Here is a 72,089-nt window from a genome sequence, read left to right as displayed (position 1 = left end):
GTAAACCATGGTAAATCTAGAGTGGTCATCTATGAATGTAACAACATATTTTTTACCTCCTCTAGATTCAAGTGACTTATAGTCACAAAGATCACTATGCACCAAATCACGAAGGCCACTTTGTCGTTCCATTGACCTATGTGGTCTTTTAGTGAATTTTGCCTCCACACATGTGGGGCACTTTGTCAATGGTTGCTTAATATGATTGTCTATTAAGCCTTTCTTATGCATATAAGAAATATAAGATGCATTGCAGTGACCTAATCTACCATGCCATAAATCATAATAATCAATAAAGTAAGCAGAAGAAGCACTAGGCTTTTCTTTTATTATCTCAGAAACACTTAGTACAAATAAACCATCGCTAAGATACCCCTTGCCCACAAATACATCATTTTTCAGAACTACAAGCTTGTCAGACTCAAAAAGTAACTTCATTCCTGCCTTGTTGAGAAGCGGCCCTGAAATAAGATTGCGTCTTATTTCTGGCACATGCAGCACATTGTCCAAAACAAGTGTCTTTCCTGAAGAGAGCTTCAAAGTAATTTTCCCTTTGCCGATAACCTTGGTTGACTGAGAGTTGCCCATATAGACCTTATCATCTAAAATAGAATAACTCAAAAAAGAGTTTCGGTCCCCACAGATGTGCCTCGTAGCACCTGTGTCTATTATCCAGTCATTTGGTTTTTCAACCAGAAATACTTCGGTTATCATTGCTGCAAAGACTTCCTCTTCAGCAAGATTGACTTTTGCCTTATCTGGCAAAACCTTCTTCTTGTTCCTGCAGTCTTTCTTGAAGTGACCCGGCTTGCCGCACATGAAGCAATTTCCTTTCTTCCTCTTTGAGTTTGAACTTTTCTGAACAGGATTGCCTTTCCTCTTAAGATTTGGTTTCTTCTCTGTTTCCACCAGATGGGCATTGGATCGAATGTATCCAATGGGCTTTTCACCTTTGTCTTTAATGCGGTTCCGTTCCTCTATTTTGATGCGAACTACCACCTGATCAAAAGACCAGTCCTTCCTCTTGTGTTTCATTGTAGTTTTGAAATCCTTCCAAGAGTCAGGTAGTTTATCAATTAAAGAACTCGTGACAAACAGATCTGGTAAAATCATGTTCTCTTTAGCCAAATTCCCAACCATAACCTGGAATCTGTCTACTTGAGAAGAGATGGTTTCACCTTCAGTCATCTGGAAGTTCAGAAAATTTGACACCACATACTTCTTTAAGCCAGCATCTTCCAGAGTATATTTGTTGACCAAAGCATTCCAAATCATGTAGGCATGATCAAAGGAATTGTAAACATTATACAATTCATTCGATAGAGCATTCAGAATCCTGTTCTTGCATTGAAAATCTGCTTCGATCCAAGCAAGCCTCTTCATATCGAGATCAATATCCTCACTATCCGGAGGCTTGGGATCAGTCAATGCAAACGCCACCCCTATTTGCGTTAATGCAAATAGCATCATCTGCTTCCACCGTTTAAAATTCTGCCCGGTGAACTGTGCTATCTTATCAAACTCTGAGACTATTCTCAGTTTCTCCATACTTGGTTGTATGGTAGCAGCAGTATTTTGGGCAGCGGCAGCAGTAGGGGGAAGGTCCACAGTAGCAGTAGTATCCACAGTATTATTCCCAGCCATAGTCTTACACAAAAAATAAGCCAAATAAGATCTAAATCCTTAAGATTGTTATAAGAGGCATATACTGTAAGACAAAGCAGATATACAGAAATAGAGAAATACCTGTTATCGCACACCAGTTGCAGAGTGAAACGAACCAGAAAGGAAGAAGCACGGACAATCGAGTTGAGTCGTATCTGTAAGATACTTTCCTTAAGGATTTAGATGCCCCCTCTTCTGCAACGGGGTTGACCTTGCACCTTACCCTCCAAGATAAATACAACTCCTAAACGTATAGGTTGCAGAACCTAATACGAGTACCAGGGATATCAAACGGCTATACGACCCTCTTAATACTTAAACAAAAAATACAGTATCTGTCTCTGGAACGGACTGTGGCAGGGACAATACGTCTCTGTTAGGTTGCAGAACCTAATACGAGTACCAGGGATATCAAACGGCTATACGACCCTCTTAATACTTAAACAAAAAATACAGTATCTGTCTCTGGAACGGACTGTGGCAGGGACAATACGTCTCTGTTTTCTATCTCAAAAACAGGCATGACATGGTGTATATATATAATACTGGAGTACCCTTTCATGAAGGGATACATCCGTATGAATACAGGTGATATACGTACAGGGGTGTACCCTTTCATGGGAGGTGTGACCGTATGTATACCTCCACGTACAGGGAGGGGGTGTAACTATTCATATATATGTACGAATAGACAAGTGTGGTTCAACCGTATGGATGAACCAAATCGAGTTTTAAACAAAACATTAAAACTCCTATAAGGTTTTGTCCACACCCACACCCCGACCCCGACCTCGGCCTCGGCCTGGCCCGGCTCGGCTCGGCGCGCGCGCGCGATTCAAAAGCACCCCAACGACCCCCCACACACTAGAGAGTAGGGTGTCTTCCTCTCCAAAAGGCTCACACCTTAAGGAAACAATCCTATATATATACCCCTCAAGTAACTCTCCCACAACCAATGTGGGACTATTCTTGAGCTCAATTCTAGCCTCTTGCACACAAGAGAGTACAACCAATTTCAAACAAAATAGAGGAGGGAAACAAAAAAGGAGGGAATGAAACAAAACACAATTTTGAAACTTTGACACACACTTGAAAAAGTGCTTTTTGAAACAAGTGCTTTGACCCAAAGTGCTTCTATAAAATAATAATACAACACTTTTTGAATACCAATTGCAAAAAGAAACGGATAGAGCAAATAAAAGGCAGCAAAATCTGAGTAAAAGGTGGAAATGCACAAGTCATTTCATGACAATACAAAACTGAAACCATAAAAGGTGAAGAAACAAAAAAACTGGTGATGTCTGAAATTTATTTTGCTTGTAAATATATACCACAGTCCATAGGCAGTCATAGTAATCGCAAATCTTAATCTCCAAACAATGCAGCAAATGTAAAAAGATGTACCAATGATTGCAAATTGACACTCAATCTCCAATATGCTTGCATAAGAAATGAATATCCAGAGTCACAAGCATGTCATAGGATTAGGAGTGTGGCAGGGTTAGCAAACTTCTGAATTTACCATCAATCCCTTATCAAATGACCAATATGAACTTTATCTTGATGACAGAAATAGAATTAGAAGCATTAGTTCTTCTTATTCTATCCGAAAGACTGAAACTACTTCTAAATCCAGATATCAGGTGAGTGCACCTAAAACAATATTTTTAATTTCCCTGTTGGTGAGGGAAAACAAGGAACAGAGAATTATGCCTTCCTAGTCGATTTCCTTTTTCCTTACTAGTTGCACCTTCACAATTTCCAATTGAACCAAATTCTTAAATTCCAATTAACTAATAAATGGAATACTGAAAACATTGCTTTCTTTTCTACATACTACTAAGTTGATGTATTGCTGGTGCCTTGTAATATTTTAATTCACGGGGGACTCTGGTGAAAATGCTTTTGAAGTGTTTATTTATAACTATCTAGTCAAACTATTTGCTGAATGCCAAAGTTGCTAACACAGGTCTTAATCAGAGATCCATCTTTTAGAACAAACACACTAGCGTACAAGTATTTTATTTTATTTTTTTTTTTTTTAAGTTGCCCCAATTAAATATAGAGGATCATCTGGACAGCATCTGTTCCAACTTCAAGATGAATATCATAAATAATAATAGTAAAACAGATAAAGATAGAGAGACGGACAAAGAGAGAGAGAACTGACCAAAGCTTTTGAGGTGACACCGGAGGTTGCCCCTTTCTCGGGAACAAACAAAGATTGTTGTATATGCAAGGAGACTCGCCGAGAGAGAACGGAAGCAGACATGGGACTCACGCACGTGCAGCGCCTTTGCTTTAACCTTGACTCGCCTTCGCCTTCGCCTTCTTCGTATTCGCCGGAGTTTGTAGAGGTGACCAAGCTCGACTTTTGTAGACACCACATTTTGACACCTTGGAAGTGTGTCTTGGCAATGATGGTCAAGGACGTAATTCGTGTGACAACTAAATGGCAAAAATTACCAAATTACTTCTACCCCACTTTTTGAAACCAAACTGTCTCAAATAGAGCCTAAACCCCTAACATAGCCGTATTTAACCATTTTAAGTCCACATTTGAAGTTTCACCCAAATCCAACACCATTGTGAAAATGACCGTTTTGCCCCTGACGCGGTTCTCGGTATCTGGGCCACCCGATTTAGTCCGAAACACTTTGGATGACCTTATTTGGTCATATTAAGCTTTCACATAAAGTTTCGGCCAAATTGGGTAACTTTTATGAAAATGATCATTTTGCCCTTACCAAGTTTCTCGGTATCTAGACCACCCGATTTAGTCTAAAACACTTTGGATGACCTCATTTCGTCATATTAAGCTTTCAAGTAAAGTTTTGGCCGAATCGGATAATATTTATGAAAATGACCGTTTTGCCCCTGGCATGGTTCTTGGTACTCGAGCCACCCGATGTGACCTGAAATCATTTGGATGACCTTATTTGGTCATATTATGCTTGCACGTAAAATTTCGTATAATTTCGGTATCAATTGGACCTTGATCGACTTGAAACACCATTCTATGCTTTCCTTGGTATCCGTGCCACTTTTCGAAACAGTTTAGCTACATCAGGCACACGGATGGAAAGTACGTGTTGGGATCTTCGCGGTGATATGTCGCACCTCAAAATCGGCCATACGGATTGGGAGATATCAATGTTTGAACATGGACCCTTAATAAGGAATCTTTTTATAAAAGAAAAGCCCCCAAAAAAGTTCTGTTGACCGACCCAAGTCAGACTGGTTTGACCCAAACGGATCAACCCGGCCTGACCCAGCCTTGCCGGCAGGCCACAAGGCCCACCATTCCCCACACATGGGCATGGCCCCATGCCGACTTGGTTGCCCAAGTCAAGGCTGCTCCGGCCTAGGCATGCCAAGGTCGTGCTTGTCAGCCCAGCCAGCCCACCCTCTTGTTCCCTGTCATTAAGGCCCCAAGGGTCTTTGAGACCTTTCCTCAAACAGTTTTTTTCCTATAAATAGGAGGTGTTTTGGAGAGGTTATAGACAGAGAAAAATCATGAAAAAATTACCTTCGTGAAGCCTGTTCTTTCCTCTTTTAATCCATGCTAGATATATCCTGAGACCATGCTCCCATACATATATAAAATTCTATAAATACCCCTTTCTCACCACTCTGGCCATTCGGGGCAACCACATTTGGAACCGCTTTCAGAGGTTTCCGGCCACTATTTATGGTCAAACAAGGTTACCCAAGCTGAGCCCAGGCCCTTCCACGCTTCAAGGGTATTTTTATATATTTTCTTTAATTTTCTTTACATGAAGAGGCTGTTTTTCAATTACAAAAATATTAAAAATAATACAAGATTGATAAAATCTTGAAATTTTTAGGGGATATGTTTCCCACTGATTTTTATGTCTACTAATTTTTCTAAGCTCCAAATCATGTTTTTTGGGACACGTTTGCCCTTGTGAACATTTTGAGGTTTTACAAGAGTGGGGCCCACAAGATAGGATTCATGCTTAGAAACGGATATGGGTGTGAAGAGCATGTCTATATTAGTATGTCTCTGACTTGGTTTGGTCTGATTCGGATATTTGACATTTATTTTGTATTTTCTCCTTTTTAGTCATTGTTTTTTACATTCTAGGAAACATGGAAAATCAAAGAAATGCAAGAAAATCATTAAAAAAAAAAAAGTTACAGTGTTCTTTATATTATGTTTTAATTTTTATAGTCAGTATCTACCGTATTTCATGCATAAATGATTTTTGTATGTGTTTCCCATGTATGTATTTTTCACTAGGGGCATACTAGTAATTCCATACTGAAAAATCCGAAAAAAATGAAGAAATCAGAAAAAATATTTTTTCATGCATTACATGCTGTTTTAGGATGTTTTAGAAAGTTTTTATGTATATACATGTCCATCTTGCATCATAACCATGCATAAAGCTCATTCTTGCCCTTAGGGGCATTTTGGTAATTTTACCAAATGTGGGCCCAATGTACCATCCAGTAGTCTTATTTGGCATTTTAATAATTTTAGGATGTTTAATGACATATCAAATGCCTGAAATTACTTAAAAGTGTATGTTCTTGCATTTTTACCATTTCGCCCTTTAGGGGCATTTTGGTCATTTTGTGACCGAATCACGTTTAAGGCCCTGGAAAGGTTTCTGTCAGTTTATTTGCATGTTTTAAGTATAACCTTGCATTTTCACGCATATTTATATTTTTGCCCTAACAGGGGCATTTTGGTAATTTTTACCACCTTGCATCTCCATGGCATTTTATGTGTTTCTGTTGATTCATATGCATGTTGTTAATAATTTTTAGTCATGTTTTAAGCTTTTTGGCATTTAAGTATGATTTCATGACTTTGTACATATTTTGGCTCTCTAGGGGTATTTTCATAATTTTGATAATTTCAATTCTTAAGTTTGTATTTTAAATAATTGTCTTTATCCATGATATAATCATAGGATTAGGGTCTTAATCTCTTTTTACAGTTAACCTTATTTTTACCATAGAGTTAGGTTTTCTAACTTAAATAAAATACAAAAAAAAAATTAGTTTAATTAGGTGCATAATATGTATAATACAACAGGAGACAACAAAGTTTGGTCTAGGAAGATCGACCGTCGGCCGGGCGGTTGCTGGGTGCCTAACACCTTCCCAGCTCATAACTTGACACTTACCCAGAGATCTGGAGTAGGCCATCCATTGAGTCGTTGGAGTTAATTTAGCGCCCCTTTTGCAAATGAGGGGCACCATTCATGGGTCATAAAACCTAAATCTAGGTGGCGATTCCCATTTTCCCATTTTCCTTCTTTCCCCCGGGTGCACCGCCAGCGACCCTCCGTACGTTGCATCTACACTTCACCGGAGTTTACTGCTATTTCTCCAAGGCTCTTCATCGAATTTGGAAAAAAGTGGAGAGAGGAGAGAGATGAGAGCGGGAAAGAGGAAAGAGTGGAGAGAGGAGACGTGAGAACGTATGCTCTTTCATTGGGAAACTGCAAACATGGAGGGGGGAGAGAGACAAGTCTGGTTTTGAGGAAAGAGTGGAGAGAGGAGAAAGAGAGAGTCACTGTTTCATTGGGAACCAGCATCATAAAAGACATTCCAAAAGACAGCCGTTGGATGCTTGTTTGACACGTGTTGAGCATCCCTGCAAAGAACCTCACAAACCGTATGGTGTCTGAACCTTGGAGGAAAAAAATCCTCAGGTTATAGTATTTTGACTTGTAAAGGAGTTATTGCATTCAGAGTTTCATGGAACTTCACGCTATCATTGTACCTATCAGATTTATTAAAGAAAAATGGAAGAAAAAAAAAAACACATTTTTCTTTAAAATTTGATAGGTACAATGGAATCCGAGTTAAGTTGGGTTCATGTTCACGTATGTGTACGAGAACGACTCACAGCTGTTAAGATGGAATTCACTTCATATGGGTCCCATAGAACGGATTCCATCTTGATGGCTATGAGCCATTCTCGAACGGTCACGTATGTGAACGTGAGCTTGACTCTCTGCATTCGGAAATTGAAGGTTATACTTTAAAACAGTTACCCCTTTCTTTTTCTTTTTCTTTTTTTCGTGTAGATTGTTTCCTTTTTCTTTAAAGTTTAAACATCCATCGTCCAGCAAGCACAACTCCTACAGAAAATTTTTGGTTTTGCGTTATGGTTGGGAGTTCGGTACTCGTTGACACTTGAGCCATGCTTAATGGATCTCTATCAAATTTTGGCCTCACACCATTTTGTGGAGTCCGCATTTGGAAACCCCAATAAATGGTTCAAAAAGCGTGTTTAGACTCTACAATGAAACAAAAGGTAGGATGAAAGTTAGCCTCAAGGTATTGGTCTTTCTAATCCATGTGAGTTGGCAAAGTCTACACGGACTGGTCCAACTCATTTAGCATGCAGACCCTAATAGCAAACATTAGATTAGGAAAAGGATGTGACTTGCACACTTTCTCCTCTCACATTGTTGAGGATGGAAAAACAATATTTTTTAATTTTCTCTTTGCGAAACGCACAAAATCTATGTACAGTAAATGAGAGATGAGAGAGGGATGTGCATAGGCGGCTTTGCCGAATTATATAAATCTCTTATCTAAGGTAGTTGGATTGAGATTCAACTTCCACTATAAATCAAGGGAAAAGAAAATTGTACAATCCTTTGGATTTGACATCCAAACCCAAGCCCTGATGTACACGTTTCTCTCATCTCTCGTTTATTCTGTATAGCTTCACATTGGCTCCTCGCTTAGTCCTTGTACACACGTTACACCCACGTTGTACTTTTTGGACTCTCACTTGGATCCTCACATCTTGGCTCAACATTTGGATCAATTATACTGCTCTCTTTGGTAGATGCCTCTCTTCTTTTATAGGACTCCTCTTCTTGTTGTTTTCTCTCTCCTTAGAGAAACTCAACTAAATCTCTCCTCCTTTACCTTGTTGGACAAGCTTTCATTTTCTCTCTCATTAGAGAAAACCCACTAATTCTCTCTCTCTTTTATCTTGCTTTATTTCTTCAACCACCAACTCTCGCTTGGAAGACCTAAACTTGTTGAATACTTCAATCTTCTACTTGAAAAACTCAACCTTGTGAAGGCTTCTCCTTAGAAGACTCCACATCTTCCATTCTTTTGGAAGACTCATCCTTGTTCTAGATTCTAACTTCTCCACTAGCCCATTTAGACCATTGAGCTGAATCTTCAACCGATCTAGATAAAAGCCACCAAACCCAACAATTCTCTCTCCTCCGTGACCATATGTATAAGGATATCAAATACGGCTGTTCTAGGTAATTGAGATGGTTCTTTATTGATTCCAATCCCAAGATGATCAATCCTAAAACGATCCCATATAATAAACAGTCTCAAAACTAGGATCTTACTCGTCTAATAAAGAGATGGTCCAGTTCCAGTTCCTTAATGGTTCTGGTCACTCAGTCTCAAACATAAACAAGTGTTACTTGGTAATTACGACACATATAGCACGGTTCCAATCCTTGACGAATGTGGGCCTTCAAAGTCTCAAGCACTCAAATACAAGTGGTTTTTTTTACACATAGCTCTCTTAGTTTATCTTTGTAATTACAAGATAACCCTCATATATGTTGTATCTATTATGTATTAACTGTTGCGTCAAGAAATCGTTGGGCGATCCTGCTAGTGCTGTCACTTGCAAGAGGACTAAGGGGTCACTAGAGAGAACCGGTGTGGTTCCGGCCTAGGGCTCTCTGATGCCAAAGTTAGATCTCCTGAGCAAACGGATGAATGTAGAATTCAATATGAGTTCAGATGTCCCCTCTGAGGGTGGTGTACCTTTCCTTTTATAGCGGAGTATGATGATATGGAGAGTCCCAGTTTGATGGTGAGTGTGCCGTTGAGTGGATAGAGGCCCTGGGTAGCAGAGCTCTATCCTGATTGGCCATCTCCCCGTGGGAGGGAGTGTCCTGGTGGTATCAAGATCCTTGGCGGATAGATACTCGCGTGTGGTGATAACGCCATTGGTACTTGAATCCGTTTGGGTGACGTGACTTCTAAGCGGTGGCCCAAAGTCCTGGTGGTGGCATAAGTCTGTAGTGACACGATTGGGTCATAGACGAGCGGCCTCGGTGTCTGTGTACATCACATCTGCGTCCATGATGCCACGCCTGGGTGTGAGACCACACCTGGGTGAGAGGTAGCGCCTGGGTGCAAGCCACGCCTGGGTGTGAGACCACGCCTAGGTGGTGAGGCCGCACCTGGGTGAGGCCGTGCCTGGGTGAGGCCGCGCTTGGGTGCAAGCCGCGCCTGGGTGAGGCTGCGCCTGGGTGCTGGTGGAGCCAGGGTGGGACCCCCTATTAGTTCGCCTTGGTTCTGGAGTGGGTCGCTTTGTGACACATGGCAGCCACTAACTGGTTTGGTGAATCTTGGATGTATCATTTGCCCCCCACTCTCTTGAGATAGCATGTCCAAGAGAGTAGTTGTCTTTATATAGTGAGGGGTCCGCTGCGAATGAACTTTCTTTGTGGGGCTTGTCTGTAAATGTGTTAGTGAGGTAGGAGAGGTTGGAGGTTCAAACCTTTCCTCCTACACTTTTCCATATTCTTTTTTGCTTTGTTTTTTGTAGATATATGTCCCTCTTCTTCACTCTCTCTTTTTTCACTTCTCAGTTTTCCTCATCACTTCTCTTTCTTACTTTTTGTCTCCCAATTTTTGCTTTTTTTTTTTAATTTCTCCTTTGTATTACACTTTCGTCTTTTGCCCTCTTTTTGGTGCCCACCATGTGCTTGTCCTTGGGTCACCAAAACTAATGTCAACCTTTTGGTTTTCCTTCCTTTGGTTTTGGGTCCCTGTGTATGCCTTGTGCTCACTTAGTGCCTTGCTTACTTGGAGGGCTTGAGTGGTGCTTGGCTTGAGTGCCTTGCATTTGGTGGTCTTTGTCACTTGATCGTGCCCGTGGTGTGGTCGCGTCATCTTGTGTCTGCTCCCCTGTTTGCCCTCCCCCTAAGGTAAGTTCAACCCCTTTTTTTTTTTTGTGTGTGCAGGGCCGCACCTAGGTGAGGCCGCGCTCCCGGGTGTGGCCACACCTATGGGTGTGAGGCTGCGCCTACGGGTGTGAGGCCGCGCCTAGGGTGACCGTGCCCTGAGGCCGCGCCTGGGGTGGCCGCGCTTGCCGGCGTGAGGCCGCACCTGGGGTGGCCGTGCCTGCGGGTGTGGCCGCGCCTATGGGTGTGAGGCCGCGCCTAGGGTGGCCGTGCCCTGAGGGCACACCTGGGGTGGCAGTGCTTGTAGGCATGAAGCCGAGCCTGGGGAGGCCGCACCTGGGGAGGCCGCGCCTGTGGGTGTGGCCACGCCTATAGGTGTGAGGCCGCGCCTGTGGGTGTGGCCATGCCTATGGGTGTGAGGCCGCGCCCGTGGGTGCGATGGACCCTCATGCTTCTCCACCCTCCTTCTTCTTGTCTGTGATGGATCTGCTATTTATACTTTGCAGGTGGTCTTCATTTCATTTTTCTTGCTAGCTTCTTGTCTTTGAGGGAGATCATTTTCTCGAGTAAGTAGTCTATTCTTCTCTTGTCATTCATGTCATTTCCTAATGACCCTGGCCCTGCTTCGGTCGGGGTTGGATCTTCAAAGGAGCGTTCCCCAGGATTGCCTTCTTCTGTGTGTTCTCCATCTTCTGTAGCTTCCCCCAGTGCTAGTGATGGGGGTGTGGGACCGTCTAGTGTCTCTAGTCCTGGTAGGGATCGTAGGCCTTCTGGGGCGGTGTCCTCAGTCGCCGGTCCTGCTAATATGTTGGGTCATGTTGCTAGTATTTGGTCCCGTTCAGACTTGGTCTCCCTTCGTGAGGAGTTTCACATTCCCGCTAAGGTCATGTTATGTATTCCCGGACCTGGTGAGTATGCCTTCTCTCACCGTGTAGATGAGATCTGTCTCTACCATATCTTTTTCCTCCAGGGCCTTCACCTTCCTATCCCTCGCTTTGTCGAGTTGGTACTAGAGCATTGGCACCTCACTCCTGGGCAGGTGTTGCCCAATTCTTGGAGGGTGATCCTGGGTTTCTATGTATTTTTTGCCCGCATGGGGCATGCTGCCACTGTTCCCCTATTCTCCCACTTTTATCTACTAAAGAAGGGGAATCATGGTTGTTTTCACTTTGCTCACCGCGTGCTCAAGGGGCCCTATGCCTCTTTGGAGCTTCTCACAGGGATAACTAGCAACGTGAAGTATTGGAGGGATCGCTTCTTTTTTGCCATGGTCCCCCGATGTCCACTACGGACTGTTAAGGAAGTCATTGACCTCAACAGGGTTAATCGGGGGCTTGTGCTGAGTGATTTTGAGGGTGACTCCCTCAAGCAATGATTGGGTCGCAATCCATTCCACGTCCAGGAGTTGGACTCGGAGGCCTTCTTGTCCCTTTGGAAGCTGAGTCCTGGTAAGAGCGCTGTCTTTTGTACTTGATTGGCATGCTTGTATTTTAATATATGTCATCTGACTAGTTGGGTGGTCTTGGCTTGATGTTGTCATGCAGTGGATACGCGTCCAGATTTTAGTTTGCTCCATGGTAATTTACGAAAAAAGGTCGCTTCTCAGGGTGGTTCATCTGCTGGAGTAACAGATGTTGGTGGTTCTTTCGTGCCTGTGGCTATTGGGGCAAAGCGGAAGGGTGGTCCAGGATATGCACATGTGATGAGCTCTGGTGTGCATGTCCTCCTTCCCTGTATTTCTCCTGATGATGATGGTGTTTCGGGCTTTGTGCCTCTGCCTCCTACTGTCGCCCCCTCCGGGTCTTCTGCATTGCCCCTCTCTAAGGGGAAAGGGGTGAGTTCCTCCGGTGGTACTGCCACTGATCTTCCCGCTATGGAGGAGTCCCTGGTGATCACCTTGGGTGTGTCGGAGGGTTCAACCTTGGCTGGGTCCGACGTGTCACGGGAAAGGGTAGACAAGGGGAGACTTTCTACCGCGAGAGTAGCCTTGCAGAGGCTTAGTGACGCGTGTCTAGCCCAGACTCTCTACCATGATATGGCTTCGGTGAGTTATTCCTTTTGGTTTCGTCACGTTCGTTGCTCCTCTTATACTTAGAGTGTTTACCGCTTGTCATGCTGATTGTAGGTCCATCATCGTCTTGCTGAGGCGGTGCTTCGACTGGAGGGTCACGCTTCTCGTGAGGTGCAGATACAGTGCACCTTGCATGATATGGAGAGGAAGCTCCAGGGACATATCGATGCCTGTGAGAGGGCCGAGGCCCGCGTGCAGAGGGCATCGGAGGAGCTTGCGGTGGCATTCGGGAAGCTCCTGGAGGCGTCTGAGGAGCTTTGAGTGACCTCTGTCAGTGCAGCCGAGAGTTTGGCCAAGGTTCTTGCCTTGGAGGAGGAGCTTCATGCGTTGAGGGGGAGTCATGAGGCGGAGCTGGCATTTGTAGGCGAGCGAGTTGTGGCTGAGTTCCAGGAGTCCCCAATGTTCTCTGCGTTGTATCAGGCGCAGCTTTAGCCGGCGTATGAGGGAGGGATCCGAGACTTAGCCACTTGTGTTCTGGAGGTGACCCCCGGTTATGACTTCTCCATCCTAGGATTCTTTGAGTTTGCTGCGGCACTTCCTGGTGTTGCGGTGGTGGCGAGCGTTCCAGTGCCAGAGGTGGAGACTGCCCTGCCTGAGGGGAGTGCTGCTATGTGCCTTCTCGAGGTGGACCTAATGTCTCCTGCCGGGTCGAAGGTGACCCACCCCTCTGTGGTCCCTTGACCCTATGGGCGTATCAAACTTATAGACGTCTTGAACCTTTTCTTTTTGAACTTGAGTTGTAACTATTATGACTTCTCTATGTGATCGCTGTTGTTTTTCTTTGATTGCACTGTCTCTTGATGGTTGATTGCGCATTGGTGCCCTATGAACCTTAACAGTCATGGGACTTTGGTAGTGGCTTTGCGCCTTAGTGGTCATCAGACCTTGGTGGTATTGTGCCTTGATGGTCATCGAACCTTAGTGGCCTTGCGCCGGGGTGGTCATCGGACCTTGGTGGCATTGCACCTTGGTGGTCATCGGACCTTGGTGGCATTACGCCTTGGTGGTCATTGGACCTTGGTGGCATTGCGCCTTGGTGGTCATCGAACCTTGGTGGTCATCGGACCTTGGTGGCATTGTGCCTTGGTGGTCATCAGACCTTGCCCCCCGAAGTCTTCAAGCGGTAGGTCCCTAGACGTATCTGCTTGGAGACTATGTAAGGCCCTTCCCAGTTGGCTGACAGCTTCCCTGCCTTCTATGGCTGTGATGCACTTACCCTCCTCAAGACTAGATCTCCCTAGTGGAATAGCCTTTCCTTAACCCTGGCATTATAGTACCTGGCAGTACGTTGTTGGTAGGCGATGTTCCTTAGGAGTGCTCTCTCACGGACCTCATCTATAAAGTCTAGGTTCGCCCGTAGTCCATCGATATAGGTATGTTCGTTGAAGTGCAGAACCCTATGGGACATGGCGCAGACCTCTACTGACACCAATGCTTCAGTGCCATATGCTAGGCGGAATGGGCTCTCTCCTGTCGGTGTTCGTACTGTAGTTCGGTACGCCCACAGAATGCTTGGTAGCTCTTCGACCCATTTTCCTTTGGCTCCCTCTAGCCTTTTCTTGACTGCTTCCAGTAGTGTTCTGTTGGTGACCTCCACCTGACCATTGGCCTATGGGTATGCTACAGATACAGGCCGATAGTTGATGTTGTAGCTTTGGCAGAATACTTGGAATTTGGGGTTATTGAATTATTTGCCGTTGTCTGAGACTAGGATCTGTGGTACCCCAAACCTGTAGATGATGTCGTCGCGGATGAACTTCTCCATCTCTGGCTCTGTTATCTTGGCCAAGGGTTTAGCTTCAACCCACTTGGTGAAGTAATCAATCGCGACAACTAGGTACTTTTTATTTCCCGGTGCTGCGGTGAAGTTTCCTAAGATGTCCATCCCCCACATGGCAATGGGTATGGGGTTGAGGATTGATGTCAGCTTGGTGGCGGGTAGATGGGGTGAACAACTGACATTGCTCGCACTTCTTGGCATATTGTATGGCCTCCTCTTGCATTCGTGGCCGGTACAGTCCTTGGCGGAGGATTTTGTAGGCTAGGGCTCGTCCCCCCATGTGGCTTCCATATATCCCCTCATGGACTTCTGCTAGGGTGTACTCTACCCCCTTGGGTCCTAGGCACCGGAGTAGTGGTGCTGTTGGCCCCGCTTATATAGTACCCCGTTTAGGACAGTGTACTTTGCAGCTCTCATCCTGATCTTCCTTGCCTCGGCCTTGTCTTCTGGTAAGACGTCGTTCAGGAGGTAGTTGAGTATGGGGTCCATCCAGCTAGGCCCCTCCTCAATCTCATTAACTTTCTTCTCCTGGTATGTTAGCTCATGTGATATTTCCACGTACACTGCATTGGCCAGGTTTTTGAGTTCATCATTGGCTAGCCTAAACAGTGCATCAGCAGTTGCATTCTCGATCCTTGGAACTCGAACCATCTCGAACTTTCGTCGAACTTTGACCTCGAACCTTACCGTCGAACCTCAGACCTTGAACCTCGAACCTCGGGCATGGTTTGTCGCCTACGGTCCTTGGCTGTAGCATTTTTTTTTCTGAATTGGTCTTCGACCACAAACACGTCTTCGCTCGAACCTTGAACCTCATCTTCAAACCTTTGCGAACTCTGACCTCGGACCTCAAACCTTGAACCTTTTCCTCTGGCCTTGACCTCGAACCTCGAACCTCATCCTTGGATCTCGACCGTGAACCTCATCCATGCCCATGGCCAAAGACCTCCTTTTTATTTTTCTTTCTTCTCTCTTTTCTTCTTTGTTTTTGGGCGGCGGCCCTTGGCGGATGGCACCCATTCATGAATTTTTTTTTTTTTTTTAATTGGCCTTCGGCCACAGACACGTCTTCGCTCAAACCTCTAACCTCGTCCTTGAACCTTTGTGAACTCCGACCTCGGACCTCAGACCTTGAACCTCGTCCTCGGGCCTCAACCTCGAACCTCATCCTTGGATCTCGACCTCGAACCTCGTCCATGCCCATGGCCTGTCGATCATGGTCCTTGGCCATGGCCACAGACCCCCTATTTATTTTTCTTTATCTTGATAGGTGACGTCCATTGATGACGACCATGGCCCTTTGGCCGTGGCCTCTTGGTCGTGGTCTTTTGGCTATGGCCTCTTGGCCGTGGCTACTTGGCCTCTCTCTTTTTTTTTCTGGCTCTGTCTCTGGTAAGGTGCATTCAACGACGAAGTCTGCCAAGGCTTGGCCTTTGATGGCAGTACTGGGTTAAAACCTGATGCCATGTTCACTCAATTCGACAGCCCAAGCGATCAATCGCCCAGAGATGTCTGGTTTGTGCAGTACCTTCTTCAATGGGAGGTCGGGGAGGATTATGATGGTATGGGCTTGGATGTATGGTCGTAGCTTCCTAGCCGCAATCATAATGCATAAGCTACTTTCTCGATCCTGGTGTACTTGGTCTCTGCATCGATCAGAACATGACTGATATAGTAGGTGGGCCTCTGGACTTTGTCCTCTTCCTTCAGCAGTATTGTGCTGACCGCGACAGGGGAGGCGGCCAGGTAGAGCTACAATTCTTCATTAGGTTCTGGTTGCCCAAGCAGTGGTGGGCTCTCTAGGTACTCTTTCAATTTTTCAAACGCCTTCTGGCAGTCTTCTGTTCATATGAAGTCTTTAGGGCTTCAGAGGTTCTTCAATGTTTTGAAGAATGGTAGGCACTTGTCACCTACCAATGACACAAACCTTGAAAGGGCGGCAACCTTCCATTCAACCTCTGCACTTCCCTGATCGTTTGAGGAGGTGCCATCTCTTGGATGGCCTTGATCTTGGATGGGTTGGCTTCTATTCCATGTACTGAGACCATGAACCCCATGAATTTTCCTGACGTTACACCGAAGGTGTACTTTGTAGGGTTTAGCTTCATCTGGTTCCTCCTCAGTACTGTGAATGCTTCCTCTAGGTCAGTCAGGTGTTGGTTAGCGTGGATGCTTTTCACGAGCATGTCATCCACATATACCTCTATGTTGCGCCCGATCTGTTCCTCGAACATCTTGTTGGCCATCCTCTGATAGGTGGCCCTTGCATTCTTCAACTCGAATGGCATGACATGGTAGCAATAGTTCTCCTTGTTTGTCTGGAATGCGGTGTAGGACTCATCACCCTCATGCATGAGGATCTGGTTGTACCCGGAGTAGGCATCCATGAAACTCAGCATCTCATGGCCGGCGGTGGCGTCAATCAGTAGGTCGATCTTGAGCAGTGGGTATTGATCTTTTGAGCATGCCTTGTTCAGGTTAGTGTAGTCGACACACATCCTCCACTTCCCATTGGGCTTTGGTACCATAACCACATTTGCAAGCCAGGTTGGGAACTTCTCCTTTCTGATGAACCCTGACTGGCTCAACTTCTCGACCTCTTCCTTGATTATTGCTTATCGCTCGAGGGTGAAGTTACACCGCTTCTATTGGATGGGCTTCCTAGTTGTGTCGACATGTAGTCGGTGCTTTGCTATGGAATGTGGTATTCCAGGCATGTCAGAGGTCGACCATGCAAAGACATCCATGTTCGCTTGGAAGAGGTGTCCAAGTCCTTTTTGTTCCTTGCTTAGTAGCGAGCTAACCTGTACGACCTTAGAGGGGTCATCCCTGCTGAGGGGCCATGCGATGAGGTCTTCCACTGGTCTTCCTCTTCTCTCTGTCAGTTCATCTCTCTGGTCATTGACCATGTTCTCTAGGCAGAGTGCCATTCTGCGGGTGTTACCATTATTCTTCTTCATGAAGGTGACGTAGCTCTCCCTTGCTTTCTTTTAATCTCCTTGGACTTTACCTACCCCATTTTCGGTGGAGAACTTCATCTTCAGGTGGAGTGGCGATATGACTCCTCTAAGGGCTATCAGAGATGGTCACCCTAGGAGGCCGTTGAAGGACACCACGAACTTGACAACCATGAAGTTCACCATGATAGTTACTTATCGAGGGTGTACCCTGAAGGTGATGGATAGTTCTATGGTACCTTTGATGGAGGCGGTGGCACCTGAGAATCCATGGAGGTAAGTAGGCTCTGGTTTGACCTGATCGTCCATGAACCCGAACCGTCGATAGGCGTCCAAGGAGAGTACGTCCACAGATGCCCTTGTGTCTATCAGTACCCTGTGTGCAGGTCGGTTGGCTACCTCCACCTGTACGGCATGGGCATCCTCATGTGGGAAGCTTAGTCCTTCCAGGTCTTCATCCGAGAAGGAGATCACCATCTCGATCTTGGCTATCTTGCTTGGCTGCTCTGCCACTCCCACGAACCTGGCATGGGCTTTAGCCTTTCTGGTGGACTCTTGCCCCGGTCCTCCAAGTATGGTGAGGATAGGAGGTCCCTTGGTGCCACTAGATTCTGTTGCATCTCTTCGCTCTTCTGGGCGGTCTCTCTCTCGATCTGTTCTTCTTTCTTCCCTTCTCGGTTCTACTCTGTCTCCGTCATGACCTCTGTCTCCTTGGCCTGAGCGATTGTCACGTCTCCCTCTCACATACTTGTTCAAGCTTCCTGCTCTTACAAGTTGTTCTATCTCTTTCTTCAATTGATAGCACGCCTTTGTGTCATGCCCATTCTCTTTGTGGAAGAGACAGTACTTCTTAGGGTTTCGCTTCTCCGGTCCTGCTAGCATAGGTCGTGGCCAACGGAGTAGGTCACGGTCTTGGATCTGCATGAGTATCTAGGACCTGGTGTTGTTTAGTGGTGTGAACTCAGGGCTGCTTGCCCTCTCACTTCTCTCTGGGCGACGGTCAGTCCTCCTAGATGGGCGGTCGCTCTTCTCTTGTCGACACTCTGTCCCCGACCTCTTACTTTCTTTGCAATCATTAGGTGCTGACCTCTTGTTGTCCTGGGACTTGGCCTCAATTATCTTCGTTCTGGCTTGTAGTACCTCGGCCATATTTGCAAACTCGTTGCACCGCTCCAGAAGCTCCTTCATAGTCCTGGTCTCATGATGTGCTAGGTCCTTGATCAGGTCCAGGTCCCTGATACCTCCTGCTAGGGCTGCATGCTATGTCTGGTGGTCCAAGTCTCGAACCTCCAGGGACTCCTTGGTGAACCTGCTACCATACTCCCTGAGAGATTCCCCAGGCTTCTGTACCATGTTCAATAGGTTGACGGTGGTCTTCTTCTGCTTGATACTACTCTGGAAGAGGGTGACGAACTGTTCGCATAGCTTCGCGAACGAGCCTATAGATCTTGGTCGTAGCCTGGAGAACCATGATGTGGCTGCTCCCTTGAGGGATGTAGGGAATGCCCGACAGGAGACCACGTCTGACCCACCATACAGCGTCATCATGCCATTAAAGTAGTTGATGTGGTCATTAGGGTCAGTGGTACCACTATAAAGTTCAAAGGTGGGTAGTCAGAACCTGGAAGGTAGCGTGGCTGACATGATCTCTGTCGAGAATGGGTGTTGTCCAGGTATGGAATGTGTCTCGCCTTTGATCTGCTTCTTCAACCCTTCTAGCTTCTCATCCAGGTCACGAAGTCTTCGATCGAGCTCCTCGTCCCGTGTCTCTCCCTCACGCCTGGCAGGACGTTCACTGCGACCTCGTTCATGCTCTGTCCTAGATGTCCACTCCCGCCTTGAGTGTTGGCGGGATTGTGAATGGTCACGCAGTGATGAACCCTGTCGTGAAGGTGAGGGGCTTTCCTCTTTGTAGGTCCGGCTTCATCGTGGTATGTGACCTTCTTCAAGTGGTCCGTCGAACATAGAGCTCCAGACCGATCTCTGCGGGCTAGGCACCCTCGCCCTGGGTGTTGGTGTCCTCCCCTGCCTTGACCATGGCGGGAGGTCTCTTGTTCTTCTGGGATGTTGGGAAGGCTCCCCCTGCTGCGGAGTGGGGGTTGCCCGTCGCGCAAGTCTCTCTGATCCCACGCCCCTGGGAGATGATCTCCTAGGGTTTGGCTCTTATCGAGGTACGGACTCTGCCCTTGGTAACGGCGACGTTCTTCGACGGTGGGACATCACATGCTGTGTCAAGTAGTCTCGAAAGAGTCATTGTTCATCGAGGATCTGTCGCTGTAGGTCATTGATCTGACCCACAGTTGCTGGTGCATTGGGGACAAGTATCACCTCCACCACCACATCGTCTGCCTTGTCATTATTGGGCTCGTCGACCACAACCTAGTCATTAAGGGGGATCTCTTCCTCCAGAGGGACATGGTCCTGGTCATTGGCTCTGCGGCGAGAGCACTCTGGGGATGGTGATCCATTCCTTGCTGCGTTGTTGGGGGTGGTAGTCTTTCTTCGTGCCATTGAATGAATATGGAAGCGAGCTAGTAGATGTAATGGCTAGTGTCGTTCCCACAGACGGCGCCAATTTATTGCGTCAAGAAATAATTGGGCGGTCCTACGAGTGTCGTCACCTGCAAGAGGATCAAGCGGTCACTAGAGAGAACCGGTGTGGTTTCGGCCTAGGGCTCTCCGATGCCAAAGTTAGATCTCCTGAGTAAACAGATGAATGTAGAATTCAATATGAGTTTAGATGTCCCCTAAGAGGATGTTGTACCTTTCCTTTTATAGTGGAGTATGATGATATGGAGAGTCCCAGTTTGATAGCGAGTGTGCCGTTGAGTGGATAGAGGCCCTGGGTAGCAGGGCTCTATCCTGATTGGCCATCTCCCCTCGGGAGGGAGTGTCCTGTTGGTATCAAGATCCTTGGCAGATAGATACTCACGTGTGGTGATAACGTCATTGGTGCTTGAATCCGTCTGGGTGACGTGACTTCTAAGCAGTGGCCCAGAGTCCTGGTGGTGGCATAAGTCTGTAGTGACACAATTGGGTCACAGACGAACGGCCTCGGTGTCCGTGTACATCACGTCTGCGTCCACGATGCTGCGCCTGGGTGCGAGACCATACCTGGGTGAGAGGCTGTGCCTGGGTGAGGCCTCACATGGGTGTGAGGCCGCGCCTGGGTGAGGCCGCGCCTGGGTGTTGGTCACGCCTGGGTGGGACCCCTGATTGGTTCTCCTTGGTTTTGGAACAGGCCGCTTTGTGACACATGGCAGCCGCTGACTGGTTCGATGAATCTTGGATGTATCATTAACTAACCTAAAGAAGACCTAAATAAGTAAACATTCATCTTAAACGGGTCATAGCAGTTGCGGTTCAACTGATTCCATATTTGTGTTTTACTTTTGGACCCGTTCCGAAACCCGCCCCAAAATCGTCCATTCCCATTTATTAAATGGTCCCAAAATCAGCTTCAATAAGCGTCTGATATGGTAATCGGAAGGATCGGTTCGAGGTTTCAACGAGACAATAAGTTAGTTCGAGGGGAGAGACATAAGTGCTAGCGTATCCCCTACCCAAGGGTCCACAAAAGTTAAAACTCATTAATCCTCACCGACTTTTCACCTCACATTGTATTGCTTCCACCTGTCCTAACCACGAATTCCGATTACTTATCTCTCTCAAAAGGAAATTAATGAAAGGAGATATGGACAGTGGCAAGTCTAATATACGTGAAGTGTAATTACTCTCCATGTATGGAGACAGGATCAGTAAAACTTGTGAAATTCGTTTAACATGTGTTGCATCAAGAAATCGTCGAGCAGTCCTGCGAGTACCCTCACCTGTAAGTGGACCAAGGGATCAACAGAGAGAACCGGTGTGGTTTCGGCCTAGGGCTCTCCGATGCCAAAGTTAGATCTCCTGAGCAAATAGATGAATAGTGATAATTCAATATGAGTTTAGATGTCCCTTTGAGGGTGGCGTACCTTTCCTTTTATAGTAGTGTATGGCGGTGTGAAACTTGTGAAATTTGTTTAACATGTGTTGCATTAAGAAATGGTCGAGCGGTCCTACGAGTACCGTTACCTGCAAGTGGACCAAGGGATCAAAAGAGAGGCCGCGCCTGGGTGAGGCCACGTCTGGGTGAGGCCAGCACCTAGGTGAGGCCGCGCCTGGGTGAGGCCAATGCCTGGGTGAGGCCGGTGCCTAGGTGAGGCTGGGCCTGGGTGAGGTCAGAGCCTGGGTGAGGCCGTGCCTAGGTGAGAGGCTGCGCCTGGGTGTGAGGCCATGCCTGGGTGAGGCCGCACCTGGGTGAGGCCGCGCCTGGGTGAGGTTGGTGCCTGGGTGAGGCCGCACCTGGGTGAGGTCACGCCTGGGTGATTCTCCTTGGTTCTGGAGTGGGTCGCTTTGTGACACGTGGCAGCCGCTGACTGGTTCGGTGAATCTTGGATGTATCATTTGGCCCCCACTCTCTTGAGATAGGATGTCCAAGAGAGTAGATGCCTTTATATAGTGAGGGGTCCGCTGCGAATGCACTTTCTTTGTGGGGCTTGTTCGTAAATCTATTAGTGAGGTAGGAGAGGTTGGGGGTTCAAACCTTTCCTCCTACACTTTTCCTTCTTCTTTTTTGCTTTGTTTTTTGTAGATATATGTCCCTCTTCTTCACTTTCTCTTTTTTCACTTCTCATTTTTCCTCATCATTTTTCTTTCTTACTTTTTGTCTCCCACTTTTTGCTTTTCTTGAATTTCTCCTTTGCATTGTACTTTTGTCTTTTGTCCTTTTTTTTTGTGCCCACCTTGTGCTTGTCCTTGGGTCACCTAGACTAGTGTCAACTTTTTGGTTTTCCTTCCTTTGGTTTTGGGTCCCTGTGCATACCTTGTGCTCACTTAGTGCCTTGCTTACTTGGAGGGCTTGAGTGGTGCTTGGCTTGAGTGCTTTACATTTGGTGGTCTCTGTCACTTGATCTTGCCCGTGGTGTGGTAGCGTCGCCGTGTGTCTGTTCCCCCCGCGCGATCACCTTCTCCCTAAGGTAAGTTCAACCCCTTCTTTTTTCTTTTTTTTTTTATGTGGAGCCGCGCCTAGGGTGGCCACGCCTTGGGTGGCCACGCCTGGGGTAGCCGTGCCTATGGGTATGGCCGTGCCTATGGGTATGAGGCCTCGCCTAGAGTGGCCGGGCCTACGGGTGTGGCCGCGCCTATGGGTGTAAGGCCACGCCTGCAAGTGTGGCCGCACCTATGGGTGTGAGGCCGTGCCTAGAGTGGCCGCGCCTGCGGGTGTGGCCACGCTTATGGGTGTGAGACCGCGCCCGTGGGTGCAATGGACCCTCATGCTTCTCCACTCTCCTTTTTCTTGTCTGTGATGGATCTGCTGTTTATACTTTGCAGGTGGTCTTCATTTCATTTTTCTTGCTAACTTCTCGTCTGGGAGATTGTTGCTCTGAGCAAGTAGCTAGTCTGCTTCATTATTTGTCCATGTCATCACCTATGACTCTGATCCGACTGCGGTCGTGGTTGGATCCCTTGAGGAGTCTTCTTCGGGGTCGTCTTCCCCCGCGAATACTTCTTCTTCTTTGCCTTCCCTTATTGCTAGTGAAGGGGAGGAGGAGGTTTCTGGAGATTCCACCCCTAGTAGGGGTCGTAGGGCCTCCAAAGCTTCTATTTCTGTTGGTGACCCTAGGAGTAAGTTGGCTCCCATTCTTAGCGTCTTGACTTCCTCGAACTTGGCGGTTCGCGTTCTGGAGAAGACCCCTGGTTATGACCTCTCAAGTTTCCCCGAGGTCACTACGCTGCTACCTGAGACTGCTGTAGTGGCTCGTGTCCCTCCTGAGGATGATGTTGTGGTGACAGAGGAGGGTGCGGTCTCACCAAAGGAGAGTGTTGCTCGTCCGGCTGAGGCTGATATGATGTCTCCTTCTGGATCAGAGGCTGCTCCTCTATTAGATGCCCCTTGATTTTATAGATGTTCTTTCTGGATGTTGACTTTTTGGATGATAACTTTTGGATTGTGATGCTTGCTTTTTGTCTTTTGTATGTACTTGACTCTTTCTTTAGATGTTGATATGATTTGATCCTTGTTACTATGATATTGATCTATGCAATCTCATGTAGTTGACGGTCCATAGGGATGCCTTATCTTGGTGGTCCCCGGACCTTAGTGGCATAACGCCTCAGTGGTGGCATAATGCCTTAGGCATAGAGCCTCGGTGGTGGCATAACGCCTTAGGCATAAAGCCTCAATGGTGGCATAATGCTTTAGGCATGAAGCCTTAATGGTGGCATAACGCCTTAGGCATAGAGCCTCAGTGGTGGCATAAAGCCTTAGGCATGAAGCCTCAGAGGTGGCATAAAGCCTTAGGCATGAAGCCTTGGGGGTGGCATAACGCCTTAGGCATAAAGCCTCAGTGGTGGTATAAAGCCTTAGGCATGAAGCCTCAGTAGTGGCATAACGCCTTAGGCATAGAGCCTCAGTGGTGGCATAAAGCATTAGGCATGAAGCCTCAGAGGTGGCATAAAGCCATAGGCATGAAGCCTCAGGGGTGGCATAACGCCTTAGGCATAAAGCCTCAGTGGTGGCATAAAGCCTTAGGCATGAACCCTCAGGGGTGGCATAATGCCTTAGGCATAGAGCCTCAGCGGTGGCATAAAGCCTTAGGCATGAAGCCTCAGAGGTGGCATAAAGCCTTAGGCATGAAGCCTCAGAGGTGGCATAAAGCCTTAGGCATGAAGCCTCAGGGGTGGCATAACGCCTTAGGCATAGAGCCTCAGTGGTGGCATAAAGCCTCAGAGGTGGCATAAAGCCTTAGGCATAGAGCCTCAGTGGTGGCATAAAGCCTTAGGCATGAAGCCTCAGAAGTGGCATAAAGCCTTAAGCATGAAGCCTCGGGGGTGGCATAACGCCTTAGGCATGGAGCCTCAGTGGTGGCATAAAGCCTTAGGCATGAAGCCTCTGGGGTGGCATAACGCCTTAGGCATAAAGCCTTAGAGGTGGCATAAAGCCTCGGATGTCTTATCTCGGTGGTCCGTGGACCTTGGTGGCATAACGCCTTAGGCATAAAGCCTCGGTTGAGTAGTAGAAGAAGCTGAGTATTCTCGAAAATTTTTTCAATTTATCCTTGAAACTGTAATGCCATCTACTGCTACTGTTGGTGGTGCCAAACTCTGCTGTTGTTACTTCTACTGATAGTACTTCTTCAAGTGTAGTGAGTTTCAGGTGCGGTCTACCTTCTTGCCCCCCGGAGTCTTTAAGCGATAGATCCCTGGTCGTATCTGCTTAGAGACTATGTAAGGTCCTTCCCAGTTGGCTGACAACTTTCCTGCCTTCTGTGGCTGTGATGCACTTGCGCTCCTTAGGACTAGATCTCCCTGGTGGAATAGCCTTTCCTTAACCCTGGCGTTATAGTACCTAGCAGTACGTTGTTGGTAGGCGACGTTCCTTAGGAGTGCTCTCTCTCGGACCTCATCTATAAAGTCTAGGTTCGCCCGTAGTCCATCGATATAGGTACGTTCGTTGAAGTGCAGAACCTTATGGGACATGGCGCAGACCTCTACTAGCGTCAATGCTTCAGTGCCATATGCTAGGCGGAATGGGCTCTCTCCTGTGGGTGTTCGTACTGTAGTTCGGTACGCCCACAGAACGCTTGGTAGCTCTTCGACCCATTTCCCTTTGGCTCCCTCTGGCCTTTTCTTGACTCCTTCCAGTAGTGTTCTGTTGGTGACCTCCACCTGACCATTGGCCTATGGGTATGCTACCGATACAGGCCAATAGTCGATGTGGTAGCTGTGACAGAATGCTTGGAATTTGGGGTTGTTGAATTGTTTGCCGTTGTCTGAGACGAGGATCTATGGTACCCCAAACCTGTAGATGACGTTGTCATGGACGAACTTCTCCATCTCTGTCTCTGTTATCTTGGCTAAGGGTTTAGCTTTGACCCACTTGGTGAAGAAGTCAATCGCGACGACCAGGTACTTTCTGTTTTCCAGTGCTGCGGTGAAGTTTCCTAAGATGTCCAGCCCCCACATGGCAAAGGATATGGGGTTGAGGATTGATGTCAGCTTGGTGGCGGGTAGATGGGGTACTAGGGCGAACAACTGACATTGCTTGTACTTCTTGGCATATTGTATGGCCTCCTCTTGCATTCGTGGCCCGTACAGTTCCTGGCGGAGGATTTTGTAGGCTAGGGCTCGTCCCCCCATGTGGCTTCCACATATCTCCTCATGGACTTCTGCTCGGGCGTACTCTACCCCCTTGGGTCCTAGGCACCGGAGTAGTGGTGCTGTTGCCCCCTGCTTGTACAATACCCCGTCTAGGATGGTGTACTTTACAGCTCTCATCCTGATCTTCCTTGCCTCGGCCTTGTCTTCTGGTAAGACGTCGTTCTGGAGGTAGTTGAGTAGAGGGTCCATCCAGCTCGGGCCCTCCTTGATTTCGTTAACCTTCTTTTTCATATACGTTGGCTCATGCAGGATCTCAACATAGACTGCACTAACCAAATTTCGGAGTTCCTCATTGGCTAGCCTGGATAGGTCATCGACGGTGGCGTTCTCGTCCCTGGGAACTCGAACCATATCAAACTTCACGAAACCCTCGATCAATGCTTGAGCACGTGCTAGATATGATGCCATCCTATCATCTTTCGCCTTGTACTCTCCATTCACCTGATTCACCACAAGCTGGGAGTCGCTCCGGGTGGATAGGTGTGTAACTTGGATGGCTTTGGCCACCCGGAGTCCAGCTAGTAGTGCTTCGTATTCTGCTTCATTGTTGGATGCTTGGAAGGTGAATCGGAGAGCATATTGGATACAGAATCCTTCGGGGCTGGTTAATATGAAGCTAGCGCCGCTTCCTGCCGCATTACTCTACCCGTCCACGAATATGTCCCACGATCTGCAATCCTTCTCCTCGGGTTCCCCTATCTCTGGTTCGATCCCAGATAGGGTACACTCTGCAATGAAATCTGTCAAGGCTTGGCCTTTAATGGCTATCCTTGGTTGGAACCTGATGTCATGCTCACTTAACTCCACTGCCCATGCTATCAATCGTTCGGAGACATCTGGCTTGTGGAGTATCTTCTTCAGAGGTAGGTCTGTGAGGACTATGATCGTATGGGCTTGGAAGTATGGTCGTAGCTTCCTAGCTGTGATTACCAATGCATAGGCTACCTTCTCGATCCTGGTGTACCTGGTCTCTACATTGATCAGAACATGGCCGACATAGTAGATAGGCCTCTGGACTTTGTCTTCTTCCTTCAGCAGTACTGCACTGATCGCAACAGGGGTGGTGGCCAGGTAGAGCTGCAATTCTTCATTAGGTTCTGGTCGCCCAAGCAGTGGTGGGCTCGCTAGGTACTCCTTCAATTCTTCGAACGCCTTCTGGAAGTCTTCTGTCCATGTGAAATCTTTAGGGCTTCGGAGGTTCTTCAATATTTTGAAGAATGGTAGGCACTTATCACCTACCCGTGACACAAACTTAGAAAGGGCGGCGACCCTTCCATTCAACCTTTGCACTTCCCTGATCGTCCGAGGAGGTGCCATCTCTTGGATGGCCTTGATCTTGGATGGGTTGGCTTCTATTCCAAGTACTAAGACCATAAACCCCAGGAATTTTCCTGACGTTACACCGAAGGTGCACTTTGCAGGGTTTAGCTTCATCTGGTTCCTCCTCAGGACTATGAATGCTTCCTCTAGGTCGGTAAGGTGTTGGTTGGAGCGGATGCTTTTCACGAGCATGTCATCCATATATACCTCCATGTTGCGCCCGATCTGATCCTTGAACATCTTGTTGACCATCCTCTGATAGGTGGCCTCTGCATTCTTCAACTCGAACAGCATGACGTGGTAGCAGTAGTTCTCCTTGTCTGTTCGAAATGCGGTGTAGGACCCATCACCCTCATGCATGAGGATCTGGTTGTACCCGGAGTAGGCATCCATGAAACTCAGCATCTCATGGCCGACGGTGGCATCGATCAATAGGTCGATCCTAGGCAATGGGTACTCATCTTTTGGGCATGCCTTGTTCAGGTCGATGTAGTCGACACACATCCTCCACTTCCCACTTGGCTTTGGTACCATGACCACGTTTGCGAGCCAGGTTGGGAACTTCTCCTTTCTGATGAATCCTGACTAGCTCAACTTCTCGACCTCTTCCTTGATTGCTGCTTGTCGATCGAGGGAAAAATTATGCCGCTTCTGTTGAATGGGATTCCTGGTTGGGTCGACATGTAGTCAGTGCTCTGCTATGGAACGTGGTATTCCAGGCATGTCGAAGGTCGACCATGCAAAGACATCCATGTTCGCTTAAAGGAGATGTCCAAGTCCTTCTCTCTATTCCTTGCTTAGTAGCGAGCCAACCTACACGACCTTGGAGGGGTCGTCCTTGCTGAGGGGCCATGGGATGAGGTCTTCCACTGGTCTTCCTCTTCTCTCTGTCAGTTCATCTCTCTAGTCACTGACCATGTTCTCTTGGCAGAGTGTCATTCCGCGGGTGTTACCATTATTCTTCTTCATGAAGGTGGCGTAGCACTCCCTTTCTTTCTTCTAATCTCCTCGAACTTCTCCTACCCCATTCTCGGTGGGAAACTTCATCTTCAGGTGGAGTGGCGATATGACTCCTCTAAGGGCTGTCAGAGATGGTCGCCCTAAGAGGCCGTTGAAGGACACCACAGACTTGACAACCATGAAATTCACCATGATAGTTACTTGTCGAGGGTGTACCCCGAAGGTGACAGGTAGTTCTATGGTACCTCTGATGGAGGCGGTGGCACCTGAGAATCCATGGAGGTAAGTGGGCTCTGGTTTGAGCTGATCGTCCCCGAACCCGAACTGTCAATAGGCGTCCAAGGAGAGTACGTCTACAGATGCCCCTGTGTCTATCAGTACCCTGCGTATAGGCTGGTTGGCTACCTCCACCTGTACTACCAGGGCATCCTCATGTGGGAAGCTTAGTCCTTCCAGGTCTTCATCCGAGAAGGAGATCACCGTCTTGGTCTTAGCTATCTTGCTTGGCTTCTCTGCCACTCCCATGAACCTTGCATGGCCTTTAGCTTTTCTGGTGGACTCTTGCCCCGGTCCTCCCAGTATGGTGAGGATAGGAGGTCCCTTGGTGCCACTAGGTTCTGTTGCATCTCTCCGCTCTTCTGGGGGGTCTCTCTCTTGATCTGTTCTTCTTTCTTCTCGTCTCTGTTCTACTCTGTCACGACCTCTGTCCCCTTGGCCTGAGCGGTTGTCACATCTCCCCTTCACATACTTGTTCAAGCTTCTTGCTCTTACAAGTTGTTCTATCTCTCTCTTCAATTGATAACACTCCTCTGTGTCGTGCCCATTTTCTTTGTGGAAGAGACAGTACTTGTTAGGGTTTCACTTCTCTGGTCCTGCTAGCATGGGTCGTGGCCAATGGAGTAGGTCACGGTCTTGGATCTGCATGAGTATCTGGGACCTGGTGTTGTTTAGTGGTGTGAACTCAGGGCTGCTTGCCCTCTCACTTCTCTCTGGGCGACGGTCAGTCCTCCCAGATGGGCGGCCACTCTTCTCTTGTCGACACTCTGTCCTCGACCTCTTACTTTCTTTGCAATCATCAGGTGCTGACCTCTTGTTGTCCTGGGACTTGGCCTCAATTATCTTCGTTCTGGCTTGTAGTACCTCGGCTATATTTGCAAACTCGTTGCACCGCTCCAGAAGCTCCTTCATAGTCCTGGTCTCATGACGTGCCAGGTCCTTGATCAGGTCCAGGTCCCTGATACCTCCTGCTAGGGCTGCATGCTATGTCTGGTGGTCCAAGTCTCGAACCTCCAGGGACTCCTTGGTGAACCTGCTAACATACTCCCTGAGAGATTCCCCAGGGTTCTGTACCATGTTCAATAGGTTGACGATGGTCTTCTTCTGCTTGATACTACTCTGGAAGAGGGTGACGAACTGTTCGCATAGCTTCGCGAACGAGCCTATAGATCTTGGTCGTAGCCTGGAGAACCATGATGTGGCTGCTCCCTTGAGGGATGTAGGGAATGCCTGACAAGAGACCACGTCTGACCCACCATACAGCGTCATCATGCCATTAAAGTAGTTGATGTGGTCATTAGGGTCAGTGGTACCACTGTAAAGTTCAAAGGTGGGTAGTCGGAACCTGGAAGGTAGCGTGGCTGACATGATCTCTATCGAGCATGGGTGTTGTCCAGGTATGGAATGTGTCTCGCCTTTGATCTGATTCGTCAACCCTTCTAGCTTCTCATCTAGGTCGCGGAGTCTTCGATTGAGCTCCTCGTCCCGTGTCTATCCCTCACACCTGGCAGGACATTCACTGCGACCTCGTTCACACTCTCACCTGGGTGTCCCCTCTCGCCTTGAGTGTTGGCGGGATGGTAAATGGTTACACCGTGATGAACCCTGTTGCGAAGGTGAGGGGCTTTCCTCTTTGTAGGTCCGGCTTCGTCGTGGTATGTGATCTTCAAGTCGTCCGTCGAACACAGACCTCCGGACCGATCTCTGCGGGCTAGGCACCCTCGCCCTGGGTGTTGGTGTCCTCCCACACTCTGTCCGTGGCGAGAGGTCTCTTGTTCTCCTGGGACGCTGCGGAGTGGGGGTTGCCCGTTGCACAAGTCTCTCTGATCCCCCACCCCTGGGAGATGATCTCCTAGGGTTCGGCTCTTGTCGAGGTACGGACTCCACCCTTGCTGATGGCAACGTCCTTCGGGGGTGTGACGTCGCACGCTTTGTCAAGTATTCTAGAAAGAGTCGTTGTTCATCGAGGATCTATCGCTGCTGGTCGTTGATCTAACCCACTGTGGCTGGTGCATTGGGGTCAGGTATCACCTCCACCACCACATTGTCTGCCTCATCAATGTTGGGCTCGTCGACCATAAATTGGTCATTAAGGGGGATCTCTTCCTCCCGAGAGACATGGTCCTGGTCATTGGCTCTGCGGCCAGAGCACTCTGGGGGTGGTGATCCATTCCTCACTGCGTTGTTCGTGGAGGTAGTCTTCCTTCGTGCCATTGAATGAATATGGAAGCGAGCTAGTAGATGTAATGGCTAGCGTCGTTCCCACAGAAGGTGCCAATCTGTTGCGTCAAGAAATCATCGAGAGGTCCTGCGAGTGCCGTCACCTACAAGTGGACTAAGGGATCAATAGAGAGAACCGGTGTGGTTCCGGCCTAGGGCTCTCCGATGCCAAAGTTAGATCTCCTGAGCAAATAGATGAATAGTGATTATTCAATATGAGTTTAGATGTCCTTTGAGGGTGGTGTACCTTTCCTTTTATAGTAGTGTATGGCAGTGTGGAGAGTCCCAGTTTGATGGCGAGTGCGCCGTTGAGTAGATAGAGGCCGAGGGTAGTAGGGCTTTATCCTGATTGGTCATCTCCCCACGGGAGGGAGTGTCCTGGTGGTATCAAGATCCTTGGCGGATAGATACTCGTGTGTGGTGATAACATCATTGGTGCTTGAATCCGTCTGGGTGACGTGACCTCTAAGCGGTGGCCCAGAGTCCTGGTGGTGGCATAAGTCTATAGTGACACGATTGGGTCATAGATGAGCGGCCTCGGTGTCCGTGTACATCACGTCTACATCCACGATGTCACCCCTGCGTGTGAGGCCATGCTTGGGTGAGGCCGCTCCTGGGTGTGAGGCCGCGCCTGTGTCAGGCCACGCCTGGGTGAGGCTGGCGCTTGGGTGAGGCCGGGCCTGGGTGAGGCTGGCGCCTGGGTGAGGCCGCGCCTAGGTGAGAGGCCGTGCCTGGGTGTGAGGCCACGCCTTGATGAGGCCGGCGCCTGGGTGAGGTCGCGCCTAGGTGATTCTCCTTGGTTCTGGAGCAGATCGCTTTGTGACATGTGGCAGCCGCTGACTGGTTCGGTGAATCTTGGATATATCAACATGCATATCCTAAACTTGTGGAATTCGTTTAACATGGGTCAGAAATAAAAAATTGAAAGCATTCATTGATAGAACCATGGAGGAAAAAGCAAAGACTAGACATTAGAAAGCGTCCACTGATGTGAAATCCATTACATCTCTCATCCATATTCATCAATTATACATAGGGTTACAATTCATCGTTCACAGATATTCTAACCTCGTATTTCTCTTGGTCCTCCTATCTAGAGACATCAAAGAACCCCATCTCTTTCTCTCTCACACACACAAACACACCCTTTTGTAGAATGAATTGCATTTGCAAGGAAATGGGCATGATCAGTTACATGATCAAACCCAAGTGTGTTCCTGAATTGAAATTTCCAGCAACTAGGAATTTCACCGGTGTAATCTGTTCAACAAAATGTCAAGGTGCTGTTGTTTCTACTGGGTCAGCATTGAATTCTTTGGTCATCCAACGTTCTTCACCGACAGCAAAACCTCTAGTCGAAAAAGAGAGGTTATCAGTTTTCGGGATGTATGGAGGAAAGTTTGTATCACAGGACGGATTCCATCTTGATGGCTATGAGCCATTCTCGTACGCTCACATATGTGAACATGAGCTTGACTCTCTGCATTCAGAAATTGAAGGTTATACTTTAAAATAGTTACCCTTTTCTTTTTTTTTTTCGTATAGATTGTTACTTTTTTCTTTAAAGTTTAAACATCCATCGTCCAGCAAGCACAACTCCTACAGAAAATTTTTGGTTTTGCGTTATGGTTGGGGGTTCGGTACTCGTTGACACTTGAGCCATGCTTAATGGATCTCTATCAAATTTTGGCCTCACACCATTTTGTGGAGTCCTCATTTGGAAACCCCAATAAATGGTTCAAAAAGCGTGTTTAGACTCTACAATGAAACAAAAGGTAGGATGAAAGTTAGCCTCAAGGTATTGGTCTTTCTAATCCATGTGAGTTGGCAAAGTCTACACGGACTGGTCCAACTCATTTAGCATGCAGACCCTAATAGCAAACATTAGATTAGGAAAAGGATGTCACTTGCACACTTTTTCCTCTCACATTGTTGAGGATGGAAAAACAATATTTTTTAATTTTCTCTTTTCGAAACGCACAAAATCTATGTACAGTAACTAAGAGATGAGAGAGGGGTGTGCATAAGCGGTTTTGCCGAATTATATAAATATCTTACCTAAAGTAGTTGGATTGAGATTCAACTTCCACTATAAATCAAGAGAAGAGAAAATTGTACAATCCTTTGGATTTGACATCCAAACCCAAGCCCTGATGTATACGCTTCTCTCATATCTTGTTTATTCTGCATAGCTTCACATTGGCTCCTCGCTTAGTCCTTGTACACACGTTACACCCACGTTGTATTTTTTGGACTCTCACTTGAATCCTCACATCTTGGCTCAACATTTGGATCAATTACACTGCTCTCTTTGGTAGATGCCTCTCTTCTTTTATACGACTCCTCTTCTTGTTGTTTTCTCTCTCCTTAGAGAAACTCAACTAAATCTCTCCTCCTTTACCTTGTTGGACAAGCTTTCATTTTGTCTCTCCTTAGAGAAAACCCATTAATTCTCTCTCTCTTTTACCTTGCTTAATTTCTTCAACCACCAACTCTCGCTTGGAAGACCTAAACTTGTTGAACACTTCAATCTTCTACTTACTTGAAAAACTCAACCTTGTGAAGGCTTCTCCTTAAAAGATTCCACCTCTTTCACTCTTTTGGAAGACTCTTCCTTGTTCTAGACTCTAACTTCTCCACTAGCCCATTTAGACCATTGAACTGAATCTTCAACTGATCTAGATAAAAGCCACCAAACCCAACAATTCTCTCTCCTCCGTGACCATATGTATAAGGATATCAAATACGGCTGTTCTAGGTAATTGAGATGGTTCTTTATTGATTCCAATCCAAAGATGATCAATCCTAAAATGATCCCATATAATAAATAGTCTCAAAACTAGGATCTTACCCGTCTAATAAAGAGATGGTCCAGTTCCAGTTCCTTAATGGTTCTGGTCACTCAGTCTCAAACATAAACAAGTGTTACTTGGTAATTACGACACATATAGCACGGTTCCAATCCATGACGAATCTGGGCCTTCAAAGTCTCAAGCACTCAAATACAAGTGGGTTTTTTTATACCTAGCTCTCTTAGTTTATCTTTGTAATTACAAGATAACCCTCATATAAGTTATATCTATTATGTATTAACTAACCTAAAGAAGACCTAAATAAGTAAACATTCATCTTAAACGGGTCATAGCAGTACGTTGCGGTTCAACCGATTCCATATTGGTGTTTTGCTTTTGGACCCGTTCCGAAACCCGCCCCAAAATCGTCCATTCCCATTTATTAAATGGTCCCAAAATCAGCTTCAATAAGGGTCTGATATGGTAACCGGAAAGATCGGTTCGAGGTTTCAACGAGACAATAAGTTAGTTCGAGGAAAGAGACATAAGTGCTAGCGTATCCCCTACCCAAGGGTTCGCAAAAGTTAAAACTCATTAATCCTCATCGACTTTTCACCTCACATTGTATTGCTTCCACCTGTCCTAACAACCAATTCCGATTACTTATCTCTCTCAAAAGGAGAGTAATGAAAGGAGATATGGACAGTGGCAAGTCTAATATACGTGAAGTGTAATTACTCTCCATGTATGGAGATAGGATCAGTAAAACTTGTGAAATTCGTTTAACATGGGTCAGGAATAAAAAATTGAGAGCGTCCATTGATAGAACCATGGAGGAAAAAGCAAAGACTAAACATTAGAAAGCGTCCACTCCTAAACTTGTGGAATTCGTTTAACATGGGTCAGAAATAAAAAATTGAAAGCGTCCATTAATAGAACCATGGAGGAAAAAGCAAAGACTAGACATTAGAAAGCGTCCACTGATGTGAAATCCATTACATCTCTCATCCATATTCATCAATTATATATAGGGTTACAAGTCATCATTCACAGATATTCTAACCTCGTATTTCTCTTGGTCCTCCTATCTAGAGACATCAAAAGACCCCATCTCTCTCTCTCTCTCTCTCTCTCTCTCTCTCACACACAAACACACCCTTTTGTAGAATGAATTGCATTTGCAAGGAAATGGGCATGATCAGTTACATGATCAAACCCAAGTGTGTTCCTGAATCGAAATTTCCAGCAACTAGAAATTTCACCGGTGTAATCTGTTCGACAAAATGTCTAGGTGCTGCTGTTTCTACTGGGTCAGCATTGAATTCTTTGGTCATCCAACGTTCTTCACCGACAGCAAAACCTCTAGTCGAAAAAGAGAGGTTATCACCGTTCGTTCCAGGGAAATTCGGGATGTATGGAGGAAAGTTTGTACCAGAAACACTCATATCTTCTCTCAGCGAGCTTGAAACTGAGTTCAACTCCGTTGTTAGAGATGCCGAGTTTCAGGTTCATTAATTTCATTAACTTATTCTTTCTGACTCTATGTTTGATAAAACCTTTTATAAAGAAGCTAACATTTCAATTTATTCGTACAGGAGGAGTTGGCAAAGACACTAAGAGACTACGGAGGGCGGGAGACGCCTCTCTACTTAGCACAGCGTTTGAGTGACCACTACAAGAAAGGGAATGGAGAAGGGCCGGTGATATACCTAAAGAGAGAAGATCTTAACCATACAGGGTCTCACAAGATCAATAACGCAGTGGGGCAGGCCATGCTTGCCAAGCGCATGGGGCTGAGGAGTGTGGTGGCAGCCACCGGAGCTGGGCAACATGGAGTAGCAACGGCGGCTGCTTGTGCAAGGCTTGCCTTGGAGTGTATCGTCTACATGGGCACTGCAGACATGGAGAAACAGCCCCAAAACGTCATGTCAATGAAGTTAATGGGAGCACAGGTATGTTATGAGACCACGCGCTCTCTTTTGGTTGTTTTGCCTTCCATCTTTTTATTTTCCTATGGTTTTCTTCTTTGGGGAGAGAGTTCTCTACGGAGGAGTGCTAGCATGGCCCTTGTTCGTGTACAAAGGCAAAATGAGAACCAACATCAACAGGGCGAAGAAATCCACCTTTCATGGGGCAGCACTTGAGAGAATAAAAAATTCCCACATCACCCTAACTATGGTGAAGAAAATGGAATCAAAGAGGTCCATTAGGCCATTAAACACATTAGGCTTACAAAGTCGAGAAAAGAGGTCCATTAAAAACATTCCTAAGAAAATAAAAAAAAGATTGAAAGATTTCATGTGAAAAATCTCAGTAGTATAGCGACATCCTAGGAAACTTTGCCCCATATCATTGGGCCCAGTTTCTATTTAAATCCCCCTCAGTTGTGACTCTATCTAGTCAAATTAGTGGTCAGGGGCACCTGATGTGAGCTGACTAGCTGGGTGAAGGTAAAAAAAGATTCATTAAAAAAAAAAAAAGTCAAGACAAGAATGAAAACGGTAAAAATTTGGGAAAAAGTTTTATGTCCAGGAGTGCTTGCGTAGAGTCTATCTCTCTCGTCCCTATGTGAAAAGATACTTCTACCCCCTTGTTTTAAGGAGGAGAGAGATAGACACATGGGAGTGCTGGCGTAGGTCACACTCTCGGACAGAGAATTGCTTCCCTAAAAAATTTCATGTGACAAACACAGTACGCAGTATAGGAAATTTATCTCTCTCTCTCTCTCTCTCTCTCTCTCTCGGGGCCTATGCCCTACTAAATTCCATATTATCCTCAACATTTCACCTTATTTTCTCATGGTGTCTGCATAGTTGGAAAACTAGATTTTGACTGAGCCGAGTCACCCTAGTCGAGTAAAAGTTTTTGAAAATCTGATCAAGAGTCATGTAGACTAAGTCAAGGTAAAAAAGGATGAAATTGAGTCATAAATCATCCGAGACAAATAAGATTCGATATTTTTACCCAAGTCATGATAACTCAACGAGTTTAATCATTTTTTTTTTTTTAAATCGTAAAACTGTTCACTTGAATTTGAGTTGAGTAAAATATTAAATCCGTATTCTAAAATAGTAAGAAACCCTCAACTCTTCGATTCCATTCTCTTGTTCAATGGTATAAACTCAAAATGCATTGATATGTGACCTATTATTTTATTTGTTTTGTTCCATATTTTTTTCTATATTTTTTTTCTAATTTTTTACTAATTTAAACATATTTATTTTATTAAAATATTAAAAAAATATGATTTACCTTGATCGATTTTGACAAGACTGAATCACCTGTTTTTTACCTATTTTTCCAAGTATGGGTGGAAGCAACACTCAATAAGAGTCGCTCTGATGTATCTATGACCTTTTAATTAATGCATTTGATTTCTAATTATAGAAAAATAAAATAAGAGTTGTTATGATGTGACCTACCAACACCATGAGTCCATGAGCACTAAGCACCACATGACAATCTGCCATTTTCGTAATTTAACGAAGAGTCAGGGTAATTTGTGGGAGAGTGTGGCTCTTCCGTGTATTTGCAATGAGAGCATGTACAAGAATAAAAAACCTCTGATGTATTGCCGGGTGTATGGTACACATTTTGCGACACAACAGGCCACATGATCTATTGTGCCACGCACACCCTGCAGTATGACAGAGGATTCTACAATGGCTTGGCTGGAAATAATTTGTAAATAAAGGTCATTTAATATGGCGAGAGTGAGCGGTCCACAACTTGGAATGTGATAAGATATGAGATGGAATCTACACTGGCATCGTAGGGATCCTTTTCCACAATGCCTATTGGACTTTTTTAACATTCCAATTGTAATATTGCAGGTTAGGAGTGTAGAGGGAAATTTCAAGGATGCAACCTCACAAGCTATCAGAGAATGGATCGGGAACTTGGAAACTAGTTACTACTTAAGTGGTATGGTGGCAGGACCTCATCCATGCCCGAGCATGGTGAGAGAGTTTCAGAGTGTGATTGGGAAGGAGACAAGGAAGCAAGCCATAGAGAGGTGGGGTGGTAAACCAGATGTTTTGGTTGCGTGCGTGGGAAGCGGCTCCAACGCGCTGGGTTTGTTTCATGAATTCATTAGAGATGAAGACGTGAGGTTGATCGGTGTAGAGGGAGCTGGGCTTGGGCTTGACAGTGGGAAACACTCTGCAACTCTCGCCATGGGAGAAGTGGGTGTTTATCATGGCGCCATGAGCTATCTGTTACAGAGCACAGAGGGGCAGATCGTTGGGGCTCACTCCGTTGCTGTCGGGTAAGTACGGAAAAAAGTGAGCAGTTTTCCTCTCACATGATTTTTTTTATTGTTTTCTTTCACTTATTCTGAAAATATAGACCTTAATAGATATGCCATCTCTAATAGTGTCTAGCTCCATTGTACTTTTGGAATTGGGAGTATTTTATATATATTTTACTTTTAGGGGGGGGGGGGGGAATGGGGAATAGGGAGGGGAAAGGTATCAACCAAGAGACTTCAACTCGAGACCTCCTAGTGAGCATGAGCATGAAACGTACCATAACTCATCAACTGCACTAGACAACTGTTGGTCGCTCCGTTGTACTTATGTATGGGGCAGCGCAACACCTTTGCTTTTTCTCTAGAAATGTCCATTTATGCACTTTAAATGACAATGAACAAGACACGTGTTGAGTATTACATGTGATCAACCGATATAGAGATGTGTTACACATGTCAAATGGACTGGGCTAAGAATTTCCAAACACCAATCCCCTCCCTCTCATTGAGGAAAAAGGAAATATTGAAGGGCATGTTTGTTTGGCAAGAAATTTAAAGGAAAGATAAGTAAGAATATTTTGATTTTTTTATTATTATTTTCTCAATGAAAAAAAAAAAAGGAACGTTTTTCTTCTAAATTTGAAATCACTTAATAATAATAAAATTTACTTAGTTTTGTAAGAAAATAAAAAATGGCGTATCTAATGCACAAGGCTCCCATCATTGCGGGATCTAGGGAGGGTCATAATGTAGGCAATTTTACCCCTGCTTTCGTAGCGGGACTGCTTCCAGATTTGAACCCGTAACCATATGGTCACAATGGAGTAACCCTTATTGTCCAAAATTATAAATTTTTTTTTAAAATTTTTTTTTTTTAATATCATCTACTATGACACGTGTATGGAATAATTGTTATTTACTTCCTTATTGCCCAAAGCCATGATAAGATATCCTATGGGCCCAACTTTATATGATCAAATTATTAAATATTTCATTTTTGTTTCACACTTTTCCAGGTTGGAGTACCCAGGGGTAGGACCAGAGTTGAGCTTTCTAAAAGACACAAGACGCGCCGAGTTCTACAATGTGACGGATGAAGAAGCTCTTCATGGTATCTAAAACTATTGCAATTTACATTTAATTCAAGGGCATGCATTTCTTAAACAGGCACTTAGTTCAGCTACATGGCAGGTCAGATCAAGTTGAAATTTGTGGACAGATAGACCCCACTGTCCCCACTGTCCCCACTGTCCCCTGCCCAGTCTATACAGATCTTCTATGGCGCTCACGCGCAATGTTTGCCTTACCCCTGCTCGAGCAAGGCGCTTGGGCAGGGGTAAGGCGGACATTGCATGCAGCAATATTTTTGGCCGCATAGGTCGCTATGGACAGCGTGCCGTAGAAGATCACGATTCATATCAAACTGATCTTTTTGATTCTCAGGCTTTTGATTCATTGTAGTTTCTCTTTTTTAATTATTAATGAATCCATATTTAAAGAAAAAAAAATGAAAATAGCATAGTTATTATTTCCTTTGAAAAAATTAAAAAAAACCAGAGAAAATTTAGGATTGAATCACCCACAATTCAAACTGATCTTTATTAGATAATGGCATTTTTATTGGTGGTTGCAGCTTGCCAGCGGCTATGCAGATTAGAGGGGATACTACCAGCTTTGGAGGCCTCCCATGCCGTAGCATTCTTGGAGAAGCTTTGCCCTACATTGCCCAACAAGGCCAAAGTAGTTGTCAATTGTAGTGGTCGAGGAGACAAGGATCTCCCCACGCTCTTCAACCATGACAGCATCAATGGCTTACTAAACTGATGATGATAATGGCCATATATATACATATACGTATACATATTTGCTTTCCTTGTATAACCTCTAAGGTTTCCATCCTAGAAGGATCTGATGTATCTTGCAGTCTATATATATATGAATGGCTCATTACAAGGTAGAGAAAAGTGAGTGCAATACGTTCTCTAAGTAAACACGGTATCAAGAGCCACCTTCTCCACCGAGCTCTCTATTCCCTAATTTATTTTAGCTCCATTGAGCTCCATCTATGGCTGACGGACTCTCCCACGTGGAGATCTCCTCCCCCAGCGACAGCCAATCCCACCGCCATCGGCCTCACTTTGCCATTGGCCGCTGCCACTCCCACCACCGTGGGTGCCAGTTCATCCTTCGTTGTTGCACAATACTTATCTCCATCAAGCTGTCTAGTAAAACAGACACAGATTGTCCCTTATCTGCACAGCCACAACTTTTTTGGTTTTTTTGCTAGCATATATGTATTTAAATAATATCAAACCCCATTCCATAGTACATGTCCATATTAGAGTGTTTGTGTACGTAATCGGATCTGCAAAATCGATTAAACACTTTAATTAAAATATACATGTAAGTATCGTTTTATGTAAAAATATGTTTGCAAATCATTACTAAAACGGATACTCGATCCAGATTCTGATCCGACCATTCATAGGCAATCCCTCTCTTGATGTTCCTCAATCGGACAGTGGAGACCATGTTGAGTCTTTCACTCACAAAATGTTCGCACGTACCCAACACATCAAATTTGGTTCATGGAATCCCAGTCATTGATGAATCAAAGTATGTGATCATATTTTGTAGTGATAAGATTCTCTCAGGTACTGGATCTCGCTGACACATGTCTATCCCAAACCTACATCTGGTAGTAATACATGTGGGAATTGACACAAAAAAATAAGATTATTTGTCAATACACATCCATATGTGTATTCGCATTCGTACCCTAACATCAATATGTCTAGGCATACCCAATGCGACGACCATATAATAAGGATGCCCAACCCAAACCCTAACCGTAACTACCTTTTAAAATATAAACTTAGAGACATAATGCTCAAAAAGTTTATATCGCGTATTAAAAAATTAAACCAAAATAAATAAACAGTTCAATTTACAGTAAACCGGGTTAGATGGACACGTAAAGTCATAAATCCAACACCAAGAGGATCAATCCTAAAACAATGCGATATAAAAAACAGTCTCAAAACTAGGATCTAGTCCCATCTAATAACGAGATGGTCCGGTCCAATTCCTTAATGTTTCTGGTCACTCATAGTCTCAAACATTTAAATACAAGTGTTTTTTGGTAGTTACGACATAGCACGGTTCCTTTCCTTAACGAATGTGGGCCTTCAAAGTCTCAAAACACTCAAATACAAGTGTTTCTTCGACAGATAGCACTATTAGTTTTTTCTTTGTAATTACAAGATAACCCTCATATAAATTGTATCTATTATGTATTAACTAACCTAAATAAGTAAACATTCGTCTTAAACGGGTCCTAGTGGTTCCAGTTCCAACCGAATCCGTATTGATCTCTTGGTTTTGGACCCGTTAAGAAAGCCATCCCAGAATCGTCCATTCCCATAAAATAATTGGTCCCAAAATCAGCTCCAAAAATCATCTCATACGGTAAGGGGAAGGATCGGTTCCAGGCTTCGACTGAGACAAGTTGGTTTGAGGAGAGAGAAAGACACAGTAATCAGTGCTAGCGTATCTTACCCAAGGATTCCCGAAAGTTAAAAACTCATTAATCCTCACCTATATTTCACCTCACATTGTATTGCTCCCACTTAGTTCTAACCACCATGATGGAAAAATTCATTACTTTTTCTCAAAAAGAAAGAAAGGAGAGGAGATATGGACAAGAGTAAGGACACTGGCATGACACAATATAGGGTACCTGAAGTGGAATTACTCACTCTGTAAGGAGACAGGATCCGTAAAACTTGTGAAATTCGTTTAACATGAGGACTAAAACCCCACCATTGATGCGTACGAAAATATTCTCATAGGTGAACCTGAGCGGAGGCCAGATGTGCCTATCCTTTTCCCTAAAACAAACTCGTTTTACACGGGCCAGCAAAAGGTAATACTAGAAAGTTGAAAGCGTCCACCAATAGGACCATGGAGGAAAAAGCAAAGACTAAGACAGTTGAAAGCGTCCACTATAGGGCCATGGAGAGAAAAGCTTGTGATATCCATTACATATAGAGTTAGTGGGTTACAGTTCATCAATTATATATAGGGTTACAATTCATCGTTAACAGATATTCCAACCTCGTATTTCTATAATAGGGTCTCAATTCATCTTTTATTTTCTCCAAAAAAAAAAAAAAATCATCGTTCACATATTCCAACCTCGTATTTAACCAAAAAAAAAAACACAATTCTAACCTTATATTCTTAGTTTTTTTGGTAAGATTCCAACCACGTTTTCCTCTTTGTTCTATCTAGAGACATTAGAAGACCCCATCTCTCTCTCTCTCTCTCTTTCTCTCTTATCTAGGGACATTAGAAGACCCCATCCTTCTCTCTCTGTCCTATCTAGAGACATCAAAAGACCCCATCTCTCTCTCTCTCTCAAACTTTTGCATAATGAATTGTAGTTATATGATCAGTTACATTGTATGTGTTGATTTTTGTTTAGGTGTAGTTATTTGTGATTGTGGTTAATTGCTATTAATTTTATATAGGGACGGGGTTTTCTGGTCTGTCCACCCCATTTAGGAATCTTTTGAGGGGTAGGTTTTGAACCGTAGGATTAAAACACTTAAATTTTATGCATTGATTTGAATTACAATGGTTTACACTTAAAATTAAAAAAAAAAAACGTATCCTTTTTTGGTACGAGATATGTATTGTCTTACCAAAAACGAAATACCTATGCTATAATCGAAACCCACCCTTTGGTTTTTTTTTTTTTTTTTTTTTTTTTTTTTTGTAAAACACCCTTTCGTCTTCTCGCCTCACTCTCCTAGGGGCTTCTCAACTGATTCGTGCTTCCCACTTCGAATCTCATCAACAACCTGTAGGAGAAGTAAAAGGTACTACTTCTGTTATCTCTCTCGGTGTCTCTGTCTATCTCTCTCACTCTTTCTGGCTTTGTTTGTTATACCCGCATCCCGGGAGTATAATTAATTATTATTTTTTTCCCGTGACGTGTGGTTACCGCTACCATATATGCTGGTGAGCTGTTCTCACTGGTGGTCAAACTCAGCTACAAAATTATTGACCACAGTACGGGTTTGCCTGTAGAGGAAACTATCGGGGTCATGGGGGACAAACCATGACGGCTAAGAAATAAGTCCTAACTCTTAATTTTATTTATTTACACTTTTCCTTGATGTCCTTGAAGTGTGGGTCAAAGTTTGAACCGCCCAGGCTATTTTAGTTGAGTAGGAGATATTTTGTTTGTGGGTCCCACTTGTCTTGGGAAGCGTGTGAAGGATTTGTATCCCCATATCATGTGGACTCCATTATTTAATAATCTTAATTCTTATTTAGAACTAATGGGTTGATCCATTTAACTTAAAATAACCCATTTAACTTAAAATAATCCATTTGGCTTAATGACCCATCCAACTTTGGTGACCCATTTAACTTAAGTAGCCCATTTAAGTTTATTTGACCCAAGAATGGGTTTATTCTATTTTTTGCCCAACCAAATGGACCCATCCTTATTGGGTTCTTTTCTATTTAAAACCAGTGGGTCGACCCATTTAGCTCTCATGACCCATTTGACTTAAAGGACCTAAGTCACTTACTATAAATAAGACAAAAGGGGGGAGAAGCATTCATTCTCATTACTTCTCCAACCAAAAACATGGGAAGATGGGAAAGAAGAGAAAGAAAGAAGAAAGGAGAGGAAAAGAAGGAAAGGAAAAAGAAGGAAGGAGAAAAGGAGGAAGAAAGGTGGAGAAGTTTGGTTGGAGGCTTGAGACCTCACCTCTTGGAGCTCTCAACGTGGAGCTCCTCTACCTTGGGGTAGGCAAGCCATTAAAACCCACTTCACTTCTTCTATTTTTGGGTTTAGGGTTTGAGAAATGGGAGATTCGATCTAGGGTTTGTCTTGGAACCCAAAGATCGATTGGAACTCTTAGCTTTGGTTATTGTGGAGTTATTTCACTCAATGGCTTGTTCTAAAGCTCTCAATCTCATTCTATTTGAGGAACCTAGGGTTTCTACCCTATTTGAGCTATAGATTAGGTTCTCTTTGGTTTTTCTCTTGAATCTTTTGGGATATATAGACCTAATGAGGTCTTAGAACCCGAATAGACCTAGGAGGAAGCTTTCTTGAAGCCTCCTTACCTTTAAACCCCTTGGGAAAGGAACCCCTGGTGAGAAACCTTTCAAATTTCGGTTCTGCAGGTATGTGATTTTACATATGGTTTCAAGACCTACGAGAAACCACCCTTGCAACCACCTCCTTGAGAAGGCCCCTGAAAAGCTAGGATTTATGTGCGGTTTCATTTCCTAAGACAAACCACTTGTGCAACCGCACTTGACAGAGACCTTCCTGAGCCCCTAGTTAGTTAGGATTTATATGTGGATTCAGGAATTGGGCATGAGACCACCCATGAAACCACCCTGTCTCTGAAATCTTATACTTAGAAGAATTAAGAGAGACCTTTTGGGGATCTGTCCCTTTACTTAATTAACCCTGTTCTCACTCTTTATTTAGGTTAAAGTTCCCATCTTGTGACGTGTTACTTAATCGGGGCAACAACTTGTAACATCGGGGCAATGACATATATAGTGAGTGGGTTTGGTTTGTTTGGGCTTGCTATTATTATTAATTTCATATATACTATGCTATAAGTATATTTTATTAAGCATAGTTGTGCATTTTACATACTTTATTAAATGACTGATATGATGATGTTGTGGTTGCTTTCCATTCTTTATTGGGTTACGATGTCGGTGAATGCCGGTGCCAGAACCCCGGAATACATATATAATATCTTTGATTGAATGTCATATTGAACTGTATGCGCCGTGCCGTGCTGGTACCCGGGTGCTAAACCAGATGAAAAGTTGATGCGCCCGGATTACCTCTCGGGACGATAGGATTTGCTTGTAGTATACTTGCAGCTAGAACTTTTGTACCCTTATGTTACGACCCTTGCCAACAGGGGTTCAAGTGTTGGGTAACCAGAGTCCGGATTCTGTGGTATGAGAGAGAGCCAATCATGGTAGTGATGGTTATATTGGGGTCTACCACTGGGATGATTTGGTGGCATTGTCCAGCGTAGGCTCCCAGGTGACAATTGAGGATTCATTATGGTGATGAATGGAAGTGACCCACAGTGCTTCCTGAATTATCACAGTAGCATATACCTCTGACTTAGTTGTGTGATAAGTGAAAAAATAGAATTAACATGTGCATGCATCATTGGACTATGTGAATTGTGTGTTTGTGCATCCACATCCCCTCATTGGCTCAGTAGAGCTAACCCCCTTATGTACACACTTTTTAGATTATGATGCAGGTGGCGGAGGAGCACCGTGATCGATATCCTCGAAATGATGTTGCCTACAGGGCATAATGATGGTTGGAACTTGGTCCCTTTTTTGATTATTTTAGGGCTTAAAGCCCATGTATAAATATTTACTGTTATACCCTTGTTGATAGTTATTAGATAGTCTTGGGAAATGTATTAATTACAGTATTTATCATTTAGCCTTTAAACATCTTGTAACTATTTGATTTTATACGCTTCCGTAAAACTACTGATCTTTTGAAATGTAATATTCTCTTTCCGCACTCTAATATTATATTATTTTAATATTGGTTATGATTGTGCGTTGGGACACTGTGTCAGTGATCCTGGCAGTTTAATGGGATGACACGCGTCGTTCTAGTCACCCCTTGTATTGTATTATATTCTTTGTCTGGGATGAGGGTGTGACAGAGTGGTATCAGAGCAATGATACTCTGCACCAACCACAGTCTCGCGGACTCTTGATTTACTCTCCACAATTAGGTTCTAAACTAAAAATCTTCGAGAACATAAATGATTGTGTGCAGACATAGGAGAAGAGTAATTGTGGTGAAACAAGAACTTAAAAGATAATTAGCAACATGGAACTTAGGACATGAACCATAGGCTGTTAAGCTACAACTATGTAATTGTTTGGTTGAGTCTTAAGTAGGTCATAAATAGGCAATTATATGTTATAATTCATAAACAATAATGAATCAATTATAACCAAGCACAATTATTAACAATGATTTACACAAGAGAGAATTAAGCAAATACATAGAGATACATATAAGATTAATTACAAATATCCAATTGTTCCAAATCTTCCTGGAAGGCAACCATATCCTTCTCATTTCAACATTCATGATTTCATCCATTCCAATAATAACATATGACTCCATCCTACTCAATCAAAAGATACCAATCTAAACACCATAATTGTTCCAGATTCTCTGTTTGGGCATAACTGTGTCTTTCCCAACTCAGAATGCAAGATCCCATTTGTTCCAATTCAAGACATTTGATTCTGTCCATCTCAGATTAAATATATAAGTCCACCATTTCTAAAAGTTCCCAGTTGTTCCAAACAAACTGATCAAAAGAAGAAAAAAAAAAAAAAAAAAGAAAAGGGAAAACCAAAGGAAAAGTAAAAGAGCTCCACAAATATCTATCCTAAGATAAGAACAAGAAGAACTGATCCGAGATAACTTCAATTTGTTGAGAGAAAGCTGAGCTAGTCATTTGCACTGCCACCACCATGACCAAGAAAGGTGTTGATGTCATCTACCCCTCTCTCAATACCCTCTAGGCGCCAAGTCTGGTCAGAGAGTTGCTTCGTGACCTCATCGAACCCATCCACCACTCGCAGGTTCAGCTGCCTGATGACCGTCAGAATGTCACTATCTCCCGCTTGATGAAGATATATGGGTTCTTTCCCGGTGAGCAATAGGTCTTCGCTTCCCCAATAGACACATTAAGAATCCCCGCTAACCGTGCTGCTGTGAAGGCTATAGGGACCCCCTTGACATATGAAACAACCCGATAATTCTGTATGTCCAAGTTCTCGGTATCCAGATTTGCATAGAAATGGCGAATGAGTTTCGGGTAGTATGGTTCAAAGAGGTTGAGAATGTTGGTCCACCCCAATGCCTCGAATCTCTGCCCCACCTTGTAGGCTTGAGATCATCCAATACTACATCCTGTTCTTCCACTATATTTCTGAAGCGGAAGTAGTCTTGGTAAAGCTCTTGGTCCTCTATCTTTAATTTTAAATCATAGTGGATCTAGGACAGTTGGTGCAACTTGTTCAATGCATGCACATCGTGTTCTTGGAGCCATTGATTATTTTAACTTGCAGCCAAAAGCCAAGATTTATAACAAATTAGTACCTTGAATGCTAAAGCCTAAGTAGGATGATCAATGTAAGTCTATGAGGTTTAAAACCTAGCCTTTGATTCTTTTTCCTTCAAAGCAAATTAAGTTACAACAGGATTCTTAGGCTAGAAAATTATGATTTTTATCAAAATATGATCTAAGAAGTTGGGGAAAAAGGGAATGCATAGCCACTATGTGAATGCAACCATACATGATAGAGATTGATGGCCACACTATGTCTAGAAAGTAATATTTCAAACAAAACAGTGGGTTCAAGCAAGAAATGGGTTTATTCAATCTTGGAGCATGCCTTGAACTTCAAAATTTGTTCAGATTTTGTGGTTGGAAGCTGAAATTATGAGAAATAAGTAAATATAGCTTGTGACAGCTCAAAGGATGTAAACTAAGCCCTATCTGGTAAGACCGATTCAAATATGGCAAAAATAAATAAATAAATAAAATTCGATTAGGGTTTGGGTTTCTCCAAAATCCAACTCAAATCCTTGAGTTAGATGCCAAGATCGTATGCAAGCCCTTGTATAGGTTGCCTAGGGTGAGAAAATGGTTACAATGAGATTGTGAGTAACCTACTAAGCAAAAAGGAAGCAAAAACCCCAAGCTTCCAAACCTGAAATCGTGTTTTGGGTCTTCTCCAAGAGAGATAAATCGATGGGAGAGAGGGAGATCTTACCTGAATGCGATTGCGTGTTGTTGAGGAGTGAATTGGAGCACTAAAATCCATCAAGAAGTGAGGAAAGAGCAAGTACGATCGCGGTTGGGATTTCTCCAGAGCTTTAGAGTTGTGTTTTGAAAGGAGGAAAATGAGCCTTTAAATCGCGGACTTTAAATTTAAAGAAAAAGGCCCGACGGTTTTACATATGGTTTCAGCCCAGATAAAAACCACCTTAAAATCCGCGCTTAGCCAATGCTATTTATTTTGGTTTTAGTCTCAGGCGGATTTACCTACGGTTTCATACTTGAGTAAAACCAGGCATAATACCGCCCAAGCCAGAAAGGATTTTTGGCCATGTTTGGTTTAACCAACCTATTTTAGGTATTTGTTACCTTCATTTGATTTTTTTCTCGCCCCTCTTGTGGCCTATGTGTCACACCCCCATCCCAACAAGGAATAAAATACATTATAAGGGGTGACTAGGAAGACGCGTGTCATCCTACTAAGCTGCCAGGATCACTGACACAGTGTCCCAACGCACACTCATAACCAATATTAAAACAATATAATATCAGAGTGTGGAAAGGGGAATATTACATTCCAAAAGATCAATAGTTTTGCGGAAGCGTATAAAATCAAATAGTTACAAGATGATCAAAGCCTAGATGATAAATACTGTAATTAATCCATTTTCCATTACCATCTAATAACTATCAACAAGGGTATAACAGTAAATGTTTATACATGGGCCTACGCTCTAAAATAAACAAAAAGGGGAACAAGTCCCTAGAATTCTCACGGCCCGTAGGCACAATCGTCACAAGGACACACGTCGTCATGTTCCTCAAACACAGCTTCCGGCTCCTCCGTACCTGCATCATAATCTAAAAAATGTGTACACGAGGGGGGTTAGCTCCACTGAGCCAGTGAGGGGATGGGGATGCATAAATACACAATTCACATAGTCCAATGATGCATGCATATGTTAAATAAATTTTTCACCTAACATCACAACTAAGTCAAAGGTATATGCTACTGCAACAACTCGGGAGACACTGTGGGTCACTTAACTTATCGCCACAATGAAACCTCAATTGTCACCTGGGACCTACGCCGATCGAAGCCTCCAAGGCCACTCAGTGGCAGACCCCCGATAATCAATACTACCATGACTGGCCTCTCTCCCCTCCACAGAATCTGGTGTACTGATTATCCAACACCTAAACCCCTGTTGGTAAAGGTCGTAGCATAAGGGTGCAAAATCCTAGCCGTAGATATACTACATGCAAGCCCTATCGCCCCGAGAGGTAATTCGAGCGCATCAACTTTTCATCTGGTTTAGTACCTGATTACCAACACGGCACGGCGCATACAGTTCAACATGACATTTAACATAATTACTTCATAAATGTATATAGTATCCGTTGTTTCGACACTGGCACCCACCGGCACTGAGACCCATCAAAGTAAAGCATCTCCAATCAATATCATAACAATCATATATAAAAGTATGCAATATGTGCAAGCATGCTTAATAATTTATAATGATGACATAATATACAATGCAATAATAATATCAAGCCCAAACAACCAAACCCACTCATAATATAAGTTATGTCCCGAAGTTACAGTTGTCACCGCGATTAACTAATATGCCACAAGATGGGAGTTTTAAACCTAGACACAGAGTAAGAATATGGTTAATTAAGTAAAGGGACGGATCCCCAAAAGGTCTCCCATAATCTCTTTAAGTATAAGGTTTCAGAAGTAGAGTGGTTGCAGGAGTGGTCTCATGCCCAATTTCTGAAACCACAGGTAAATCCTAGAAAACCAGGGGCTCAGGAATGTCTTTGCCAAGTGCGGTTGCACAAGTGGTTTCTCGTAGGTCTTGGAACCATATGTAAAACCACATACCTACAGAACCGAAATTTGAAAGGTTTCTCACCAGGGGTTCCTTTTCCAAGGGGTTTAAAGGTAAGGAGGCTTCAAGGAAGCTTCCTCCTAGGTCCATTAGGGTTCTAAGACTTCATTAGGTCCATATATCCCAAAGGATTCAAGAGGGAAACCAAGGAGAATCTAATCTATAGCTCAAATAGGGTAGAAGCCCTAAGTCTTTCAATTAGAATGAGATTGAGAGCTTTAGAACAAGCTATGGAGTAAAACAATTCTACAATAACCAAGGCTTAGAGGTTCCATCGATTCCTTGGGTTCCAAGAGAACCCTAGGTTAAGTCTTTTCAATTTTTCAAACCTTAAAACCCAAAAATAGAAGAAGTGGAGTGGGATTTAATGGCTTACCTACACCAAGGTAGAAGAGCTCCACGTTGAGGCTCTAAGAAGTGAGTTCTTTAAGCCTCCAAGACCACTTCTCCACCCTTCTTCCTCCTTTTTCTCCTTCCTTCTTTTCCTCTCCTTTCTTCTTTCTTTCTCTTCTTTCTCTTCTTCCCACGTTTTTTGTTGGAGGAGAAGTAATGAGAATGAATGCTTCTCCCCCCCCCCCCTTTTGTCTTATTTATAGAAAATGGGCCTTAGGTCCTTTAAGTTAAATGGGTCGACCCATTGGTTTTAATTAGAAAAGAACCCAATAAGGATGGGTCCAATTGGTTGGACAAGAAATAGAATAAAACCCATTTTTGATCCCACAAGTCAAATGGGTCAAATAGGTTGAATGGGTCGATCCAAGTTAAATGGGTCAAGAAGGCTTAATGGGTTGACCCATTAGTTCTATTTGGGTAAGAGAAAGGAATACCCAACCTTGGGTCAAATAGAGTTAGATGGACCCTTAGGTTAAATTACCACTTAAGCCCAATGGGCCTCTTAAGCTAATGGGCCTGCCCACTAGTTATAATTAGGAAAGAACCTAATTAAAAGATGAGCTCACATGATTTGGGTATAATTGCTCTTCACATGTTTCCCCAAGGCAAGTGGGACCCACAAATAAAAATTTTCCAATTCAATTCAAATAGCCCGGACGGTCCAAACCTTGACCCGCACTTTGAGGGCATCGAGAGAAAGGATAAATAAATAAAATTAAAGGCTAGAACTTACTATTTCCTTGTCATGGTTTGTCCCCCATGACCCCGAATAGTTTCCTCTACAGGCAAACCCGTACTATGATCAATAATTTTGTAGTTGGGTTCGACCACCAGTGAGTACAGTTCACCAGCATATGTGGTAGTGATAATTACATATCGTAGGAAAGAAATAATAATTAATTATGATCCGGGGTGCGGGTATAACACTATGTTACCCTAATAATTTAAGCTTTATGTTTGGCAAATAAAATTATTGAAGTGAAATGTCTACAAGATATGGGAACTGTATTGCGACAAAAGCTTATAAGGGAAAATGAGACATGATAACCATAGGAATATGTTTAGAGTAAAGAGAAATGAATAAGATCAATGCACATGTAAAATCCATGTGAGATCCCTAGTACATAGACGTAAATAATGAGATCAATGTGAACAACATGTGCTTTTGGTTACTTTACATCCTGGCCAATATCAAACGAGCAAGTTATTGGCTGAAAATACCCCAACACGAGACAAGAATTATCTATTTGAGGAAAAGAGAAAAGATTTCAAGGATTTTACCAACAATCATGTATACAAGAGAATATGCTTGAAGATAAGACAATGTGATAATTTTCTATGAGATTTTATGGCATGCAAAAGAATTAAACTTGAACTTAAAGAGTTTTCCTAAAATATTATGAATTGAGGAATTTACCACAACCAAAATCAGGACATAATCCAAGTAAAATTCAACTAGACATGACAAACATAGTAACAATCTCTAAAATGCTTGCAAAGACTTGTAAATTTATAAAAGATGCAATAATCAAACAAGGATCCAACAACTTAGTGCCATCGATCAAATAGGGCTTGATTTACACCCAAAAACCCTAGTCCCAATCGGTTTGGCATGGATTTGGTATACATGGCTATGGGATTACAAGCAAAATCAAGACTTGATTACTACTTGAAATGATTCATCCCAAATCCAAGAAAAGAGAAAGTAGGAATGGGAAGAAAGTCATATCTTGAACAAGTAAGAGTTGAACCTTGAGGCTTAAGATTACAAGAAAACCACCCAAGGGAAGCTTGAACAGAAGTCCCTGTAGAATTTTTTTTTTCTCCTTGCGGTTATGTCCCTTCTTTGGAGCCAAAAGTGAGTTTTAAAACTCGCGGCTCTGTTTTGTTAAAATTCTGCGAATGGATCAACGAACGGATCCACACTCATGTGTCCGTCCGTAGATCCGTTCGACTTAAACCCTCTCGGCCATTGAGACTTCTAAGACCGAACGAACGAACGGATTCACATTCCACATCCGCCCGTTAGTCCGCTCTCCCTATTTTCACAGAGGAGCCACGAACGCACCCGGAGTACTGACGCCGCTCGTGAGTCCGTCCGATTTCTTTTAGGATTTTGAGCTCATATTTTTTTTGGAGACCTTTTGACCACACCTATATGTGATGATTATGTGCCTATACTCTAGATCAGACACCCCTATTGTGTGACCCATTTGTGTGGATCACTTAAGTCTAGTTAATAACTTGAAATTGAAAGAGGTTAGGATTGGTACCCGACTAGGCCAGCTAATAAGAACTAGCAGGCATTGGTGACCGCTGTGACTCCCCTCTTACATAAAAGGAGAAGAGTTACCCTTGAGGATGAAGACCTTAGACCCTGTGAATTTAAAGACCCGAACCTTATGGATAGAGAAACCTAAACCTGTACGGGTAGAGACCCTTAATGGGGTGCATAGAATCTAGACCTGTAGATAGATATTAAGAAAAGAAAGTAATAGGCTGGTTTAGGTCGGTATCTTTGAGTGAGCCATAAAGGTCACGTGTATTTGGAACTCACTCATAACACCTCAAGCTAGTGACGACTTTATTTGAACTTTACTTGGTTATCCAAACCTTGTTTAGACTCATAGAGAAAGTCCTACACCGTGATTTGACTTTCCAAAAAAGGACTTAACGAACCGTACCTGAGAACTTCTTGTTCTTGTGGATTGATCTAGATGATAGATATGTCCATAGGGATGTGAATGTAATTATTGAATTTATGCGTATGTATTGGTGTGAAAATAAAATATATAAATATATATAGATATCCCATAGAACTTGGACTTGTGTGACTAGGAGTTTGGGTTTCATTACTCAAAACTCTAGAACGTGACCTTTGAGAGTTCAATCCCTTGAGTTCTCTAAGCCCAATGAATTTAATGATATAGCCAGGCCCTAGTGGACCCTAGGACCCCCTTCCCTTGTCCTTGGGACTTAAAGATCCAAGTGGGACATATTGGGTTAAAGAACACCTTCAAAATTTGTGACATGCCATGATCGAATGCAAGGGTGGATGCAAGGCCTTGCCTACAACCGTGCTTGCATCTGATGCTTCCCTAAAGGCCGGCAACCTATGTAATTTATGGTACTACAAGTATGACCTTACCTCGATCTTGCTGTGTAACTAGTTGGAGCCCTGACCTTGGTTGACCAAATCTTAGGGTAATGAATAATGAATTTAATGACCGGGTAGGTTAAATTATTGAGACCTGCTTAAAGAGTTGACTTGGACAAAAGTTAGTAAAGGTTATTGGTTCTCGAAAGAGGACTGATGTGGACTCTTCCCTGTGGGATAACAGTGTAGTATGTTTAAAGGTTGTGGAAGCTAGGAACTGAAGGATGTAACAAGACCTTCTCCAACGACAGATATGAATGGGGTAATAGATCACCAGATGCGTCCCCTCCGTACTGGGAGTGAATAATAGGAGATTCCATCAATATTTCAAATCATTCTAAAGTTGGGTTAGGTAATGAGACAACCAGATGTGAAAGCCTTCAGAATGTAAACCCTATGTTGAGACATGGATAGGTTAAATCTTGTAACCTAAGATTGACCAGAGTAGTGAAGGCTAGAGTGGTATCACCTGATCTGGAAGATTTAGGGAACTTTTGTTCCTTGAGACTTAACTTAGTAGTTGGAACCCTGTTTTCCTAGGGTTATTGTGAACCACACCCCTGTGGTAATGTGACCCTGTAAGAAAAAGAGGATTGTGGAACCTAACTTGCTGTACCATGTAGGCACTGCCTCATCTTGACCCGACCTTTGACTTAGTTCAAGATGTGGGTGACTTGGGATATTGTTATCCAATAGTCCTTATCACTTGAGACCCTAGCTGCCTCAAATTTCGGAGACAAAATTTCTTGTAAGGTGGGGAGGATGTTATACCCACACCCCGGGAGTATAATTAATTATTATTTTCTTCCCGTGATGTGTGGTTACAGCTGCCATATATGCTGGTGAGCTGTTCTCACTGGTGGTCAAGCCCAACTACAAAATTATTGACCACAGTACAGGTTTGCCTGTAGAGAAAACTATCGGGGTCATGGGGGACAAACCATGACGGCTAAGAAGTAAGTTCTAGCCCTTAATTTTATTTATTTATCCTTTCCCTTGATGTCCTTGAAGTGCGGGTCAAGGTTTGAACCTCCCGGGCTATTTTAGTTGAGTAGGAGATATTTTATTTATGGGTCCCACTTACCTTGGGAAGCGTGAGAAGGACTTGTGTCCCCATATCATGTGGATCCCATTCTTTAATAATCTTAATTCCTATTTAGAACTAATGGGTTGACCCATTTAACTTAAAATAACCCATTTGGCTTAATGACCTATCCAACTTTGGTGACCCATTTAACTTAAGTGGCCCATTTAAATTTATTTGACCCAAGAATGGGTTTACTCTATTTCTTTCCCAACCAAATGGACCCATCCTTATTGGGTTCTTTCCTATTTAAAACCAGTGGGTCGACCCATTTGACTCTCATGATCCATTTGACTTAAAGGACCCAAGTCACTTACTATAAATAGGATAAAAGGGGAGAGAAGCATTCATTCTCATTACTTCTCCTCCAACCAAAAACGTGGGAAGAAGGGAAAGAAGAGAAAGAAAGAAGAAAGGAGAGAAAAAGAAGGAGAGGAAGAAGAAGGAAGGAGAAAAGGAGGAAGAAAGGTGGAGAAGCTTGGTTGGAGGCTTGAGACCTCACCTCTTGGAGCCCTCAATGTGGAGCTCCTCTACCTTGGGGTAGGTAAGCCATTAAAACCCACTTCACTTCTTCTATTTTTGGGTTTAGGGTTTGGAAAATGGGAGATTCGATCTAGGGTTTGTCTTGGAACCCAAAGATCGATTGGAACTCTTAGCTTTGGTTATTGTGGAGTTATTTCACTCAATGGCTTATTCTAAAGCTCTCAATCTCATTCTATTTGAGGAACCTAGGGTTTCTACCCTATTTGAGCTATAGATCAGGTTATCCTTGGTTTCCCTCTTGAATCCTTTGGGATATATGGATCTAATGAGGTCTTAGAACCCGAATGGATCTAGGAGGAAGCTTCGTTAAAGCCTCCTTACCTTTAAACCCCTTAGAAAAGGAACCCCTGGTGAGAAACCTTTCAAATTTCGGTTCTACAGGTATATGATTTTACATATGGTTTCAAGACCTACGAGAAACCACCCTTGCAACCACCTCCCTGAGAAGGCCCCTGGAAAGCTAGGATTTATGTGCGGTTTTATTTTCTGAGACAAACCACTTCTGCAACCGCACTTGACAGAGACCTTCCTGAGTCCCTGGTTAGCTAGGATTTACATGTGGATTCAGGAATTGGGCATGAGATCACCCATTAAATCACCCTGTCTCTGAAATCTTATACTTAGAAGAATTAAGAGAGACATTTTGGGGATCTGTCCCTTTACTTAATTAACCCTGTTCTCACTCTTTATTTAGGTTAAAGTTCCCATCTTGTGACGTGTTACTTAATCGGGGCAACAACTTGTAACATCGGGGCAATGACATATATAGTGAGTGGGTTTGGTTTGTTTGGGCTTGCTATTATTATTAATTTCATATATACTATGCTATAAGTATATTTTATTAAGCATGATTGTGCATTTTGCATACTTTATTAAACGATTGATATGATGATGTTGTGGTTGCTTTCCATTCTTTATTGGGTTACGGTGTCGGTGAATGCCGGTGCCAAAACCCCAAAATACATATATAATACCTTTGATTGAATGTCATATTAAACTGTATGCACCGTGCCGTGCTGGTACCCAGGTGCTAAATCAGATGAAAAGTTGATGCGTCCAGATTATCTCTCGGGACGATAGGATTTACATGTAGTATACTTGCGGCTAGGACTTTTGTACCCTTATGCTACGACTCTTGCCAACAGGGGTTCAGGTGTTGTTTAACCAGAGCTCGGATTCTGTGGTGTGAGAGAGAGCCAGTCATGGTTGTGATGGTTATATTGGGGTCTTCCATTGGGATGTTTTGGTGGCATTGTCCGACGTAGGCTCCCGAGTGGTAATTGAGGATTCAGTATGGTGATAAATGAAAGTGACCCACAGTGCTTCCTGAATTGTCACAGTAGCATATACCTCTGACTTAGTTGTGTGATAGGTGGAAAAATGGAATTAACATGTGCATGCATCATTGGACTATGTGAATTGAGTGTTTGTGCATCCCCATCCCCTCACTGGCTCAGTGGAGTTAACCCCCTTCGTGTATACACTTTTTATATTATGATACAGGTGGTGGAAGAGCACCGTGATCGATGTCCTCGAAATGATGTTTCCTATAGGGCATAATGATGGTTGGGACTTGGTCTCTTTTCTGATTATTTTAGGGCTTAAAGCCTATGTATAAACATTTACTATTATACTCTTGTTGATAGTCATTAGATGGTCTTAGGAAATGTATTAATTACAGTATTTATCATTTAGCCTTTGAACATCTTGTAACTATTTGATTTTATACGCTTCCGCAAAACTACTGATCTTTTGGAATATAATATTTCCTTTCCGCACTCTGATATTATATTACTTTAATATTGATTATGACTATGTGTTGGGACACTGTGTCAGTGATCCTGGCAGTTTAATGGGATGACACGTGTCGTCCTAGTCACCCCTTGTATTGTATTATATTCCTTGTCTGGGATGGGGGTGTGACATTGTTAATGATTGGATCTGGGTTTTGTTTGAAGCTTGAACACACCCTGTTCACGAGCTCTAAAGGCCACTGCATTGGGGATACAACATCTTCACCACAGGTATACTTCATTTTTTTCTTTTTTAGATTTGTTTAATCCAGCAGCAGTATAGCACTATTTCAAAATGTATGGCAGCAATAAAGAAAGGGGAAAATAGGCTATCGGTTAGAATATAGAGGGAGGATAAGAATATAGAGCCTCCATGTTAGCAATTTTTGTTTGTTTGTTTTTTGGCTGTAGAGCCAACTTCCATGGATGCTCCGTTTAATGGCTGTAGAGCCAACTTCCCTTGAATAATTGGTCTCTCTCTTCCTTTGTGATTACTCCCCCTTTCTGATTTTTATTTTCTGGGTACATCTGAGATCTTTTGAGTTCCATTATTTGATTCATAAACACCATTCCTTTAATGTCATGAAATTATTCTTTGATTGTGATATCCTTGAGTTTTGTTGTTAATTATTGTTTAGCAAAATGGATCAAAATAGTGGACTCCATTGTTAGTTGCTACAAAGCTGTATATCATTTATTGTTTTGATCACCAAAAATATTCCTCGTAGAATGGTTAAGTGGAAGATGATGCCTTAGCTGTCCCTATGCCTTGCAACTAGGATGTGTAGCCTTCCTCTTTTTTTCCAAACTTTATGACTAAAGCTCTGATATGGATGGACTACCAATACCCTCTTTCACTTTTAGAATCATTCACTTTAAGAAAAACTCCAAATTGGTAGTGCTGAGCTAGATTACTTCTACAGAGACTTATAGAATTGTGAATCATTCACTTCTAATCAATACCTTTTTCTTAATTTTTGTGGGCCATGCTAATGTTAGATCTCTCTCATTCCAACTTTATCAGATTTGTATTCAGGAGGCAACTTTCACAGTATCCAGTTTAAGTAATAAACCAGACTCCTATGCATAAGAAAATAGATGGATTTGAGTATGTGGGTTTTGTAGAAACTGATAATTCAAAAAACACAATAAATAGAAAGAAGAAATAATCACACAATGTAAGGATTTACGTGATTCGATAAGAAGCCTATATCCACATAGATGAGGGCAGTTTTCATTAACAATAGAAAAAGGGTTACACACTCTTTTCCTCACGCATCTCTGGACATCCAATAGGGGGGATCAGAGTGGTCATTTTACCCTCCCTATGTCTGGGCGCAGCGAACACAGTCCGGCAGCATTCTTTTCCCTTTTTTATACATATGAAAAACTAAGATCGAACCATTAATAAAACCAATAAAGGAAAGATAAGAGACCATCAAAAGAAATCGATAATACATGGGCAGCAAGGGGGGTGTGCTCAGTTGTAGAGCAGCGAGGGGGGGTGTGTGCTCAGGTATTGGGCAGCAAGGGGGGGTGCTCAGGTGTAGGGCAGCAAGGGGGTGTGTGTGTGCTCAGGTATTGGACAGCAGGGGGTGTGTGTGTGCTCAGGTATTGAGCTTTGTCTTGTTTTCTAAAATCCAGTTTGAAATTATGCTTGAACATAATTGAACAATAGCGTCATTAGGAGTAATAGCAGAATCTTAATTTCTGAGAAAATATATTTAAAAGTAACCATGATCAAAAATAGAAATATGTGTAACACTATTTATTTATTACTTTCTTGTCTAGTAATATTGCCCGAGTGCAGTCAGCTTCAGCTTGCTGAAAGCTGCACAAATTGAGAAATTGGAATTTCATTAATTGACATTTTGAAATGGTAAGAAATGATAAAAGGATAATTCTAGAAAACCAAAATGTAACATACCACCCTAATTCTAAATATGATGCTGCTCTGTTGCAGTAATAGGTTGTATTATTTCCATTCAACTTGATGGCTTCATTGTAGTAACTGTTAGGGTTAGGGTTTTAAGCACAAGGTTGCTTAAAGCATTACACCCTGAGTATCTAGTTTGGAATGCCCAGACTGCTGCCTCCAGCTAGTATATATAGGGCAACTAGGGTTTAGGTCAGATAGGCTAATTACTAGATTGCCCCTCATAGCCTGGGCATTAACATAAGTAGGATTATATTAAAACATATGAAGGGATATTACATAAATACCCTTACAATCTCCTCCTATGTTCTACATATATCCATTACACATGTATAGGAACCATTGTTCAATCAGTAATTGAATCAATATAAATTGAATATCAATAATCCAATAAATCAAATAAGGAATAAATAAACTTTAAGAAATAAAACTAGGGTTTTAGATCAAAACTAAACCCAACAATAAATCCGAAGTTCCACATGCAAGTGGCTAAACCAAAAGAAATAATCAAAAGGAAAAGTCCTTGCAATCCATGTGACTTTACTCATCAAGTAAGTCATCCTCATCGAGATCCAGATTCAACCGTTCTCCTCCATCTTCGTCATTCTCTGTAATTTGTCAAATATGAATTTCATAAGATATTATGAATTCAATCATTTGCACAATAGTATCTAGTTCAACAATAAGAACTTTGTATATTTCATATATGGCTGAAGGTAAATCAAAAAATAATAAGCATCATCATCAAGTTTCTTTACAAGAACTCGATCCTATATAGTCTCTATCATAAGGACCATACCATGTTTCCATTTGAAATACTGTATTCGTCATATCAGTCATAGATTTATGTTGTATCATCAAATTTGGAATGGTACACTATACTATGAAAGACATGTCATCAAATTTGGAATGACATAAAGACTAGCACAATATCATTGAAACATATCAGACATTTTCCATGTTCCTTTGTGGAATAACAAAGTAAGGAGACTTCACATGAAAATTTGCTACACCATCAAGTTTGGAATGGTTTCACAAACCCCCATACTTAGTAACCTAAGTAAGTTATCTGAAACATGTAAAATGTCCCGAATGCTTACTAAGGCTAGATGAGATTCGAATAATTCAAAATAATATTGGGCTAGGTTAAGACCTGACTAAATGGTCTTTAACCCCATCTCCCCTGTAGTTTTGAATGTTCGATCTTTGTTCAATCCCTTTGTAAGGGCATCTGTCGTATTATCCTTCGATCTCACATCAATCAAAGTGATAATCCCTTGTTCTGTTTTATAATTCAGCATGGCCTGTTTCAGCCTGATGTGTCTCCTCTTACAATTAAAGAGTGAGTTATTCATAATCGTCTTTGTTGCTTGATTATCACAGAATATAGATATAGAGTTTAACATAAAACTCCTCAATGGAATATCCATGATCAGATCCTTTATCCACTCTGTTTCATCTCCCGCAGAAGCTAGAGCATAAAGTTTCGATTCCATAGATGACAGAGCAATACTAGTCTGTCTTTTGGATTTCCATGCTACAACTGCTCCTCCTAGTGTAATTACATAACCACTGGTGGATCTGCTGTCTCCCAAATCTGAGCACCAAGATACATCATAATATCCTTCAAAAGTTGGAGGATGTCCAGTATAACATAAAGCATAACCTTGAGTACCCCTAAGGTATCTCATCAGCCTCGATAGGGCATCCCAATGTTCTTTTCCAGGATTACTAGTGAAACGACTCAGCATGCCTACCGTAAAGGCTATGTCTGGCCTAGTGCAACTCATTGCATACATAAGACTACCAATCAGTTTAGAATAATCTAACTGATTCACGGTGTCACCTGTGTTAGGTTTCAACCATTTGTTATAGTCATAGGGTGTCTCAATCGGTTTACAATCACTGTATCCCCAACTAGAAAGTAGCTTCTCAATGTAATGAGTCTGATTAAGGGTGATCCCTTACTCACTGAAGCTTACTCTCATTCCAAGAATGGTGTCTACCACACCAAGATCTTTCATGTCGAATTCTTTGGACAAGGTTTCTTTAATGTCACTCACTACAGAGAGATCAGAACCTAGAATCAACATGTCGTATATATACAAGCAAATAATCGCGACCTTGTTTGACTCAGACAAAAAATAAAGGCACTTATCCGAGTTGCTGGTTTGAAAACCAAGGCTCTTTACTGTCATGTCAAACTTCTTATGCCACAATTTAGGTGCTTGTTTAAGACCATAGAGAGATTTGTTTAATTTACAAACTCTTTTTTCAGAACCTTCCATGACAAACCCTTCAGGTTGGTTCATGTAGATTTCTTCTGTTAGGTCTCCATTAAGGAAAGCCATTTTTACATCCATTTGATGCACAACATAGTGCTCAATAGATGCTATGGCAAGAAGAATCCTTATTGTTGCCAAATGACAGACCGGGGAGTAGATGTCAAAATAATCTATCCCTCTCACCTGTTTATAGCCCTTAGCTACTAATCGTGCTTTATACCTGGCTATAGACCCATCCGGATTAAGTTTCTTCTTCAGTACCCACTTACACCCTATTGTCTTGGCCCCTCTAGGTAGATCAACAAGGTACCAGGTCTCATTCTGCATTAAAGAGCTCATTTCCTCATCAATGGCTTCTTTCCATAACAGTGAGTCCCTAGATCTCATCGCTTCCTTATAGGTGGATGGATCAGCCTCTAAATGGTAGGTCACAAAATCCTCACCAAAATTCTTGGGTACTCAATTTCTAGTAGATACTCTTCTAGATTCTGATTCAAGGAGCATTGTGGGAGTAGTGTAGAAACAATTGGTTCAGATTCCAAAGGTGATTCTATAACCACTTCAGTCAAACCAGGCAAGGTCAGGCCTTTATCTCTAAGGAATTTATCCTCAAAGAATATAGCATCCCTAGATTCTATCACCACATTGGTTGATAGATCCAAAAATCGGTCTGCAGCACTGTCTTCTGCACAACCTAGATATACACAAGTGTTTATTCTAGTTCCCACCTTAGGTCTCCTAGGGTCTTGTATCCTAACATAAGCTACATAGCCCCAAACCTTAAGAGTGTCATATCTACAGGGATGATTGTGCCATAGTTCATAAGGTGTAGAAGTCAGTTTTGAATGTGATAGTCTATTTAGAATGTGATTTGCAGTCAACACTGCTTCTCCCCAATAGCAAGAGGGCATGCCAGCTGTCAATAACATGGAGTTTAACATCTCTGTTAACGTCCTGTTCTTTCTTTTAGCTATGCCATTTGATTGAGGTGAGTAAGGAGCAGTAGTTTCAAGGATTATGCCTGCAGAGGCACAGAATTCCTTGAACTCTGTCAATTTGTATTCTCCTCCCCTATCACTTCTAAATCTTTTAATTTTCAAGTTCAACTGATTTTCTACCCTATTCTTGAAAATTTTAAAATTTTAAAATGCTTCATCTTTAGATTTTAACAGGTATAAATGATAATATTTAGAAAAATCATCTATAAATGTTATCAAATACTTCCGACCTCCTCTAGTTGTATAGCTTTTAAAGTCACAAATGTCAGAATGTATAAGTTCAAGAAGTTGAGTGCTCCTAGAAACCGGTCTGAACGGTTTTCTAGTTATTTTGGTTTGAACACACACTTCACATCTGTTAAATCTAATTGAAGTGTCTAATGGTAAATTATGAGTTTTAGCTAGTTTGAGCATTTTCCTATAGTTCAAATGTCCTAACCTACAATGTAGTATTTTGGGATCAAGTGAATTATGGTTAACTTGGTTTATTGTCTCATTAGCTAAACTCAACCTAAACATACTATTCAAATTATAAGCACATCCAAAATAAAAGGAGTTAACAGACAATGTTACTCTACCACTACTAAAAGTAATAGACATGCCAGCATCAAGCAAAATTCCAATGAAAATTAAATTCTTTTCAAAACCAGGAAAGATTTCAACATTTTTCAAAGTTAATATTTTACCTGATGATAGAACCAGGTTCGTTGTCCCTTGTTGAGCCACTTCCACGACGCCTCCATTTGCAACAGGATCTCCGCTACTTGAACAACATCAGGTGAGCGGGTCCTTGCTATTGCAAACATGATAACTCGCTCCAGAGTCTAACCACCAATCTGAAGATGTACTGGCTAACCCCTTACCCTTGCCAATCATGGCAACAAAGTTAGTAGGCTCAGTCTTGACCACCAGCATGTGAACTTCCTTCTGTGGTGTGTCAGTGTTCCCTTTCTTAAGACCCCTACACTTAGATGCATAGTGACCCCACTTTCCACAGTTGCGGCACTTGCCCCTCTTTTTAAAATTAGTCTTTTTGGCCTCCAACTGTTGGGGTTCTTTCTTAGGTGGCTGGGACTGCCTAGGATATTTCTTGGGTTGTGAAACCAAATTGGCAGATGCCTGTTGTTGTTTCACCATCTCCAAGTTATTCCCGACTGTTCTCATCTTTGATTCTAATGAACCGTTTGAGATCATCCAGCCCCACTTGTGTTTTCTTTCTGTGCATCTCAGTTTTAAAGGAATGCCAGGTAGAGGGTAACTTAAAGATAATTGCACCCACTAAGAATGCATCAACAACAGTGATGTTTTCTTGGTTCAATTTTGTTCTCAAGTTCTCAAAGTCTATTACTTGTGAAAGTATCTCCTTATCTTCTTGAAACTTGAAGTCCATAAACTTGTCAACCAAGTGAGTTTTTGATAGGTCCTCCTCCTTTTTGAATTAGGCTTCTAGGTTTTCCCAAATCTCTTTTGCAGTCTCATATTTACTATAGGTCTTTGCCAGTCTATCTGACAGGCCGTTCAATAGGTAGTCTTTGTAAAAGTCCTCATCACTTATCCATTGGGCTTCAGTTAGGTCCGTACAATCAAAAAATTTATTTACTACAGTGTAGAAAATATTGAGGTACTTCAATCCAAACTGAGTCCTCCTTTTCCAAGAACTGAACTCAGAGCCAATAAAGCTTTCCAATTTGATCATCTCAATTGGAACAGCGTGTTTCTCCATTGTTAAGTGATTTGTTTATATGTCCAAGCAAAAAATTCAAATAAAAATTAAATGCTCAAGGAACAGTCACACCTGAGATGGAGAACACTGAATTTATTCAATGGAGAAAAAGATAGCGGCGATGCAGCGGCGTCGACAATCGTAATGTGCACCCTAGTGCTGGCAGGCACGGATCATTGGCTATTGTTTGATGACGGCTGCCGATGCGATCGTTGGCAACTGATGATGGCTGCTGGTCACGGATAGCTAACCGAAGCCAAGAGAATGAAAAGGGAATTGAAAAGATAAACTGTACTGCTCACGGACAGGCCACTTGAAGTCAAAACAGTGAAATGAGAGTTCATAGAGGATCTTCTTTTCTTTTTCTTTTTTTCAATCCAACGAATCAAAAACCTTCACAAAAGTTGCTTTTGACTTTCTCTAATCAAATAAATGCTTTGAATAATGATTCTGCCAATTCTAAAACACTTGTCCTTTTGATTTTTTTCTTTTCAATCAACAATCAAATAAAAAAAGGAACACCATGATTTGTCTCTTTCATAGAATAGTAAAATCCAAATATCGATCAAATAAGAATTGAACAGAAGCGTGATTCCGTATAAAGTAGAAGCTTTGATCGGTGTCGTTGACGAAAAAGAAAACAGTAACCGTGAATCAATTTCGTGAATCTAATAACCAAAAACCGATCGAGTAAAACTTCAAAGCCGATCAAAAAACCAGATTGTGACGAAGCCTAACGTGAATTCGAAATCCAAAGCCGATCTTGATCGTAGAGAAATAAAAATCCTAATGCTTTAAGATTGTTAGGGTTAGGGTTTTAAGCATAAGGTTGCTTAAAGCATTACACCCTGAGTATCTAGTTTGGAATACCCAGACTGCTGCCTCCAGCTAGTATATATAGGGAAACTAGGGTTTAGGTCAGATGGCCTAATTACTAGATTGCCCCTCACAGCCTGGGCATTAACACAAGTAGGATTATATTAGAACATATGAAGGGATATTACATAAATACCCTTACAGTAACTAACAGCTTTATTCCACTGCCTTCCCTTAAAAGCAGCATTTCCCTGCATAGAGGTTGAAAGGAGTGAGATAAGAAAACATGACAAGGAGAAATGGTAATCGTGAATAACAGTGCCATGTCATATGTTCTTCTAGTCATACAGACAAGAGAGAATCATATTCCATTTCGTAATACTAAAGAAGAACTCAGCAAGTTGTAAGCCCACTTTTAGCATGCTACACAAACCTATCTCATAAACATGTACGCTACATTAGATAAAAATTTGAGACTCCCCCAGCTCCTTGGATTTAGACTGGATTTTAAAAAACAAGACCAAGCTCACTCTTAGTATGGATGTGCACTATGGATATATTTATTGAGCATGAATTTAGTTGATGTGTACTATGGATATATATATATTGCTTTTCCAGTTTAAAATTATTAAAATTGGTCACATTACATGTTCCCAAAAAGCACTTCTGGTCTGTCCCCCCGTCCCATTTAAGAATCTTTTAGGGGTTTATTTCGGACGATAGGATCTAGGCACCATAATTTTCATGTGTTGATTTGGAATAAATGGTATAAAGCAATATATATGCTTAGGCATACATAATTTTCATGTGTTGATTTGGATTGTTTTCTTCCATCGCTCTATCACATTGCGTCACCAAATTACAAGGAAATGGGAGTGACTATTCTTGCACCTTTTGACTACTTTATCAGTTATCCTAAACAATTATGTTATGCTTATATACTTGCAGAGTTTTAGAGGGAACAAAAAAATGGAACATGACGATGGATTATCGTATACTGTTGTCGATGGATCTATGGCAGAGGTTATTATACCATATAGGGACTTAGGTCTATCTTGAAATGCTATTGATATGACAATGAATAGAAATTAATATTGCATTTAGCTATGTGTTTCGTTTTGTAGAGGATGCGTATGCTAATGAAGGTCCCACTGAAATGGAGGAAGCTCTTCGATTAGATGTGGAAGATATTGAAAATGAATTAAATAGTAGTGACATGGTAGTTGATGATGGAAATGATATAACCAATGGAGATATAGCAGATCATGTGTTTGTGGATGAACCAAGTGAGCATGGTGATGGGGGTGAAAATTTGTTTGTTGATGATCCAACGGAACACTTTGACAATCCTGTTGAGCATAATGAGGAACTATGTATTGGAAAGTATTTTGCCAATGCAAACGATGCATACGAATTTTATAACAATTATGCTCGGAAGATGGGATTTAGTGTTCGGAAATCTAAAGTGGAGAGGTCAAGGAAAAGGAAAGAAGGAATGAACAAGGAGGGGGATGTCTTGCCTCGCATGTATGTTTGTAGTAAGGAAGGTTTTAAGGACTGCAAAGATAAAAGACAAGAAGGGAAAGATGTTAATCATCGAGCTGATAGTAGAGTTGGTTGTCCTACTCATCTGTGGGTAAAATCAGTTGAAGGGGGCTTGGTTGTTGACCAATTTATTTCAGGCCACAACCATAGCCTCATGGCACCCGTTGAAATTTATTGGCTTTGATCACATCAATGGCTCTCAGACTTGGTTGTACAGATTGCAACCACTCTAAATGATTGTGGTATTGGACTGGCAATTTTTTATGAGGTTGTGAAATCTATGTCTGGTGGGGCCTCCAAGGTGGGTTTGCCAGAGTTGGCATTTAAGAATTTTATGAAGAGGCAAAATCAAAAGTTTCTTGGGATGGACTTAAAAAAGTTAAAGGAATATTTGCACCATTCCAAACTGTGTGATCCTGAATTCTTTTGCAAAATGGCCACAACAGATGTTGGTAGTGTACGGGGTATCTTTTAGGTTGATGGGCTGGCGAGAGTTGCATATCATGTATTTGGGGATGTAGTGGTATTTGATACAACATACAAGAAGAATCGATATCACTTCCCGTTTGGTCCCTTTACCGGAGTAAATCATCATGGTCAAAGTATTTTGTTTGGATGTGGGTTAATAGCTGATGAGACAATTGAGTCGTTTATTTGGTTATTCTCTACGTGGTTGAAAGCAATGGGGGATCGACCACCAGTTGCAATTATTACAGACCAATGTCCATCGTTGTTGAGGGCCATTCCACATGTGTTTCCTAGCGCGAAGCATAGGTATTGCTCTTGGCAAGTGCAAAAGCATTGCATGGAACACCTGAGCCATTTGTATGGGACGAGTTAGTCATTCAAACAGGATTTTGGGAGGTGTATATACGGTAGTAAGACGGAGACTGAATTTGAGACACGTTGGCAAGAGTTACTAGTAAATTATAATCTCGTTGAACATGCGTGGTTGAAGAAAATGTATGAGCAACGGGTGCATTGGGTACCACTATATCTAAGAGGTACTTTCTTTGTTGGCATGTCATCTACACAACGAAGCGAGGGGATGAACTATTACTTTCGCTGTTACTGTAAGCAATCAATCCCATTGTACAAGTTTGCACGACAATATGAAAGGGCTATAGAGAGACATCGGGAGAAGGAAGCTAGTAGTAATTTCGCTTGTATAAACACAAAACCTCCATTGTTAGTTGGCAATCCTTTGGAGGTGCATGCATCTAAAGTCTATACAAGGAAGATTTTTGAAATCTTTAAGAAACAATGGGCTGCAGCACTAGTATTGACAGTCACGGTAGTGGAAGTACACGGTCAAAAGCAAAAATATTTGGTGGGTCCCTTTGATGTTCTCGATGAGTATAAGTGTGAAGTTTGGTATGACCTCGATGCCGGTGTTGTCACTTGTAGCTGTAAATTGTTTGAGTTTATGGGTTTATTATGCAAACATATCCTGCGAGTCTTCCAGAAGACGGACCTCAAGGAGATACCTTCCCAATATATCCTAAAACGGTGGATCATAGATGCAAGGCATTATTTGACGAGTGACAAAGAATTAAGTGATGGAGCTTTTGGATCAGTAACAAGTATGTGGGCTTTCCAAGATGTCGTTAGGCGTTTGATAGCCACAATCAGTGGTTCACAAGAGGCATGTGATTCTGCTACAGTTGCGTTGGGGATTGTGAATCAAAAAATCTCACAAGCAATGGGTGAATCCAACTCACAAACTTTTGGTGTTGACCCACAACCCTCTGCCAATGCCACACATGACCTCTATCGTAATCTCCATATTCCTATGCATGTGGTCACAAAGGGTCGGCCTAATGAAAGTCGTAGTAAACATCCAATGGAGATGACAAGTGGAAGGAAGAATAGATGTGGCAATTGTAAGGAGTTAGGGCATAACAAGTCCACTTGTAAGAAGGTTTGTTTCTAAGAAACTTGGTTTTGTGTTAATAATTTTTCATTACTTTTTAGTGCAATACTGATGATGTGGGACAATACCTTATGTTTGTTCAGGTAGTATCAGCGTCGGCAAATAAATTCAATGGCTCGTACAATGAAGAGTAGATATTAGAGAGAGATTTCTGATCTGGTATGTTTGATCTCATGTATGTTGTCACTACAATATTTATGAGAAACATGTCAATTACAATATTGGTGGATGGAAATGTTAATTTTGTCATTTTTTAGCCATGATTGCTTGTTGTAGCTTCCTCTATATTTTGTCATTTTTTTTTGGAAAGTAATGGTGTTTTAGCCATAACTATTGATGGGGACATTAGTCCCCGTGTGCTCCGTTAGTTTTAGGTAACAGCTCAGCTGTTGGGTGTGTTTCCCTATGTGTTGGTCTTCCCAAGGGGAGGTCAATAATTTTCTATTGTTTTTGTTTTCTACTTAACCTGTGTACAGGCCATTCGGCCAGGGGATGTTGAAATGAATTGAAAGAAACTTTTGACTCTTGGGTCTTCTCTCCTCTCATGCATGAAGTTTCTCCCTCCCCCCCCCCCTGCTGGATTTCTTCATCCTCTCTTCTCCAACATTATCTTGAATCACACAACAAGTAAGAGTTGTGTTATACTTCTTCTTCCCACTACTTCCTCCTTCTCCCAACCCCGCCCCCCCCCTCAGCTGCACTGTCAGTCTACTTCTGTCTTTTTACTTCTTCCCCACCCGATTGCATGAACCCTGCCTCTTTTCTTCTTTGTTTGTTCAACTAGGCAGTAACATAAATTCCTATAGTCTCTAACCTATTAACATGCTATGCTGAACCTATTTCCTTTTTTTTATAGCGTACTATTTGCCTATTTTACTGTGGTATTGTTCAACATTCTTATACATGTTTATGACTGATTCCTTGTTAGAATGTCTGCCTAAGAATGGTACAGCATAAACCATGTGTTTGTTGAATTGATGCATGTTGCTTAGACCCATATTGTTCACTGCTACAATAAAATTTTCTGTTTCTTAACTCATGTAGGCTTGTATATGCTGCTGTCCATCCCATTTCATACCTACAGTCCCTTGAGTGTATGTTTATTATTGTCCCTATTATGCAACCCATGTAGGAACCCTAGCGTCTAGAAAATGATGGATTGAAGAGTCGGAATTCAGTTGAATTGTTTTCTTGGAGCCTTCTTTTGGATGAATAGAGAATTTGTATTCTTGGAGGCTTGAATGCTTCTATACTTGTGTTGTTGTGAAATTTTTATCATGTACCCTGATGGATAGAACTGTGCAATTTTTCTTGTTATTAGGTGGGTTCTGTCCTGCATTTGGGTTATTTTATTTTATTTTTTCTGATTTGTTATTGACTGATTACAGTTTAGAGAATTGAAGATTGAGTGGTCTATTGACGTTCACACCGAATTTGGATTCATAAAACAGTGAGGAAAGAGGAGACAATCTTATTTGAGTTAGACTCTTTATTTGCCTCCTCTATGATCTCCTCCTGTTAAATTGAGTTAGGCTCTTTATTTGAAAACTTCATTAGTGTATTTTCAGTTTTGGGTGAATGAGGAATTCAATCTTGCACAATCTTATTGTTGCGATCCTATGAATCTTTATTTGTTTGTAAGTTTAATTAAAAGCAATCTTTTGTTTAAGCATTTGGTTACTGATGGCCACATCTGGTTGTGATTCAGGAATGGAGATACATATGTTGGAGAGTATTTCGGATACAAGATCTATGGGTTTGGGGTCTATCACTTTGTCAATGGCTACTGTTATGAGGATTCATGGCATGAAGGTCGGAAGCAAGGGTTCATGGAGAAACACATTATGCTCTCTAATTGCTGTATTTTTTTTTTTTTAAGTTAAACTCATGAGATGTTAAACTTTATTATTGGCAATTGGAATTAGTGTATTTTTTTTTTGTAATTGACATGGTAAATTTTTTTTTTTGAGTAAATTACTCCTCCCTCCCCTCGATTATGCCCTAATGACAAGCTCCACCCCTGCATATTGAGTACCCAGTTGGATTTCTGCTGGTTCATAGAGAAACACATTTTGCATTGCTGGTTTTTTTGTTTTTCTTGGGTACCCAGTTGGATTTCTAACGAGAATAGTTGGGAAACAGAGGTCAAAATTTTTTCCTTGTTTCTTTATTTTAGGTTATTCTTTCTAAGCTCTCTCCTATTTCTCTGTCTATTTCACTTATTACATGCATTTGTTGTGGTGAACATGGCAGATTGTGTCTCCTTGTGCGTTGCATTTCCCTTTTCGTAGCGTCTCTCCGGAATGTCCATGCAGTATGTTAGATCATGAAAAAGAACTCACTGTAATTTGGAAGATGAACAGTAAATCATTGTAGAAGAGCTATATGAAGTTAAATTTATGGATTCTTTTTTCTTTCTTTCTGGAGGTTCATGTGGATTTTAGTTTAGACACAGGTGTGTAGGCGTTACTTTCTTATTGATTGCTCTTTGACACAGCCCTCCTCTGTTTTTCTCATTGTACCATAATCCTTCCTCCTCTGGTTTTCTCATTGTACCATAATCTGTCCACTCTTCCCTCATAGGCTCTTGATGATGAAAGGTAAACCAAACTCAATACCTCTTCTGTGTGTTTGTCTTTCTTTGCTTCTTTTCCGTTCTCGTTTCTCTTTTTCCCAAAGGACTTGCCCAAATTGTGGCTCCATGGAAGTCTCATATCCTCTAAGCACTAACCCATAGGGTAAGGATATATGGCACATTTTTGGATTGGAAAAGAAGATTACAGATAGCTCTACAAACAGCAGAGGCCTTGACTTATCTTCACTCCTAGCACACACTCCCATCTACCATAGGGATATCAAGTCAACCAAAATTCTATTAGATGGAGAATTTAATGTAAAGGGGAATATTGGGAAGCGATCAAATTGATTAAGAGCCAACTAATAGAACAATTGGGAACAACAGAATTCAAGAGATGTATAAATATACCACATTAGAGAAAAGTCAACAGAGATATGTATCAAAATACTCAGTAGGTTCTTCAAAGATATTTGCACGATATTGGATAGCAAGGCATGGGACTGTTAACACATGAGCGGAAGATATTTGAGTTCGTCTTGGTAATGGGAACAGTCAATACCTCAATATATCTCGCTTTTTTAACACAGCCAAGAAAGCAATCCAGCCACAATTAATAAGGGAGTAGGATCAATGATGCTTGAACTTGCTTTTCTATCAGAAACAGAAAAGAAAATTTTATAAAAGAAGATAAATGGATTTGGAAAACGAAGCGTGATATTAGAGATCGAGGGGCTCCGAAACATCCAGCCCCTGCAACACAAACCCCCAACACCCCAATCAAGAACAAACTAAAACCTAAAAAGAGAGCCATCAAAAGCTGCAGTTATATCACAACCACCATAAACAGAAGAGACCACTACCACTGGACCATTGACAAAGAAACAACAATCCAACAACAACTACAACAACCATAGAACAACAAAACAAAGAGAAGATTTGAAGGAAAGAGAACTTGAATGATGTTCAAAACTTCAAGTAAAAAGCCTAAAACCTAAAGACCAGCTTCTGCAACTGCCTTTCATAAACTTGACCAAATCCTTTCTCCCTTCAAAGTTGTATTGAAAAGAAACCAAGGTCGTATCAGTCATTAGATATAACTAATCATATGATCAGGGAAAAAAATTTAAATCAAGCACATACTCAGCCAGATGCTCCAACTGCACTTTAAATGTGATTCTAAGATCCCAAAAAAATTTAATATCGTACAAAGACATTATAAAGAGAAGGGGGGAAAAAAGGTTCAAGTAGACAAAACCTAAATCTCTCCTACAAAATTCCAGTGTGGGTAGCTAAAATTCAAGGAATGAGTTCACAACGCATGCACTCGGGGCACAAGTACTCAGCCAGATGCTCCAGCAGCACTTTAAGTTCTTTCTGGATGGAATCCACCAATCCACTAACTGCATCACTAGCTATACTGATAAGATCGAGATCTTCACAGTTTTTGTGTCCCCTATCAATCCCAATAACATGAGCCATTGTCTTGAGCTCTCTCTACCTTTCTTTATAACAGATCGAGGGTTCCATGTGATCAAGGTTGTTAGGCTTTACAAGCATTATTAATGAGTGTTTTTACCAAAATAATAATTAATGAGCTGTTAAAACAGAGAGAGAGAGAGAGAGACCCAAACGATAATCCTTACTAGATAGTGGCTATGAGAGAGTGTGTTTCCCTTCTTTATAGGATTTAGGTTGGGCTGAGCTTCCGGTTAAGGCCTTGTGCTAAGCCAAAGAAATATTCATATGTAACAATGTGTTTGATGCTGAATCTTTCGATGAAGGATAGATTCAAAAATGTGTTTATAAGCAAGATAGTGTTGAAAATCCAGGCCTGCCCCTTAAGCTCGGTTGTGGCTATGAACCAAATAACAAACTGGTTGGAATCACACCTAAATTGATTCTATATTAACACACTGGTTTTTGAAGATGTTTGAGATCATAGTAACTACAAAATCATGAAAATAGATCATAGTGACGGGCAGTTGAAGGAGATAGAGAGAGAGAGAGTGGAGAGTGATGAAATGTGGTATGCGACCTCATTTACTCCTTTTCTACTCTTTTGGTGGGATTTCTA

The 72,089-nt window shown here is 42.7% G+C and overlaps 2 protein-coding genes across 2 annotated transcripts; both read left to right on the top strand.

Annotated features, from left to right (window-relative positions):
- Window positions 1-34,506: 34,506 nt before the first annotated feature.
- Window positions 34,507-60,767, top strand: LOC122641816 (tryptophan synthase beta chain 2, chloroplastic). The gene is made up of 8 exons (XM_043835120.1): window positions 34,507-34,697; window positions 34,787-35,143; window positions 37,025-37,458; window positions 38,457-38,551; window positions 39,074-39,275; window positions 55,294-55,304; window positions 59,777-59,784; window positions 60,757-60,767. The coding sequence occupies exons 1-5, from the start codon at window positions 34,602-34,604 to the stop codon at window positions 39,262-39,264; spliced, it is 1,173 nt and encodes a 390-aa protein (XP_043691055.1). The 5' UTR covers window positions 34,507-34,601; the 3' UTR covers window positions 39,265-39,275; window positions 55,294-55,304; window positions 59,777-59,784; window positions 60,757-60,767.
- Window positions 60,768-64,965: 4,198 nt separating this feature from the next.
- LOC122643125 (protein FAR1-RELATED SEQUENCE 5-like) lies at window positions 64,966-65,744 on the top strand. Its single transcript, XM_043836769.1, has 2 exons — window positions 64,966-65,007; window positions 65,084-65,744. Exons 1-2 carry the CDS (start codon window positions 64,974-64,976, stop codon window positions 65,686-65,688), a joined length of 639 nt encoding a protein of 212 aa, XP_043692704.1. The 5' UTR covers window positions 64,966-64,973; the 3' UTR covers window positions 65,689-65,744.
- Window positions 65,745-72,089: the final 6,345 nt, after the last annotated feature.

The sequence above is a fragment of the Telopea speciosissima genome, chromosome 10, assembly GCF_018873765.1.
Source record: "Telopea speciosissima isolate NSW1024214 ecotype Mountain lineage chromosome 10, Tspe_v1, whole genome shotgun sequence".
In the NCBI taxonomy this organism is placed as follows: Eukaryota; Viridiplantae; Streptophyta; class Magnoliopsida; order Proteales; family Proteaceae; genus Telopea; species Telopea speciosissima.
Note: the sequence above shows the minus strand (reverse complement) of the source record. Positions and strands in the feature narration are given on the sequence as shown.

What these genes read in the sequence shown, in the direction of transcription:
- LOC122643125 (XM_043836769.1), top strand. Translation starts at nt 64,974, where the DNA reads ATGGCAGAGGTTATTATACCATATAGGGACTTAG. An exon ending in TATACCATATAGGGACTTAG is followed by an intron (nt 65,008 to 65,083) that starts GTCTATCTTGAA and finishes TTCGTTTTGTAG; the next exon opens with AGGATGCGTATGCTAATGAA.
- LOC122641816 (XM_043835120.1), top strand. Translation starts at nt 34,602, where the DNA reads ATGTATGGAGGAAAGTTTGTACCAGAAACACTCATATCTTCTCTCAGC. An exon ending in TTAGAGATGCCGAGTTTCAG is followed by an intron (nt 34,698 to 34,786) that starts GTTCATTAATTT and finishes TTATTCGTACAG; the next exon opens with GAGGAGTTGGCAAAGACACT. An exon ending in GCTCACTCCGTTGCTGTCGG is followed by an intron (nt 37,459 to 38,456) that starts GTAAGTACGGAA and finishes ACACTTTTCCAG; the next exon opens with GTTGGAGTACCCAGGGGTAG.